Genomic DNA, 70484 nt, shown 5'->3' with positions numbered 1-70484 from the left:
AACAAAATACAGACTAACACGGCCATCTCTCTCTGTCATTACTCATGTTTGGAGGGGAAACTGAGGCACGAGGCAGCAGCGTCCGTTGTCCAAGCTCCCTGAGCCGTTTGGTGGCAGAGTCGGGGCTGGAACCCAGGAGTCCTGACCCCACTCTGGCCATCAAAATAGACTCTTGCAATGGGCTTGCTTGAAAAAATGAAACTTTTGGCTCGTTGCCGGCTCTTCTTTGGTCTTGTGCTGGGTCAGCTTCCTGTTGGTGTCATTTCAGTCTCTGCTCCCTTTCCTGGAAGCTGCGCTGCTCCTCTGCTGGTTTCACGGCACGGAGGGAAGGGGGGCGTGTTTGTGGATTTTGCCTGTTTCACTAACTCATGCTCCCTCCCTTCCCCCAATGGCCAAAAACCACATGAAAAGCCCTCAAAACAAAGGATCCTGGGAGAAAACTCACTGTAAAAATTCCAGTATTACAAAAAAGGGGGAGAAACGATTGTTCATTAACTTCTTTGTAACCACAGGGGCCTCGCCAGCTCCTTCGGGAAATGAGCAGCCTCTCGGGGCGACCCCAAACCCAGAGCCTTGAAGTAAGGACAGCAGCTGCCCCAGACCAGCTCAACCTGCAGTGTGTGGGGTTGTACTGGGGGAATAACACCAGGGGAGGTCACACAGCGTGGCTGGGTCTGGTCACGTCTGCAATGCCTGGATGGCTGCCAATGCCCTCTGCTATGTGCAGACATCACAGGAACCACAACCTCCCCTGCTGGGCCTAGCAAGGGATCTGCCTTCAGCAGCCACATCTGGGTCAGGCAGCCGGGTCCCCAGCAGAGACAGGGGCGAGGGAGCCCCATCGACGGACAGAGAGCACAGGAACACAGACGCCAGCCGGGGCTTTGCAACCTCCCATCACCTCCCGGCTGGGGGAAGAGAGCAGAGCCCCGCTGCGGGTTGGCAGGCGAGATTCTCTGCCTTACCTCTGCTGCAGCCCAGCCAGCGTGGAGGGACCCCTCGCTCTGCGCTGGAGACCACACAACCCACAGCCCAGCCTCCCACCCGCCTGCGTCTCTCCTCGGCAGCCGGGAGGCCTCAGGCATGGGGCAGGTTCCATGGGCTCAGGCCGTCCTGTGACACGTCCCCATGGGGCTCGCCAGGAGGGGATTGCCCCTCGGTTCTGGCCCTGGGCGACAGGCGCTGGGATCCCATGTCTGGGGCTGGCGCCTGCTCTCCCAGAAGGGTGTTTCCCCTCTTGCCTGGCCCAGCCTAATGAAAGTTCTCAAATGCTCTTCTTGCTGCTGGCTTGCCAGAGGAGCTGGTTACTTCCACCTTAATTCTTTCTAAGGACATTAATGGATGAGTGTCCACCCTCCCTGCCCACACCTGCCTTATTTTGTAAATGGTGGAATTTTTGGAAGCTCATTCCCTAAGAAATACACATGTTAGTCTTTAAGGTGCTACAGGACAGCTTGTGTTGTGGGTCCCCAAACTGTTAAACCAGATGAAGGAAGAAAGGACAGACCCAGTGTCCTGAGCACACAAGGAGACAGGAGCTGTGATTCCATCACAGGGAAGCAAAGGCAAAAGAATTTCTAAGTGCAAAACTGCAAGTCAGCCCGTTAGGACCTGGCATTGGTACGTTACTTTAACCCCCCCCAGACAGACTGGAACCTGGGAACCTCCAGAACGTAGTGCAGGAGCTTTTCTGCAGTCTGAGCTAAAAGCCAACAGCTCTTCAGTGAAGGCTTTAATGGAGACTCCAGCTTTCGCTGTGTGATGGAGTGGGGGATACCTGTGTGCATGAGAGTGGCTCACAGAGGGTGGGGGGTCTCCTGCTGAGGGTAACCGTGACGGCCAGGTAACACCTTTGTACTGGAGACAAAGGAGGAGGTGGAGCCTGAGGGGTTTGAATGGGAACTGGGAGTTGGGAAGCAGTGAGTCTGGGCTGGGAGAGAGCGAGATGAAGGAGGGGGCAAGGCCCCAGCTCTGGGGGCCCCTCGGGGCCTCCTGTCCCCGACTGTCTCTGCCGGCTGTACTGACTCTGTACGACGCTGTGCCCAGCTGGCTAATAAACCCACTGTTCTCCTGCTGAGTGAGAGTCACTCCTGCCTGCAGATGGGGTGCAGAACTTGGGGGACCCCGAGCCCCATCACACTCTGTGTAAGTGGTTTAGGAGCCACTACAAGGGCCAGTGACCCACATCCAGGTGTGTGGGTTATGTTAACACATGGAGTTGCCCCTAAGCTGTGAACCTCCAAAGGCTTTGGCAGGCACATGAAAGCAACAGACAACGGGGGAACAAACGAGGGTTAATAAGCCCAGGTAATGACCCCCCAGGCTCCTCTCAGAGCCAGGATGAAAGCCCAGGGTGCAGGTCCCCATTTGCTTTGATCCCAGGAAACACACTCTGGGCTTAGCTAAAAATCCCCTCCTGCCTCAAACGTTGTTACATCTGGGTTTGTTTCCTGGGTAGCCTTTCTCAGCTTGCTAAATTTCCTGCAGCTGCCTGTGCTTTAAGGCAGCTGGAAGAGAGAATCTTTATCTCGGCTCAGGTCTTGCTACCTTCCTAGTCTGTTCTTCGTCCTCCGTCTCTCCTCACTTTGACTCTGTTAAAAGCTATCGTTTTTACAGAAACCTCCAAAAGCCCTGGAGAACAGAACCAACCAACCAACAAATCAAGGTAAAAACTTTACTTTAAATAAAGCCAGGAAATAAAGTATTTTAACCCTTCAGGAATGCAACAGCTGGAATTTCTCCTAACTCTCTTGACTATCTGGTGATCCACTGGCAGAAATGCCGTCTCTACTTCAACCCTCGCCATTTTTGAAATATGTGCTTTTCTTATTACCCAGGGCAGAGGCTAAAAACAGAGTTACAGTAAAGTGATGAAAAATGCCAGAAGCTGCTAAATTAATACAACACATCTGGAAAATATTCATATCAGTGTTATCAAAAGTTTCAATTTGAAAGTTAATAACAGACTTATTTAAACCTTTGATTCTTTTGTTTAGCCTTTTTTTTTTTTTGCTTGTTTGCTTTATTTTGTATGGTTTTAAATAGAATTCAGGCCCTGTTTGATTGCGGTTGTAAACTGCCCTGTATATTATATGTGTTGTATGTTGTGTTTCATATGACAACATTTTTATTATTTTTACTTTGTCAGATTTATACTCTTTATTTAATTCAGATTTATACCCTTTATTTAAAACATATATGTGGTTCTCTGCTTAATATCATGGCTGAGGTATAACAATATTATTGATACAAGTTTCTGAAAAGTTAAAACAGTCTTGGTTATAGATCTGTACCTATATTTCTGTCTCAAACAATGCAATTGTAAACAAAAAAACTCTTTTTGAATCAGTTTTGCTTTTCTGTATTTTCTTTAATTCAAAGAATAAATGTAAGGCAGACATTTCAACATTAAGGTAAAAGTATTATTAATTACATGTCAATTTCTTGCTGGGTTTTTAAATATACTTACAAGAATATTATACCAAAATATTTTAAATAACTATTGATGCATAAAATAAACCAAACAATTTCAACGGGTTGCCACCAGTTTCAACCCATGTCTCTCAAACGTAACCAATCATCATGAAAGTTTAAAACCCTCAAAGTATTTGTATCAACCTGCACCGCAAAAGAGAATAAAAATTAAAATAAAATGATTTTATGTTAAAGAGAAGTAGAAGTTGCTAACATTTGAGCATCAACATGCTTAACAAAAGTAAAATCAGCATCACAAACAACTAAACTCTAAAATCCAGGTAAAAATTATATTAGGAACTCTTCTGTTAAAACAGTGTGCTTAGCACAGGAAAGCAATACCCCTTATAGAAAACTGTTAGCATAAATTTTAGCTGTTCAGTATTTATTATAAAACATTAGTAATGTACCTCAAATAATTATTCAACAGTGACAAAGATAAAGCTTGTATTATAAAATAGTCGGTCCTTGCTACCTTGAAAACAAACTAATCAATCTGTGTATTTAATTGGGGTTCCTAAAAAGAGAAAAAAATGTAGAACAAAGACACTTTCTTCTGTTAACTAACTAAAGCTGTTTAAGGTGACATTTCACAGACTGAAGACACCAGAAGGTAACTTTCCACAAAAACAGCAGGGACGAAATGCCCAAGCATCACAAAAAGAAAAAGAAAGTACTTTATGAATAAACACTGGTCAAATCCACCTCAATCTAGTAAATACGCACAATTAAGTTGGCAATCAGCTAAATCCAGTCAGTTAAATCGGGTACACTGTAACAGAAGTTGTATTTGTGCTGTTATACTGTATTACAGTAAACTCTTTCATATCCGCCAGCTCCAGGACCGGCTAGTTGCTAGATATTTAAACATTCTGGATAACGGAAAGGTGTACCTAGCAATACATAGCACTAAAGAAAAGCAAGAATAGCTATTAGGAAGCAAACAAAAATATATGCAGAGTACTTTATTTACCATCAAGAGTGGTATAGTACACTGCAAACCTATACTGTATTTATTTGCAATTACTTTCCCTATACTGTACTTATGGAAAACATAACTTAAAATTTACGTATGGTTCAAATGCCCGTTATTGGAGAGTCCCGGATGACAGAATGCTGGATATGAAAGTGTTTACTGTATTGCTACATGCTGTTTACAATGTGCATAGCATTGTTCAACCGTCTGACCAACTCGCAGGTGAAAATCAGCAAAGGAATGGCAGCAAGTAACATGAAGGTGGGGGAAAAAAAAAGTGAAGAAATTAAGCTGGGGAGGCAAATTCCCGGTTGGTACCCATCGCAGTCTGGGTTGGTGATGCTGCAGCCTTGGGGAAGCACGTGTTGTTCAAATGGTTCTTGTTCGGTGTCTGGGTACCAGTCCCACTACCTGACACAGCGATGTTCCATATGCTGGTTCCTGGCCAATCAGGGGTCTCTGGAACACAGAATCTGTCAGAAGCAGCTGGACGTGTCTGAGCTGCTGGGGTATCACAGAGCAGGGTGATTCATAGGATGGAGAAATTCACCGGCCCTGCTCAGAGCCTTGCCAGTGCCACCTCAGCACCAGTCCCCCACTTCACTGGGGAGAGCCCACGGCCCAGCTCTGGCCAGCTGCGCAGGGATCTCCCAAGCACCTCGCCCCAGAGGCACCAGTGTGGTACCATGCCAGATAGGTCCATCCATGGCTGCCAGTGGGAAGCTGTTTCTCAGCCACGAGCACAGAGGTCACAGCAGGGACCTGAAAACACACGGCGATTCACAGGCTGAGCTATGCAGACAAAGCAGGACTGGAACCAAACTGCGGCTTCCCTGGGCCACCAGGACAAGCCCATGACAGATCCTCAGTGCACAGGCTGGGCCTCGGCTCCAGGCTGAGAACAGCCTCCCCCGTTCAAAGTCCTTGTGCTCCAGACGTGTCTCCAGATGTCGGTTATGGGGGAGAGAGGCCAAGTCTGTTATAGCGTGTCCCAGCTCGCTGGAAAACTCCTTTGCTGGGACATGGGTCAGACCATCTCCACTGTCCGTGAGCTGTCTGGGAATCGTCTCTATGTGTGCTGCCTGGGGTGGTGGGTTCTTCAGTGGGTGCTGATAAGCCATGAACCGCTGTCTGGCAACTTTATTGTCCTACCTAAATAGCTGGTTGTGGGTGTTCCCCACATCACAACTTACTTCAGTAACACACACACACACACAGAGCAAATCTTCAGCCTCACATACATGGATGAGATCACATGAAAGCCAACAGGCTGTCAACGTGCAGCAGCTGGAAACTTAAAATGATGCTCGCAAGGCAAGCTTTGTACCAAACACACTGTAATTATGAGGCCGGTGAATATGGAGGTTCCAGATGCTGTTTTGAGATACAGAGTGCCAAAGGTGTATGTAAAGTCCCTGGTATTTAAACCTGCCTCAGTCTATTGGCTTCCCAAACAGAGCTGGACATTTCTGGTTTTCCTAAACTTTTGGTGGAGTTTTGTAGTGTCATTAGCTGTTACAATTTGGCCATGACCTTCATCATGGCTATGGTCCCCCACACCCCCGAGGTATTTCAGTTTCATTTTCTTTCTGGTTTCCCGCCTTCACTGTCACAGAGCTTGGAATGGCCCCAAAAAACGAAACCAAAAAAGAGTCCAAAGCTTTTTCTTTTCATACCAATCTCATGAGCGTTTGGGGGTGGGAGTCGGGGGTCACGAGGTTTGGTGGCTCAGGTTAGGCAATGAAGATACAGGTGTATATTGAAAAGGGGCTAAGGGAGTTAGGTGCCACGTTCGCATTGAAGGTCAATAGGATTTAAGCTCCTAACTCACAGAGGTGCTTTTTAAATCTCAAAAGAGTTCAATTACATCGTTTACTGGCAGACAGCTAGACAGTGACTAGTTGTATATGCTTACATATAAATGGTTGAAGCCTAAATAATCAGATTGCCTCATAAGAAGCCAAGAGATTGGTACAGTAGGCACCCTAAAAACGTGGTGGAATGAGGATAATCAATGGGACACGGTAACTAAATCTGTCAGGACAGAAGGGGTCATACTATGGGGGGAGAGAGATTAATACTGCACCTGAAAGAAAGGATAGAATCAAATGAAGTTCAAATCTTCAGTGAACCAAACTGTCACAGATAATCTGTATGGAGAGTAATTCTGTGCTTCATGACTACAGTGGTAGGGTTATATTAAGAACCACCTGACTGGGCTGGTGATAGCGAGTGTGAAATTCTCAGGGTGATTCTATAAAAAGCAGAAATTCAAGAACAATGGGGAGTTTCAAAGATCCCCGTATTTAATGGGTGCTTCTCGTCTCAGGATGGGCTACACAGAAAGCTTGTCCCCTGAACTGGCTGCTTGAAACCCACAGGGGGACAGGCAATTCTTGATTGAGTCCCAAGTGGAACACAGGATCTGGTCCAAGAGGCAACTATATCTGGACCGGTGGGTAATAGTGACCATAATATTAAATTTAACATCCCTGTGGTGAGATAAAGAACCACAGCTGCCCAATACTGCAGCATTTAACTTCAGAAAGGGGAACTGTGCACAAATGAGGAAGGGGTTAAACAGAAACTGAAAGATAGAGTGCTAAGAGAGAAATCCCTGCCAGCTGCATGGCAACTCTTTAATGAGACCTGAATAGAAAATTGACTTAAGTTTATGCCCCAAATATAAACAACATAGTAACTGACCCCAAAAAGGGCCTCTGTGGCTCAACAACAAAATAAAAGCAGCTGTGAGAGGCCAAGGGGCATCCTTCCAAAGTGGAGGATAAGCTCTGTTGGGGGAAAAGAGAGAGGACCATATACTCTGGTCAGATAAGTGTAAAAATATAATTAGGAAAGTCAAAAAAGAATTTGAACATGCCAGCTGCAGACTCAAAAATTAATAGCAAAATTTGTTTGTAAGGCCCTCGGAAGCAGGATAACCAACCCATGGGACTGCTGGATGGTCGAGATGCTAAAAGAGCACTCAAGGAAGATAAGGATATTGCAGAGAAAATAAATGAATTCCTTGCCTCCGTCTTCACGGCCGAGGCTCTGAGGAAGATTCTCAAACCTGAACCATTCTTCTTTAGGTGACAAATCTGAGGCACTTTCTCAGGTAAAGGTATCACTAGAGGAGGTTTTGGAACAAATTGATAAATTTAACAGTAACAAGTCACCGGGACCAAATGGGATTCACCCAAGAGTTCTGAAGGAACTCAGATGTGAATCTGCAGAAGTACTGACTGTGGTTTGTAACCAGTCCTTTAAATCAGCTTTTATACCAAATGACTGCAGGATACTTGTGATGCGGTCAATTCTTACAAGAGGCTTGAGGCACAATCCCAGCAATAACAGGCCAGTAAATCTAGCTTCAGGGACAGGTAATCTGGTTGAAACTCTAGTAAAGAACTGCTATGGGCACCTGCATGGCCCCACAATATGCTAATATATTTATGGAGGACTTGGAACAACGATTCCTCAGCTCTCGTCCCCTATTACCCCTTCTCTATTTACAATACATTGATGACATCTTTATGATTTGGACCCATGGTATAGAAACTCTGGAAGAATTTCACAGAGACTATAATAATCTGCACCCCACCATCAATTTATGCCTGGATTACTCCATACAAGAGAGACATTTCCTGGACACTACAGTACAAATCAAGGATGGCCTGATCAGTACCACACTCTACCAGAAACCCACTGATCCCTATACTTACCTACACGCTTTTAGCTTCCATCCTGCACACACAACTAGATCCATTGTTTACAGTCAAGCCCTTAGGTACAATCGCATTTGCTCTGATCCTACTGACAGAGACTAAAAACTACAAGATCTTTACCAAATAGTCGTAAACCTGAATTACCCACCAGGAGAAATAAAAAAAAAAAAACAAATCGCCAGGGCCAGACGAATACACAGAGACCAGCTACTCCAAGATAGGCCCAAAAAAGCCAAGAACAGAGCACCACTGGTCATTACCTACAGCCCCCAACTCAAACCACTGCAAAGTATTATTAAAGACCTATAACCTATCCTTAATCAGGATGCCACACTCCAGAAGGCCCTAAGTGACTGGTCTGTTCTCTCCTACAGACAACCTCCCAATCTTATGAAGATTCTCACCAACAGCCACAGTCTATACTGCAGGAACACCAGTCCTGGGACTTTTCCTTGCAACAAAGCCCGCTGCCAGCTTTGTCCACATATCTGTTCAGGAGATACCATCACTGGACCTAACCAAGTTAATCACAGAATCATGGGCACATTCTCATGTTCCTCAACTAACATCATATATGTGCCAACAATGCCCAGATGATATGTATATTGGACAGACTTCAAACTCTCTCAGACAAAGAGTTAATGGGCACAGAACAGACATCAAAATGCTCCTGATCCACAAACCAGTTATTCTGCATTTTAATGGAGTGGGCCATTCTGTTAATGACTTAAGAGTTTGCATCTTATTGAAGAAGAATTTTCACACTACTTTGGAAAGAGAGACTGCTGAACTCTTTCATATTCAAATTTGACATATTAACACATCGTTTGAACCTGGATGCAGATTTTCTGGGACACAATAGGGGTTCTTTTGCATACTTGGCATAATCTAATTCTTGACCTCCCCCCCACCCTTCTGCTCTCTGATTTGCTCACCTTGATAAATTTTTTTGTGATTTGTCAACCTTGATTACTATTTTTGCTTCTCTGTGCCTTAAATATTGAGTCTGTTCTGGTATGGCTGTGGTCTGAAGAAGTGGGTCTGTCCCACGGAAGCTCACCTAATAAATTATTTTGTTAGTCTTTGAAGTGCTACTTTACTGCTCTTTTTTTTTTGTTTTGATAGTATATAGACTAGCATGGCTCCCTCTCTGTTTCTAGTAAAGAACAGAATTGTCAGACACGTAGATGGATATAATTTGTAACCAAACAGCCAGCATGGTTTCTGTAAAGGGAAGTCATGTCTCATCATTCTACTAGAATTACTTGAAGGAGTCAACAAGCTTGTGGACAAGGGACATGCAGTAGATGTAGCATACTGAGATCTTCAGCAAGCCTTTGAAAAGGTCTCTCGCTAAAACTCGTAAGCAAAGAATGCAATCATAGGACCAAGTATCCGAGGGGGAGCCGTGTTAGTCTGTATCCGCAAAAACAACGAGGTGTCCTGTGGCACCTTATGGACTAACAGATTAATTGGAGCATAAGCTTTCGTGGGCAGAGACCGGCTTCGTCAGATGCATGTAAAGATGAATGGCAAACAGAAGCTGGGGCTACCATCCCTGCCCATGCTGGCTCCTAACCATTGATGGACCCATCCTGCATGAATTTATCTAGGACTTTTTTGGACCCAGTCGTTGTTTCAGACTTCAGAGCTTTCTGCGGAAAGCGCTTCCGTTGGTTGTTTTGTTTGTTGTGTGAAGACAGACTGCTAGGAACGGGCAACAGTGGAGGGATCGTGTGACAATTCCCTGTTCTGTTCCGAAGACAAGATCCTGGGCTAGATAGACCTTTGGGTCTGATCCAGTGTCACATGGCTGGACTTTTATATTGGGTCTGGAAACCATTTAAATGCCCAGTGTGGCGGTTGGCCCCAGATATTGTGCTGCGGGGGGAGAGGGGAGGGGAGGTGTCAGATGAAAGCTGATGATGCTCTGAGTCTGTGTAGGCTACTGGTGTGTCTGTGTCGTGTGTGGATATAAAGCTGGAGATAGTTGCAGAGCTGACAGTGTGAGAACTGTTTCAAGCTGAGGTTCACAGCAGGGGGTGGGGCTCCACCGCAGCCAGGATAATAGACTGAGCAAAGGCCGGGACGGCCAACACCCATTTTGTGATGGTGGGTTTTCCTACCGCGACTGCAACGAATGGAAACTCAGCACCGAGACCCACCTGGTCAGGTGGTAAGCCCAGGCCTATGGAGAAGAATGAAATTTTCCCTTCACATATGAAAAGGTGTAAGATGGGCCCTGGCAGGGACTTTCTTTGTTCTTCAGCCCTTACCAGTTAAGCCTGTCTGGACTGGGGCCCCTTCACTCAAAAGGATGCTTACAGAAATCTCCAAGAATCAGCAAACAATGCTGCTGGCCTGCTTCAGTAGTTATGATGGATGCATGTAAAGTATTGCTTTAACTATTCTTCTCTCCAACCCTGTTAAATTTGAATGGAGATATGCATCTCCGAGGGCTGGGAGGGACCTTGGGAGGTCATCTAGTCCAGTCCCTTGCCCTCTTAGGAAGGACCAAGCACCATCCCTGGCTTCTATTTGCCCCCATCCCTAAATGGCCTCCTCAAGGATTGAGCTCACAACCCTGGGTTTAAGCAGGCTAATGCTCAAACCACTGAGCTCTCCCTCCCTGTGATCTTTCTTTGGTATTAATAAACCCTTAGCTATTAGATCTAAGGATCTGACTTTTGCATGGTTGTTTGGGTAAGATACAATTATATATTGACTAGGGTCTGGGGCTGGGCCCTTTGGGGTCTGGAAGAATCTGTGTGATGTTTGGTGACGTCGGCTTAAGAGCCTTTCACCTGAGTTGGTGGTTAGTGGTCTGGGCCAATAGAGTGGGTTTGCTTGTGTGGCTTCTGGCTGGCCTGTGGGGCTGGCAGAGGGGCTGTTGAAGCTGGTTGGATTTGCCTTAATAAGGAGGAAATCCCAGCCAGGGGCTGTGAGTAGCCTGCATTTTAAGCAAAGGTGCCCTGGATTGATTTTTCAAGCTGTGCCCAGAAACCCCATCATATTATCTCCAGTCTGGCTGCTTTTATGTTCTTACATTATCTTCCTTCTGTAGACTCTCAGTGAGGGTCTGTTGGCCTAAACGCGTTTTTAAAATGAAGACTGGCGCCCTTTTGAAAAGGTTATCCTTTTTTCGTAGACCTGTTAACCTTAACAGGGCAGATGACAAGCTGCAGCTCCACAGAGAGTGAAGGTGACATGTTGACTAGAATAATGACACGAAGATGCAGAGGACAGATCGTAAAGAACCAGATGCCCCAAAATTATCTAAAAATGTACAAAACGAAGACTCTAATCTAGCAAGTCCCAACCGTTTCACTAGAGCAGGCACCCAATCACCCCCCAAACTGTTCGCAGACCCCCATCAAAGCCAATCCTATTTTCTATGGTCATTTTTTTCTTTTTTTTTTTTTTTTCTTCACGGATCCCTAGCAATACCACTGCCCTAATCTGTTTCCTTAAAAAGATCGATTCTTAGATCGCAGGCGGGAAGGGGCCATTGTGATCATTTAATCTGACCTGCTAGATCCCAGGAGTTGTAGAACAACTGCAAAATAACTCCTAGAGTGGAGCTTTTAGAAAAAAAGTGAAGCTTGATTTAAAATAGTAACAGAGAGGAAGCCGTGCTAGTCTATACACTATCAAAACAAAAAGCAGTCAAGTAGCACTTTAAGGACTAGCAAAATAGTTTATTAGGTGAGCTTTCGTGGGACAGACCCACTTCTTCAGACCATAGCCAGACCAGAACAGACTCAATATTTAAGGCACAGAGAACCAAAAACAGCAGGAACCACTTGATCAAAAGTCCTCCTTGCTTACTGTTTTTGGTTCTCTGTGCCTTAAATATTCAGTCTGTTACTTTGAAGTTGTGCTTTGTAGTGTAGACATGGCTCTGGTCACTAGCTTCTTTATGGCGTCTAATTACAGCCTTTATTTCCCGTTCCTAAATCACATTCAAAGACAATTAAAATGCATTAACCACATTCCTGCTTTTATTTTTCCACGTAAGCAATGCTGACCCTCCCGAAGAGCTGTTATCTCTTCACAAGTGCAAGGGGAGGTGGGGGTCCATGCAAAAAAATTCTCTTTTCAGATGTGAATCACACCTATTTGAGAATCCCTGGTTTAAAAGGGGGGTGGGGTGGGGAGAGACACCCAGACTGCTCCGTACCTGTCCAGAGCGGCACCCTGCTCCCTGCAGCCTGCCAAACCATGCTCCGCTCGAGCCCAACGGGATCCAGACCCTGCAGGGAGAATTGCCATGAAACACAGGTGTCCCCTCCGCATGTGCCCCCACCTCTGCTGCCCTGCCCAGATGTGAGAGGAGGAGGAGGGACGCAGGTGCTGGCCAGGCTGGAGATAGTGCTATTGCTCCAGTGGCGGCAGGGCCGGGTCCTTCCAGCGTCGGGAGCTGCAAATGGCTCCTTAAAGAGCAGCAGGCAGCTCCCAAGCTGCAGGTTCCTGACCCCTCATCTAGGAGGTTCTTCCAATAGTACAAGCTGAACCTTTCTAATCTGGAACTTTCATCCAGCAACATCTGTCATCCAGCGTGATCCTGGGGGTGGCCAAGTCTCCTGTGCTCCCGTAAAGTTTGTTTCCATCCCCCAGCCCTGGCTCTCAGGGTTCTGTGCTGGTATTTAGCTGAAATTTACCCTAAACATCTTCTAAGAGCCCGGTAAGCAGTGGATGTGTTGGTAGTGTGCTGAACACTATTGACCCCCCATAGCCCAGCAAATTCTCTCGGCCAACACCGGTCAGGTCCGGAGGTGCTGGACTAGAGAGGTTCAACGTAGCCAAATTGTCTCAAGCTCCCACCCTGCAAACTGGGAAAATGTCCTCCTACCCGCTGGGCACTTTAGAGGCAAGTCCTCCCCTGGCACAAACAGTCTGAGATCAAAATAGACTATTTAATACCAGCAACCTTGCCTGAATCTAAGGAAACAACACATGCAATAAAGGAGCCCTCCCGAGCAAGGAGCCCTCCCAGAGTCTGCTGGGCAGAGTCCTTTGCTTCAAACGCTTTAACCCAACAGCCCCACCCCGTGTGGTGTGCCTCCCCCTCCCCTCACAGCCCTGTCTGGTCAATACAGACCTAGAGTTCACAGGTACAGCAGCCTGAAGTCTTCCCTCACTGTGTGGGGGGCCAGGCACCTGCTTGCTCTCTGCTCCTGCCAGCCGCTCCGCCGGCCACTTGCCAGCTGCTCACTTGCTGTCCTGCTGCCTTGGGTTGGAGTCAGCTCTGGGCAAAACTGGTGGTTGCTCGCAGGCCCCAGCCCTGGCTCTCAAATGTTCTGTGCTGTTATTTAACTGTAATTTACCCCTAAATGTCTTCTAAGAGCCCAGTCGGCAGTGGAAGCCTTGGTAACGCTGCTAGACAATATTGACCTACCATGGTCCAGCAAATTTTCTCATCTGGCACTGGGCAGGTCCCGAGGGTACCAGCTTAGAGAGGTTCGACCTGTATCATCTCTGTGTGTGTCTCTCACGCTGTGACCTTGTCCTCTCTTGGGGCCCCTTTCATTGCTCACTGAACTGCTCCAGGAGCTTGGACAGGTCACACCCCAGCCGCGTGCCTCAGTTTCCCCTCCGAACCTTGTTTTGAGTGGGAGCTCACTGTCGGCACACCTGTGGGTCTGTGCAGCTCCTGGTCTGAGGGGGCTTTGGAGCTGGCAGCGGGACTGGGCGGCAGCCAGTGTGAGGGGGCACCTGACCTCTGGCAACAGACCCCACAAATAATTTCAACCTTGTCTATCCAGCCTGGATGGGGGCAGCCAGAAGGGGAGAGACGGGGAGGAGACAAGATTGAGCTGGAGGTTCCACCTCATCTCCTTACCCATGTCCCGGGCCCTGACTTCATGTGTGCAGCTCATCCAGCGTAGCGGTGTTCCCGGCAGGAAGGGGATGTATCAGGGGAAGGGGCAACAAATGGGGAGATCACAGGCCGTAGCTGGGTCTGATCACATCTGCAAACCCTGGACGGCTGCCAGTGCCCACCGCTACAGGCACACACAACACAAATCACAACTGGGCCCTAGCAAAGCGTCTGCACTAGGCAGCTCAAATTCCAGGGCAGGTGCCTGGCGTCCCCAGCAAAGCCCTGGGGCTGAGGCAGCACCATCCCATCCCATCCACGGGCAGAGGACACAGGGTCACTGACCCCAGCTGCAGCTTTGCGACCGCCCATCAACTCCCTGCTGGGGGAAGAGAGCAGAGCCCTGTCAGGTGGTAGCCACATGAGGGGCCGAGCTTGGCCTTGGCTGCAGGGACCAGGCCCCTCGGCCTGGACTAGCAAACGTATTAGGTCACGAGCTTTGGTGGGTAAGACCCACGTCTTCCGATTGTAGATTAAACAGCCGTGTTTGTCCTGTAAAGCCGAACTGTGGTTGGTCCTCGGAAGACATGTGACCCTGCCACCTCGTACTGGACTCCATTTTGGACCCGGTGTTTTTCCATGGGATGGGGGCGCAGGCCCTTGTCTGTAGGAACCTCTGACTTTTACGGGGAGGATCCTTTGTGTTTCAGTCTGGCTGTAGAGACTACAATTCCCACGATGGCTTGGGGAGTGGGCACCAGCCCCAGACATGGGATCCCAGCGCCTGTCGCCCAGGGCCAGAACTGAGGGGCAATCCCCTCCTGGCGAGCCCCCTGGGGACGTGTCACAGGACGGCCTGAGCCCAGCCGGCCCAGGGAGCTCACGCTGAGCTGGAAACTGCCCCATGCCTGAGGCCTCCCAGCTGCCGAGGCGAGACGCAGGCGGGTGGGAGGCTGGGCTGTGGGTTGTGTGGTCTCCAGCGCAGAGCGAGGGGTCCCTCCACGCTGGCTGGGCTGCAGCAGAGATAAGGCAGAGAATCTCGCCTGCCAACCCACAGCGGGGCTCTGCTCTCTTCCCCCAGCCGGGAGGTGATGGAAGGTTGCAAAGCCCCGGCTGGCGTCTGTGACCCTGTCTTCTCTGTCTGTCAATGGCACTCCCTTGCCCCTGTCTCTGCTGGGGACCCGGCTGCCTGACCCAGATGTGGCTGCTGAAGGCAGATCCCTTGCTAGGTTCACCGGGGGACTTTGTGGTCCGTGTGTGGTCTGCATGTAGAGGTGGGCACTGGCGGCCGTCCAGGCATTGCAGATGTGACCAGACCCAGCCACGTCCTACGACCTCACCCCAACCTGCAGATATTCCCCCGTGTAAACACTGAAAGCTGAGCCAGGCTGGGAAAGCGGCAAGTGTTGTGTTGGGGACCTGGGATGGGGCTCAACTCCAAGGCACAGGTAAGGAAATGGGGTAAATCTTCCATTTGCTGTAGCGTATCTCACTCTGCTGTCCCCATCTGCTGCGCTCTTCCATTCTGGATGGAGTGAGTTGAAATTATTTGTGGGGTCCAATGTCAGAGATCAGGCAGCCCAGCACGCTGGCTGCTGCGCAGACCCCATCCAAGCTTGGGGGCCCTATCACGCCAGGTGCTGCGCAGACCTACAAGGAGAAACAGCCTGGCGACAGTGAGCTCACGCACTATGCAGACAAATCTTCAGAGGGGAAACTGAGGCACAGGACCACGCTGTTGCTTGCTGGACTTCCCCAAATCAGTGGCAGAATCTGGCCTAGAGCTGAGAGGTCCTGACTCCCCGTCTATCCACTAAAACAGACCCTTGCAACGTCCCTCCTTCTAAAACCATCTTTTGGCCTCTGACTGGTGTCTTCAGCCTCGGGAGATCTTTTTCATCCTTGTGTTGATCTTACTTTTCTTCTCCTTTTCTTCACAGGTTTTGCCTGATCCACCAACTCCTTCTCCCACACAATGACCTGGACAAAACAAAAGTTCGAATTCGAACAGCAGGTGAGCCGAAGAAGAGTCGCTTTCAGAAAGGCCGTTACTGAAAGACCAATGGGAACTGTCTGCTAATTTTTTTTAACTGAGTTGGGAATAATCAGCCTCTTTGGGAAACTAAGAAACTCTTTGAGAGGTGGAGTGAGGCAACGGTCATCTTCTGTCTCACACTCCCTGGACACACATCGCTCCTTGCCTAAAATCCAAAGCCAAGGTGTTTTTTTTTTTAAATATTTGGTTTAATAAAGTAATATTATGTGAAAACAAAACCCCTTTGGGCAGAGAATAGACACAACAAATTCTGCACCTTGGAATCTACGACTCGATCATTTTAACCAAATCTATGAGATTCCTGGTGATGTTCAGTTTTAGGTTATTTTTGAGCATTTAGTTCTGTACTGTCTGTCCCTTTGGTGTCCTTATTCATATCATCACATCATCCTCACTCCTGGTGTGTCTCCAGCTCCTCTTCCGTCCAGTGTTTGTAGAAGACCAGCAGGTCTATAAAAGAGAAGGTAACATTTCAAAAGGGTCTAAGTCCTCTTTTAAAAGCATTTTGTCTCTTAAGAACCTCACTGGGAGTCTGTGACAACGTAAGAACATTAGAGGCACATTGGGTCAGAAGAAAGGTCCATCTAGTCCAGTGTCCTGTCTTTCAACAGTGGCCAATACCGGGTACCCCAAGAGAATGAACAAAATGCGGAATCATCAAGTGATACATCCTCTGTAGTTCATGCCCATTGTCTGACGGCCACTAATGGATCTATCCTCCTGGAACATACCTAATTATCTTTTGAACCCTATAACAAACTTCAACAGAGAATTGGCCTTCGTGACATCCTCTGGCAAAGAGTTCCACAGATTGACTGTTCCTCATCTTCCTGCCCCTTTATTTGTTTTAAACCAACTGCCTCTCATTTTCATTTGGTGACCTCCTCACCCTGACTGGCATGATTTTGTTGATCCTGCTTTGGGCAGAGAGCTGGATTAGATGACCTCTTGAGGTCTCTTCCAACCCTAGTATCCTATGATTCTATGATTATGTTATTAGAAGTAAATATCACTTTCTTGTTTATTTTCGCCACACCTGTCATGATTTTATAGGTTAATAAAATTTGAAAATAAATATTTGAAAATAAAATTTATAAACCATGATTTATAGATTTATGATCATATTATCAGACCCCCTCTCCCCCTACCCCAGCATGTCTTTTCCTAGCTAAAAAGTCCCATTTTGATTAATCTGTCTTCTTAAGGAAGCTTTTCCACCCCCTAATTATTTCTGTTGTCCTTTTCTGAACTTTTTAAATTTCAATATATATATATTTTAAAATAGGGTGACCACACAGTATACAACATGTGGGCATAGCATGGATGTATACAGAGGTAATTAGATGTGTTTTGTCTATAATGTGTCCCTTTCTTAATGATTCCCAATATTTTGTTTATTTGTTGTTTTTTGTTTTGCCTTTTTTTTTTTGATGCTGTTGGAGAGTTGGTAGCTGTTGTCATTGAACTAGTCACAATCTCTCCCTGATCTCTTTTTTGAGTAGCAGTAGCTAATTTAAGCCCTACCATTTTATATGCATCATTAGGATTATGTGTTTTAATGCGCATTACTTTGCATTCATCAACATTGGATTTCATCTACCATTTCATTGCCAACTCACACCGTTTTTGAGGTCCCTTTGTAAGTTTTTGCCCTATGGTTTGAACTTAACTACCTTGAGTATTTTTTACCGATCCTTCCCTCTGATCTCATTACAGCTCTGTTTGCATAAGAGCTTTTGGTGAAACCCCTTGTCCACGCTCTTGCTGATCCCCTTAAAGAATTTAGTAGATTGGTAAAGCGTGTTTTATTCTACAAAAATCATGTTGGCTCTTCCCAAACAAATATGTTCATCTCTACTGCTGCCAGCTCTGTCAACTGTGTAGCATCAACCCGTTTGCCAAGTACTGTAGTAATGCTTACCGAACAGTAATTGCCAGGATCACCTCTGGAGTTTTTTCAAAAATAGGTGTCACATAACTATCTTCCAGTCATCTTGTACAGGAGCTGATCTAAGTTATGCTTAGAAGTTACAAATCATGCTTAGAAGTTTCTCAATTTCAAACTTGTTCCTTCAGAACTCAGGTGAATGCCATAAGGTCTCCAGAGACTTATTATGTATCGATTTGCTCTAAAATCTCGAATGATACCTCAATCTGGGACAGTTCCTCAGATTTCTCACCCCAAATAAGGCTCAGGTCTGGGAATCTCCCTTGCGTTTTCAACGTTGAAGGCTAATGCAGAATTCAATTAATTTCTCTGCAATGGCCTTATTGTCCTCAAACGTTCCCTTAACACCTCCATCGTCCAGTGGCCACAATGGTAACTTAACATTTTGTTGCTATTACCTTTTGTGTCTTTGGCCATCTTTCAGATTCTTTTTTGGCCTTCCTAATTATATTATAATTATTATTTACACTTCCCTCACCAGAGTTTACACTCCTTTCCATTTTCCTCAATAGCATGTCTCTTCCACATTTTAAACAATTACTTTTTGCCTCATAGAATCTTAGGGCCGAAAGAGACCTCAGGAAATCATCAAGTCCAGCCCCCTGCCCAAAGCAGGATCAGCCCCAACTAAATCATCCCAGCCAGGGCTGTGTCAAGCTGGGACTTAAAAACCTCTAGGGATGGAGATTCCACCAGCTCTCTAGGCAACGCATTCCAGTGCTTCACCACTCTCCGGGGGAAATAGTTTTTCCTAATATCCAACCTACACCCCCCACCTCTGTGACTTGAGACCGTTGCCTCTCCTGGCTTCTTTTAGTTTGTTGTTTAAACACGGTGGCACTTCTTTGGTGTGCACATTTAAGTTGAGCCTCTATGATGGTGGCTTTAAAAGATTTCCATGCTGCTTGCAGGGGTTTCACTTTTGACGCTGTACCTTTGAATTTCTGTTGAACTAACCTCCTTATTTTATGTAGTTCAGCTTTCTGAAATTAAATGCCACCGTGTTTGGCTGCTCTTTTTTTTTTTTTCTCTCTCACCGCAGGCATGTTTCATTTAATTAATTCACTATTTCAAAGTGGTCCAGATATATTCTCCTCCTGGACTAGATCCTGTGTTCCACTTAGGACTAAATCAAGAACTGCCTCTCCTTTCGTGGGTTGTAGAACCAGCTGCTCCACAAAACAGGCTTTTAAGCTGTCAAGAAACTTTATCTGTGCATCCCTGCCGGAGGTGACGTGCCCCAGCCAATATGGGGATAGTTGAAATCCCCTGATATTCTTGGGTTTTTCATTTTTATATTCCCTCTACTCCCCCTTAACATTTCACACTCACTATCATCATCCTGCTGTATTCTTAACAATGAGTGCATGGATTGACTATCTGTAGAGATTCTATGGGCTTCTCGAGAGTTGCAGGAGAGTTTTTTTTTTTTTTTTGGAGGGGGGGACGTTTTTCTGAAAAGCCAAACAAAATGTGGAGTGTTCCCACTGCTATGTACAAAAAGTTGAGACAAGGCAAGAAAAGCCAAGTTGCTTTTCCCTCGAAATAACAACTCCTGCTCTGCAAACGACTTTCATCGCCCTCCTGTCTCCCCACCACATCTCTTTCAAAGTCAGAAATGAATGTGCGTGAACAAAGTACAGCTATTATCTGCTTATACGAAGGCTCCTTTGGCCATTCTGTGAGCTGTGGCTGTAAATGGGAGCCCTCTGTTTCACAAGGCTGTGGCTGCAGAAGGTGATTTTTCAACTTGACTTATTTCAACTTTGAGATGTCGAAAAAAGGACCATCAAAAATCCAGGCAGCATCGACACAGCCCGAGGCAGTTTGGTTTGTTTGTGTTTTGTTTTTCATTTCATTCTATGTTGTTTTTCACCCATGGTGCCACTCCCTGACCTGTTCTGTCTTTCCAATAGATTTTTGTACCCCAGTATTATCATGTCCCATTGATTGTTCTCATGCCACCAAGTTTCTGGGATCACTCTCCTCATGTCATACAAGGTACTCTAGTTCACACATCTTATTATTTTAACTTCTCCCGTTTATTTACAAACACTTAAAATTGTCCGTTTTTAACTGTTTGCCAGTACATGACGTAACTGATTTGAATCTGAGATTCTTCCAAAGCCCCTCTATGAGTCAGGAGCTTAATTCCCATTGACCTGCAATGGGATTGTGGCTCCTATGTCCCCTAGCCACTTTTAAAACTCTACTCCTTCATCTTCATTGCCAAACTGGATCCTCTAAAGCTCATGACATCCCCGACAGCACCATCAGACTGCTTTGAAAAGAAAGACATTTGGGTTCTTTTTTTTTTTTTCTGATTTTTCGGTCCATTTCAAGGTTTTCTCTGCAGTGACAAAAGCAAGAAACATCCATAAGCAAAGAAATGGAAGCTGAAATTGCCACCTGAGCAGCTGATTCCAAGACGTGGGGCTCTGAAAAAAAACAAGAAGTTTGGTGAATGCTGCAGCCACGTTGTAAGAGGTGGTGATGCTACGAAACTCCACCAAAAGATTTAGAAAACCAGACGTACCCAGCTCGGGTTGGGAACCCAATGCACCAGAGGTGGTGTTTAAATACTGGGGGGACTTTATATAAAATGGGGGTGGTTATGTCAGTCTGTACCCCCAAACCAGCCCCCTGGAACCCGCGTATTCACCAGGGTCTTATCATTATGAGATGTGTACTGAGCCTGGCTTGTAAGATACCATTTTAAAAGCGTTGCTCTGTTGCGCGTGGGTATCCTGTTGCATTGCGCGTGCTCTCGTATGGGAGGCTGTGAAGTTTAGCTGCGTGTGTTACAGGAGTAAGTTGTGATGTGGGGAACACCTACAACCAGCTGTTCAGGTAGGACAATAGAATCGCCAGACAGTAGTTCATGGCTTATCAGCACCCACCGAAGAACCCACCACCCCAGGCAGCGCACACAGCGAGATTCTCAGACAGCTCATGGACAGTGGAGATGGTCTGACCCATGTCCCAGCAAAGGAGTTTTCCAGCGAGCTGGGACACGCTATAACAGACATCACATCTTGGCCTCGCTCCCCCATAACTGATACCTGGAGACACGTCTGGAGCACAAGAGAGGCTGTTCCCAGCCTGGAGCTGAGGCCCAGCCTGCACACTGAGGGTCTGTCTGGGGGAGCTGCAGCTTGGTTCCAATCCTGCTTCATCTGTGCAGCTGAGCCTGTGAATCCCAGTTTGTTCTCAGGTCCCTGCTGTGACCTCTGCGCTCGCGGCTGAGAATCAGTTTCCCTCTGGTGGGTGCGAATGAACCTGTCCGGTATGGTACCAAACCAGCACCTTTGGGGCAAGGTGCTTGGGAGATCCCTGCGCAGGTGCCCAGACCTGGGCCGTGGGCTCTCCCCAGTGAGGGAGCAGGGCTGGTGCTGAGGTGACACTGGTCAGGCTCTGAGCAGGGCTGGACGGTGCGGCTCTGGGGTGCAAGACCCTGGAGAACATGGTTTCTGAAATTGGGGGGCGTGAGGCAACCCAGCCCCCCATCATTCCCTCCACCTGAAGAAAGAGCCGGCCTTTGCTTCCAGCTCTCAGCCCCCGCTGTTTTACATGGGTGACCCGGTGCGGCCGCTCTAAAAAGCAGGCAGCTGGCGAAGAGCCACGTGGAGTGAGCTGCCTCCTGCAAAGGTGAGACATCGTGGGTTCTGGGGGGCAGGGGGAGGGGTTAGATGGGGGCTGGGGGTTCCTGGCTGGGGGGATGCGAGGGGCTCGGAAGGGGAACTCACAGGTGGCTTGTGGGAATCACAGTGCTTGGGCAGCTGGTCCTGGCATCGCAAGGTTCAAGCAGCTTGGGCTGGTGGCTGGCCCTAGCAGCACAGGGCTCGGGCTGCTCGGGCTGGTGGGTGGCCAGCTGGCCCCAGCAGCTCAGAGCTCGGGCAGCTTGGGCTGGAAGGCAGGTGGCTGGCCCTGGTAGCATGGAGCTGGGGCAGGAGGCTCAGGCAGCTGGCCCACAGCTGGGGCAGGCGATTGGTGGGCAGGCAGCTTGTCCCAACAGCATGGGGCTCAGGTAGCTGGCGGGGGGAGCAGGTGCTGGCCCGGGCGGCTGGTGAGCTGGTGGGTGTCTGGCCTCGGAGGCATGGGGCTCGGGCAGGCAGCTCTGGTAGCACAGGTCTCAGGCGGGCCGGCAGCTGTCATGGTCAGCTCTGGCGGCTGGCGTGGGCCTCAGGGAGCTATTGTGCTTATTTTTAATTTTTTAATAACATTTTATATCTAACAAAACAAAGCAGCAGAAATGGAGCACTTTAAAGACTAATAAAATGAGTTATTCAGTGATGAGCTTAGTGGGACAGACCCATTTCTTCAGATCAATTTCATTTCCAATCCAGACTGATGTATATAAGTACAGAGTTCCAAAAAGAAAAAGAAAAAAAACCCACCTCTGTTCCTACTTTATATCTAGATTTTGTGTTTTTTGAAATTATGAATTGGGTTTTTTTGTCGAAGGGGGGTTGGATGATGGTAAAGAAGAGGTGGGGGCATGACGGTTTCTCAGAAGGTGACGGCGTGATACCAAAAGGTCTGAGAACCCCGGCTGTGGGAGGACAAGAAGTCCTGTGGCACCTTATAGACTGAGAGATATTTTGGAGCATGAGATTTTGTGGGCAAAGACCCACTTCATCGGATGCACGAGTCATGAAGCTGGAAGAAATAGTGAGAGAGGCACCAGACACCAATGGGCGCTGAGCCCACGGTTATTGATGCTGATGGTGATGGGTCATGAAGCGGGTCTTTGCCCACGAAAGCTCATGCTCCAAAATATCTGTTAGTCTCTAAGGTGCCACAGGACTTCTTGTTGTTCTCATGGATACAGACTAACCCGGCCACCTCTCTGGTGCTCGTCACCGCTGCTGTGGAAGGTTATTCACAGGCCCAGGTTTGAGGCCAACAGTTAAGCCACGTGGCCAGCAGATGGCAGCATACGTACGGTTCAGGTACCTGGCCTACACCTGGTGTAATGGCTGAGCGGGCTGGCCCCAAAGGGTGGCATTTACAAAGGGGCCTTTGGATGCAGGGCTGGGCTGGCCTGGGCTGCTCGGGAGTCAGGGGCCCCCCGCAGAGCTGGGGGTCGGGGGAGCCCAGGGCTGGCTTAGCACCTGCCGAAGGTGGAAAGGAGGTTGCACAAAGTTGTTTGCTGAAGGTCATTCGGCGGCAAAGTGTCTAGAGCATGTTCTGGTCGTTTCAGGACAGCAGTGAGATGCTAAGACAACAACCTTTACCTGTTGGGTGCCCGTAACCCAACACCCACTCGGCACAGGCGGAGCCGACGGCTGAGACCCAGCTGGGCCCGGCACTGCAGGTAGCAACAACCTGTTAATTTCTCACAGTGGGTCCTTGGCAGCCCTGCCTGGCTTCTGGGGGAGAGGGCCAGGACAACGGCCATGGGCCTGTCCCCGCTGGAGGGTGCCAGCTCCCATCTGGCCCCAGAGCTGGGACTGGCTGGCACAGAGGGATGGGGAATGGGGCAGGGGCCTGTCCTCTCTAGGGGGCACCAGCTCCCATCCGGCCACAGGGCAGGGGACCGGCTGGATGAGGGTGCCAGGGACTGGGGCCTGGAGCCTTTCCCCTTTATGGGGGTTTGGCTCCCATCCACCCAAGGCAGGGACTGGCTGCTACAAGGAGGGTGGAGAATGGGATGCAGGGCCTTGTCCCTGTGGGAGGCGTCCGCTCTGAGCTGACCCCAGGGCAGGGTCTGGCTGATACCAGCATTGCGCCATTTGACTTAATGAGGCCAAATTCCCAGTGGGGGTCAATAAATGGTGTTGTCAAAGGGCCACAATCAAGTCAACGGAGCTGCTCTGACGTGGTCTTCCCCTGCCCCAGCCACCCGCCGTAACCCCTCTCCTCGGATGTTTACAAGCCGCCCTAGTTCAACAGAACACAGGCAAAATGTCGAGTCTGAGATTTCACCTCCAGCCACAGCCGAGTCTGGCGCAAGCGTCTGCCTGCAAGTGGAACAACCGTGTCAGCTCAGTGACTGCTAACCCTTTGCAAGCTCCAGCACACATACATCTCCGTCCTCCTGTTAAAGCCCCAGCGGCTGGAGTCATGTGGCTGGGCAGCGGCTCAGCCCTTCTCCACCACAACCAATCAGTGTCTAGCCTAAAGACCCCGGAATCCAATACACAGATGTCACATTCATTAGTATCAGTCAAACTCGTGATTTGGGGCTGCTGATGGGCACTCGTTTTAATCTGTGTCCCACGGGAAATTCTCACTGTTCCGAATTTTCTTTCATCCGAATGCTGCCACTTCAGAATTCCCCGCTGACCCGCTCTTGTTTCAGAAACAGCGAAACGGCCTCTGCAAAACTCCGACTGGCTTGAAGCACTTGATTGCAGTGTTAACTTTCGAAATATTTGTAATGTATTCGAATATTAGAACTAGGAGGGTGGTCTGGCCCTGCAGAGGTACCTAGTCCTTCCCCGGTAGGACCAGGGGAGCCTAGCCAACCCTCACCACGGGTCCGGAGCCAGAGGTGTCACAATATCCTTGAAAGCTGATTTCAGAGCTTAACTTCCAGCAGAGATGGGCAGGTTTCCCTCATATCTGACCTCAGTCTCCCCTACTGCAGCTTAAGCCCATTACTTCTTATTCTATCTTCAGTGGACACAGAGACCAGTCAAGCACCATCCCCTTTTCAACAGTCCTCATGTCTCTAGAGTAAACAGGCCCATTTTTTTAAACGTCTCCTCATCGGCCAGCTTTCCTAAAGCTGTGATCATTTTTCTTCTTCTATTATGTTAATTATGATTCCATATCTTGGTAAAATCCCTAGCTCTTCCACAGCCCTTCCAAGCCACTCATTTAAAAGCACTATTAGCCCTATCTCATAGATGGGGAAACTGAGGCACAGACTGGTCATGTGACTTTCTCCAAGGCCTTTGGCAGCAGCTTCCACTGCCTGAAGCTGTCCCTACTCCCTGATGTGGCTACATTGCTCCTTCCCTCCCCTTCCAGAGCCTTAGGACAACTATTGGCTTTTAAGCATGGTTTCCCAAACTGAGGGAGCCTGCGCCCCGGGGGTGGGGGCGTGAAGAAGTTCCTGGGGGGGGGGGGTGCAAGGCAACCCAGCCTTCCCACATCATTCCCCCCACCTGAAGAAAGATCCAGCCTTTGTTCCCAGCTCTCACCCCTGCCATTTTACGTGGGTGACCCAGCGCAGCCGCTATAAAAATCAAGCAGCCAGCAAAGACCCATGCGGAGCTGGCTGCCTTCTGCAAATGAGAGTGAGTGTGGGTTGAGGAGGATGGGATTAGATGGGGGTAGGCATGTCTGGCTTTGCGGGAGGATGGGGAGGGGCTCAGGTGGGTGGCTTGCAGGGCTTGTGGGGCCTGGGCAGCTGGCTAGCTTGTGGGACTCATGGGGCTCAGGGGGCTGGCCCCTGCACAGCAGGGCTTGGGCAGCTGGCCCTGGCAGCATGAGGCTTGGGTGGGCAGCTGACCTACGGCTGGGGTGGGTGGCTGATCCTGACAGCACAGGGGTCAGGCAGCCATCGGGCAGGTGGACGGCTGGCCCTGGCAGCTGGCTGACATGTAGGTGGCTGGCCCTGGCGGCGTGGGGCTCATCTGGGCAACTCTGGCAGCACAGGTCTCAGGTGGGCACGTGGCTGGGGCAGGCAGGGCTGGGGCTAGCACGGGGCTCTGGCACCTGGCCAGTGGGGGCTGCACCAGGCACCCACAAGGGGCCAAGGAAAATGATTTGTGCTTATTTTTAATTTTAAATAGCATTTTATATCAAGTTTGTGTGTTTATTGTAAATTATGAATAGAATTTTTTGTTCGGGGGGGTTGGATGATGGCAAAGAAGGAGGGGTGAGGGGTTCACAAAAATCAAAAGGAGGATTGTGATGCTGAAAAGTTAGGGAGCCGTTGCTTTAAAGCAACCTGTGACTGTCTCGCACTGTGCCAGCCTCTGTTGGAAGAAGAATGCACTTGTGCTGGGACTGTTCTGAAATCGGTAGAACCGTGAAGGAATTTTTCCTGCACAAATTTTTTCTGGAGCTTTTGAAAAAAATTTCCCATCTCAAATAGGGAGAAAATGTCCAAATCTCAAAATAATTCACAAATCTGAAAATCTGGGGGAAAAAAATTCAAATTGGGTGGATCGTAATATTTTCCTTTGATCATTTCTGGATAGTTCCTTTTAAATGTTGACCCCTTGAAAATATTTTTTAAACACAAATGATCAAAATTCAAAGTAAGATGCCTTAGGGATCAGAAAAGCGGCATTTTCTCTTGGGATTTCAAAGCAAGAGCTGAGCACAGCTTCGCTCCACAAACTTGTATGAGATCAAACACTCTGCAAACAGGGGCCATTCCCCCAAAGATCTGCATTCTGGGGGACTGTCTTTCTTGCTCCCCAACACAGACAGACCCGGCTGGAGAGCAGGGACCCATTTTGCTGGGCTCTGCACAGCCCCAGAGGGAAGTGACTCCATACCCCGCTGTGACTGCAGTCTAGAAATATAAATGAAGGATCGCTACTACCTCTGCTTTGAGGATGAAGAAATGGAAGCCAAAAGAGAGAAACAGATTCAGAGATTGGCCTTAGCTCACAAGGAAATAATGGGAGCCCCACAAAATAGAACCCAGGAGTCCTGATTCTGAGCTCCTCCCACAGCCAGGGGCAGATTCCCAGGTGTCCTGATTCTTCAGCTCTCTCAGCCATTCTGGCTGATGCTCTGCGATGCCTCCATCCCACCTGTCCCCTCCTCATCCTCGGCCAGGGCCCTGCGGAAGATGCCCAAGAAGGAGCCCCTCCGGCGTCCCCTGCCCCGGATGTAGCCCACCAGCCCGTACAGCAAGGGGTTGAGGCAGCTGTGGAGGTAGGCCAAGGCGTTGGCCAGCTTCAGAGGCACGCCCCATAGCTCTTTGTCCGTGTGGTACGTGCTCAGCAGCACAAGGATGTGGTGGGGCAGCCAGCAAATAAAGAAGAGACCCACCACGGCCAGCACCAAGGTGAAGGTCCGCCAGGAGCCAGCCCAGCCTCTGCCCCTCAGCTTCCAGGCCAGGACCACGTAGGCGGTGGCAATGGTAGCGAAAGGCACCAGGAAGCCACCCAAGAACCGGCTCCATCTCAGGGGCACCTCGGCGGCACGCCGCAGGTCCTTCCGGTAAACGCAGAAGGACTCCCCCTGCTTGGTCTCCACGTCCCGGACCACCAGGTAGGGGAGGCTGAAGCAGACGGCCAGGAGCCAGGCCCCAGCGATCAGCCAGTGCCCCAGCCGTGGCCGGCGATGGTTACGGACCCAGACGGGCTGAGCCACCAGCAGGCAGCGGTGGAGGCTGATGAGGGTGAGGATGAAGACGCCGGTGAAGACCACCAAGTAGCGGGCGAAGGTGTGGAGCTTGCAGAGGGCGCGGCCGAAGGGCCAGCGGGACCACAAGGCCTCCTGGACGATGGCAGGGATGCGCCCAGCTGAGAAGAGCAGGTCGGCCAGGGCCAGGTGGAGGTAGCAGGCTGAGGGGAAGGTGGGCGGCCCGCGGCGGGCGGCCGTGGTGGTCCAGATCACCAGGCCGTTGCCAGCCAGGCCCAGCCCCAGGATCAGGGCGTTGGTGGTGATGGCAATGAGACGCATGGCCTCCTCCACCTGCCCTGTGGCGTTGGGGGGGGCGCCCGCCCCGCTCATGGCTGGGAGGGGAGAGGTGCAGTGAGACACCGGCCATGGGGCCCCCCCCCCATGTCCCCTCCACCCCCTCCCACCTCAGCCTCCCAGCCCCTCCTCCAAACCCCCCTCCTCACCCCGCCCGCCCCCACCGGAAGAGCTGTTGGGACACCACATGGCGCTGCGGTCACACAGTCACCGCCACAGCTTCCCCCTTTGGGGCCTCGGTTACCGGCTCACGACCCCAAGGCCCCGCCCCCTGCGCCCCCCTCCCCCCCTGGCATGCCGCCCGCTTGTGCGGAGTGCCCCGGCGCTCCGATGAGACCCAGGAGCTGCCCAGGGACCGGCCAAGGATGCAGCCACGCAAGGCACTAGAGCCCACTCCCCTGCCAGGACTTGGCAGAGCATCCGAGGTCTGGCTCCCAGAGCCACCCCCCACCCTCCAACCACTAGGCTGCACTCCCTTGGCAGAGCAACAGAGAGAACCCAGGCGTCCTGGCTGCCAGCGCCCCTCCGCGCTAACCACTGGTCCTCACTCTCCTCCCAGAGCTGTGGGTAGAACCCAGGAGATCTGGTACCCAGCTGCCCCGCTCTAACCACTAGACACCACTCCCTTCTCCGAGCAAACTAGGGGAGGGAACCCAGGAGTCCTGGCTCCCATCCAGCAGCCCAGTGCTTTAACCACTAGCACCCATTTCACTTGCCCACCCAGGGACAGAACCCCGGAGTTCTGGCTGCCACCTTCTGTGCCCAAAGAGAATCCAAGCGTACCTGGCGACGGATAAGCTGGGCACCAGGGAGGCAGAGTGACCTCTTCCCCTACCGCTGCCGGAGCCGGAGGTGGCCTGGGGCAGCTCAGCTCCCTGGCAGGGTCTGGTCCCACCTCTGGGTGACGGGCACTTCCCCTTCCAGAGCTGGGCGGAAAGACCGGGGCACATCTCAGTTCCCATCACTGCGTTTCCCAACCTGCACCGCAGAGAACAGACACCTCTGCAGAGCCCCGAGCCGGCCTTGTCCTGCACAGAGCCCCAAGTGAGCCGGCCTCATCCTGCGCAGACCCCGAGTGAACCAGCCTCGTCCAGCGCAGAGCCCCGAGCCGGCCTCATCCTGCACAGAGCCCCGAGCCGGCCTCATCCTGCGCAGAGCCCCGAGCCGGCCTTGTCCAGCGCAGAGCCCTGAGCGAACCGGCCTCATCCTGCGCAGAGCCCTGAGCTGGCCTTGTCCAGCGCAGAGCCCTGAGCGAACCGGCCTCATCCTGCGCAGACCCCGAGCCGGCTGTGTCCTGCGCAGAGCCCTGAGCTGGCCGTGTCCTGCGCAGACCCCCGAGCCGGCCTCATCCAGCACAGAGCCCCGAGCCGGCCTCATCCAGCACAGAGCCCCGAGCCGGCCGTGTCCTGCGCAGAGCCCCGAGCCGGCCTCATCCAGCACAGAGCCCCGAGCCGGCCTCGTCCTGCGCAGAGCCCCGAGCCGGCGTTGCAGTGTCTAGGTCCCCGAGCCAGGCGTGGAATGAATTTTGTTACGTGCAGCGCACCCCACCCCCCACTCAGGTGCACAGCACAAAGCTCATGGGCTGGGGGGTTTGGCCTGGGAGGGGGCCCAGGGCTGGGGGGGGGGAGGGCTGGTGGGGCTGAGGGCTCCAGCTGGGGGTGCTGGCTCGTGGGGAGCTAAGGGTGAGCTGTGAGGTGCAGGCTGTGTCAGGGAGTGCAGGACGCCCCCCCCCCACTGCTCCCACCCCGTAGCAGCACCTGGGGACTGGGGAGGGAGGGAGCACCTCTCCCCTGGCTGCAGCTGCCTCACTTCTGGGCTGACATTAGGTTCAGGCTGGGGGGGTCGGGAGGAGTCTCCCCTGACCATGGTGGGGCAGGTTCCCATGTGGGCATGGAACCCAGGAGTCCTGGCTCCCAAGCCCCGCCCTCTACCCCCCTGCTCTAACCAGTGGGCCCCACTCCCCTCCTGGAGCTGGGAACAGACTCCCTAGCAGTGAGGAGAGGATCTTTGGGCTACATGGATGTCTGTCAACACAAGAGCTGGTTGAACCCCCTGTGCCCCCAGCGCTGCCCTGGCCATAGGCTGATTCAGGCCCTGAGCCTTTGGGGACCCTGCAGTGGCTGCCCCACGGACGGGAGGGGGAGGATAACCTGAGGCTGGGCACGGTGGCAGCAGCAGGGGGTTTGCCTGCCCCCCCCACCCTCTCTGCTCCACTCCCCCTCCATCCCCTGCTGCTCCTGCCACCACTGGGACCTGCCCCAGGTAAGCCCCAGCCTGGCTGGTCGGGCAGGGCGGGGGGTGGAGCATGGAGGGGGTGGAGCCTGCGGAATACGGGGAGGAGTTCCCCTGGCCCCGCCCTCCTCCTTGGGATGTCCCTGAATGGTCCCACTGGAATTTGGGATGGATGCCCCAAACTAATGGCATTCAGAGTTTCCCTGTGTGTGTGTGTGTGTGTGTGTGTGTGTGTTTGCGCACACATTTGTGTGCCCATTGTAACATCGCTTCCAGGGCCCGGGCTTGCTGAGAACGACGGCCCGGCCCTTGCTGAAAAGCTGGGCTCTTTGAAAGAGTTTCATGTTGGGAACCGCCAAAATTATTTAGTTTGCAGAAGAGGAAACTGAGGGGTGATTTGTTAGCAGCCTTCAACTTCCTGAAGGGGACCTCTAAAGAGGATGGAGAGAAACCGTTTTAGGCGGTGACAGACGGCAGAACAAGGAGCAACGGTCTGACGTTACAGAGGGAGAGGAGTAGGTTGTTTATTAGGAAAATCTACTTCCCCAGGAGGGTGGTGAAGCACTGGAGTGTGTTACTATGAGTGGTGGTGGAATCTCCATCCCAAGAAGATTTTAAGTCCTGGCTGGGAGGATTTAGTTGTGGCTGGTCCTGCTTTGGGCAGGGGGCAGGACTTGATGACCTTCTGAGGTCCCTTCCAGGATTCAGTGATTCTGTGACACCTGATGGCACCCAAGATGCTGGTCACTTCTGGCAGCAGAGGGCTGCAGCCCTGGAGGTCTCTAGAAGACTCTTCTGCCATGAACCCCCAGACGATGGACTTCTGAGCAGAGCGCCCCGGTTCCAGCATTTCACCACCAGCATGAAGCATCTTCTCCATGTTAGCTACAGCCGCCGAGGGGTTTCCCTTTATGAGTTCTCCATTCTGCAGAGGTGACTAGTGGGGGGCATTCTGGTGCAGAGCACCGGCCAGGTGCCCATGCCCCATCCCACCCCCGCCCTGCCCCACCCATGGTCCACCCCTCCCCACCCCCACCCCCATCCCTGCTCCACTCCCACCCATCTTTTCCTGCACAAGTGCTGTGCCAGGACTGTCGGGGCAGCCCCCCCCTCCCTTGGGCTGTGCCCTTCTGGGAGGGTGGCCAGATTGCCCTCTACACTCCCCCGAAGCATTGCAGCACCGACGGTGAGTGCGGAGAGGAGGTGATACTGGGGCTGCATCTGACCCCCTGTGAACCCTGCAGAATGGCCTCCACCAGGCTGGCTATTTAAACCCATTAAGAAATCTAGAACCTCTCATTTTTCCATCCTGGAATTTTGGGTGTTTGCGCCAATACTGAGACAGAGAATGTGCAGCTATGTGCCACCAGCGCAGCCAAACCTACTGAAAGCCTGTTAAAAGTTCGTAGATGTGGAAGAGGACTATTAAAACAAGGCATAATTAACACGGTGCACTGCTTAAGATATCTAATGTGCAATCAAATCAAAATTAAATGAACACTGCTCTTGGAGTACACATATTTTATTATCCCTTCCGACAATTCAAGTAGGGAGGGCCACTCAGAGCAGCTATATAAATAAGGTGACCATCTCTCCCTGTCCCAAACATGGGAGATATCGGTGGAGGAGTAGCTCCTCTGGGCTGCACCAAGCCCCAGGGAGCTGGCGGTCCCCTCTCCCCTAGCCCCAGGTAAGCAGCAGCTGTGGGAGGTCCCTGCCTTGAGCCCCGGGAAAACGGTGACTGGGTGTTCCTACCCCTGTCCCCCAGCCTACAAGGGCCTAAATAAGGGACAATTTGTCTCTTTTACAAAATAAATCAGGATGCCTTTTTGGCCTCCTAAATATGGGACCGTCTGACCCAATACGGGATGGATGGTCACCCTATATATAAAAAGGCATCACCATTAAATGAAAGCATAAAAACATGCACCAGCAGCACTATTCAATAGCTTACTCCTCTTACTGCATGTAGGCCATTAAATCTTCAGGGACAGCTCTCAAAAACTGAAGCATCTGACAAAACGCTGCCATGGTCTAGACGTCTGCAGTTCACAAAAGCAGCTCTGTTGCGTCCATAGCATCTGCACACTCAACTCAGCTTTACGATGCTAACAAATTGATTTGTCCGCTGGAAATAGCCATGTGCTAATCGCAAATCTTAACGCAATATTTTCCTGATACTGGAAGGCGAATAAAAGGCATTCGCTTGGTTTTACGCACTCTCTAAGGGATAGCAAGACAATTTAATATTTCACACTCTGAAAACAGTACAGGCTGAACCTCTCTAATCCAGCACCCTTGGGATCTGACCGGTGCTGGACGAGAGAATTTCCTGGACTACAGGAGGACAATATTTTCGAGCACATCACCAATGCTTCCACTGCTTACTGGGCTCTTAGAAGACATTTGGGGTAAATTACTGCTAAATACCAGCACGGAACTCTGAGAGCCAGGACTGGTGGCTGCAAACAAACTTTCTTGGACTACAGGAAACTTGGCCACACCCAGGATAAGTGGTCATCTGGCTAACCAAAATCATGCCAGATTACGGATGTTGCCAGATGAGAGAGTTCCGGATTAGAGAGGTGCAACCTGTAAAAATAAATAATAACGCAACAGAGAGAAAGCAAAACTGCAAACAAACAAAGGGCAATGCTGAAAATGCAAAGGGAAATAAGTGGCTGGTTGTGGGTGTCTGAAACGTGTTTAGGACCCACACGTTGGGTAAATACAAACGAGCCTCCTAGACTAGGGAACGTTTTCCTGGTTCCACCACCTTACAAAATCAGAGTAGGCGCATTATGATTTTACACGCCTCTTAGGGAACCAGAACACCTTCATGCCTGGCTTTGGAGACTGGTTACTTACGAATCACCAAAGTACTCAGAAGAGCCAGAACGAGAGTAGGGCCAAGTCAACGCTAGACCTTAAAGGCGATCATAGAGTTGCAGTTCCAGCTACAGCAATTGTGTAGCTGGAATCGACATGTCTACAATCAACTTATCTGGCCGTCCTCACTGAAGGACGTCAATGGGAGAAGCTGCCTTAGCGACGACCTCCCTCTCGCCTCGCAAGAACGAGGAGTACAAGGGTCGACTCTCAACCCTGATAGTTTGATTTCGTGCATCCCCACTAGGTGCGTGAAGTCAAACCTCGGAAGACCCTGACCAGGTCAATCTCCCAGTAAGTACAGACGAACCCTAAGAAACAATGAGCTGCTCTTAATGGTTTTCAACACCTCTTCCAAATAAATTCGACAGCCTAATGGAAATCCCTTATCTGGAATCCAAGCGATTTCCTTTAAGTGTTAGAAGTTGTTTTGGAAGACGGTGGGCTTGGCTCAGATGTGACAGGTCAAAAATGCAAGAGTTTGAATTCCTTTAAAAAACAGTTACCAGAGTTATTCTCCAGCCAAAACTTGTCTCTTCCTTCCCAGCTCCTGCAGCCCCTCTGAAGGGGGTGGGGACTGGGATGCCCCAAACTTTGTCCTCAACCCCACCTGACCCACTGATCCTCATGCACCCCTGTATTCTGTCCCCTGCAACTCACTTTCCACATCTTCTCCAGGGTCCAGAAGGCGCCATGACCATGCTCACACAGCTCCGCTAACTAGATGCACAACCCTTCATTTTCTTGTGCAAGTGCACACCCTACAGGGAACTGTGTCTAGAACCATGAGGTTATACCAGGCAGGAACCTAGAACGCCATCATTTAATCAGTCCTACTACACTGAAAGACTTTAGAACTGATGACGTCCCAGAACAAATGGCATCTGCTCAGGGTTCAGTATTTTGAGAGCAAAGAAGTTTTAAGAAACAGTCAGGATTCTGGAACCCACTAATTTTAAACCACTTGGGAGTCATGATTCTAGAACCAGTAAGAAGTCCAGAGTCTCTGGGGCCCTACCTGGCTTTGGCAGATTAAGAGATCTGGAGCCCATGATATTCTATGAATGGTGATGGATCTAGAACACAGAGGATTTTATGTTGTGCAAAACTATTTGTACATCTAGAACTGCACAAAGTTGCAAAGCCAACCTTGAATGTAGAACTCAGAGGATCCCACAGAATTTGAAACGATTTGTCAACACAGCACCTTTTCACTTCTAGAACCAAACAGGAATCTAAAACCTTCTGGACCCCACCGGGGTTTTTTACACACACCAAGAAACATACAACACACAAGATTATGAGACCAGCTAAGAATATAGAACCCAAGGGACTTTATTCAATTTTAAAACACTGAGACATCTGGAACCCATCACGTTATGAACATCCATATCTCTGGGACCTAGAAGATTCCAAGCTTTCTGCCATTTCTACGCTGTTGACGTCTATCCTGTGTCTCCTACTAGATTCTACTCCAGACCCATCGTTACTGAAATCCTCATCAAAAGCTGCTTTGACCAGAGCAATCAGAGATGTCCGTAACACCTTCTGGAACGTCCCCCCTATAAATAGATAAAGAACTGGGGTGAAAGTGTTGTTGACCGACGACATGACGACATAAATGATGAGTAAGCTGCTTCTCACAGATTCTGGCAAGGTTCTGTAGAAGGTCAAGCCATAGTAGAGGTGGTAGGGCAGCCAACACACGCAGAAGGATATCCCTGATGCCACCATGACTTTGATGGGTTTGCCACTCTGCGCCAGGCCCTTCACCTTTATCTCCAGCCCCATCCGGACATAGCATCCCACAATGGTGCAGGAGGGCAGCAGGAAGCCCAGAAGGAACCAGACGGTGAAGATCGTGAGGTGGATCCATTGCTCCTGGTCCTGCATCTCAGCTCCATTCCAGTCTCCAATGTGGGAGTAATTGTTGACGCAGACAATCCTGCCCTCTTCCATTTGGGTCTCCCGGAAAACCAGGTAAGGTGTGCTGAGAGCCAAGGAGACCAGCCATATTCCTGTGGCCAGCTTCCTTGCACAGGGCACAGTGCGGTGATGGCGAGACCAGATGGGGTGGCAGGTGAAGGTGTAACGGTCCAGGCTGATGAAGGCGAGGAGGAAAACGCAAGAAAACATGCCCACTGAGTGGCAGGCGTTGAGGAGTTTGCACATGGTTGTGCCAAAGACCCAGTGGAAACCCAGGAGGACATAGATGGCGAAGAAGGGGATCAGCAGGGTGAAGAGGAAGTAGCAGGAGATCAGGTGGAGGAACAAGAACGTGGTCACCGTCCTCCTCATCTTCAGCCCCAGCACCCACAGGTACAGCCCGTTCCCCACCAGGCCCACCAGGAAGGTGGAGAAGAGCAACACGCCTATGGCCAGGTGAGCGGCGCTCACAGCTGCTGAGGAGTGGCTGGAATTTGCCTGCGGGGTTAGTGAGAGGGTTGTGTTGCCTTGGTCCATGGTGCCCTGGGGAGAGACGGAAGAGGAGTTGGCAGGGATGACAGAGGAAGGAGAGTGGAAGAGGAGAAGGGAGAAGTAATAGAGGGGGTTAGGAATTCAGCAATGGAGCAGAACTCTCTGCTCATCTGCAATAGGCAAAGCAGGTATTTTGAGCAGCCGGGCCAGGGCTGGTGGAACTCACTGCTACAAGATCGAGCTATGGGAGGTGTCTGGGGGAACAGAGGGGTTTTAGCTCTGGCAGTGGTGTGCTGGCTTAGCTGTAGGATTGATGCCCCTGACCTCAAGTGGAAGTGATGTCCTTAGTCCTTCTTTCAGTGTGTTACCAAGAGAGGTGGTGGCATCTCCATCCCTAGAGGTTTTCGAGGCCCCACTTGACAGAGCCCTGGCTGGGATGACTTAGTTGGGGTTGGTCCTTCTTTGGGCAGGGGGCTGAACGCGATGACCTCCTGAGGTCCCTTCCAGCCCTAGCATAATAGTGACAGTGGAAGGAGAGGGAAGACCAGTAGGCTATAGGCTCAAACCCACATTACTTGGCGCACGCTCCATGTCTTTGACCTGGGGTACCAGTGGCTCAGGGAGCTGGGTGTGTGTTCTCACTTGCCATGTTTTGGGGGTTTGCTTACCCCACACAGTTGGGTCACCCTTGGGGGGTGGGGATTGGGGTAGGAACGCACAGTAGCGGCTGCACATTACTCCTAGAACGGGACCTAGAAGTGTCTGACCCAGGGACACACCCAGAGGTGTGGATAATTACGAGCTCTTTTCCACTCTCTTTTCCTGGCTCCAATCTGCTCTCCTCCGCACTGCCCAGAAGCAGGGGGAGAACCCAGCAGTGCTGGCTCCCAGCCCCACTGCCATAACCCCAAGAGCCCACACACCTCCCAGGTCTGCAGACTGAACCCAGGAGTTCTGGTTTAGAACCCCTCAACTCGAAGCTATTGCATCCCACTTGGCTGCCAGAACTAGGGTTAGAGCCCAGGAGTCCTGGCTCCTCCCCCATCATAAGCACTAGACCCCTCTCTCTGCACGGTCCACCTTTCTTCTCACTTATGGTGCCTGCCAAGGGCTGTTTTCCCGGCAGATCTGGCTTCTCTCCAGGGGTCTCAGGGCTGGGGTCTGGGTAACAAACCCCTGGGGAGAGCTCGGAGTTATCAGGTGAATTGGCTAGAAAAGGAAGTTGCAGCAGCTATGGGGAACTGTCCCACCTAAGAAGGTCTCCACGGCAGGAGGTTAACACAGGAGCTCTCACTTTTCTTTCTGGTTCCTCACCCCCACCGACCCCATTGTCTCTCCAGAGCTGGGGAAAGAACCCAGGAGCCCTCGCTTCCACCCTGCCCCCCGCTCTAACCACTAGCCCCCACGCCCCTCCCGGAGCCAGGGGAGACCCCCCCAGGAGCCCTGCCTGCCCCCCCGCCCTAACCACTAGCCCCCACGCCCCTCCCGGAGCCAGGGGAGACCCCCAGGAGCCCTGCTTCCCCCCCCGCCCCCCCCACTCTAACCACTAGCCCCCACGCCCCTCCTGGAGCCAGGGGAGACCCCCCAGGAGCCCTGCCTGCCAGGCCCCATTCCCCTTTCAGGCAGGAGTCTGGTCGGTTTGAGTCGGCTCCTTTGCTGAGAGTTTCTCTCAGAGCTCTTGTTCTGTCCCCTGGGGATGGATTGTTGGAAATACAGGCCCATCCTCTGGTGCCGGGAGGGGTGTCTAGTGGTGACAGCCAGGTGGGCTGGAAGCCAGGATCCCTGGGTTCTTTCATCAGCCCTAGGAAGGCAGCGAGGGTTAGTGGTTAGAGCAGGAGAGGCCTGGGGCCCAGACTCCTGGTTTCTATTCCTAGCTGCCCAGTCTCTCCCCCGGCCCCCCCGGGGGATGGGACCGTCGCTCAGGAGGATCCATGTGGTTTTTGGAGAGGAATGAAAAAATCAGAGCCCCCTGGGGCTGGTTTAAGGGCCCCTTGACCTAACCCTGCAGGTTTCCAGACAATGTGGCCCCATGCATGGAGCTCAGAGGCCCTTGAAGTGTTGGCTCCTTGGGCAAACCTTCGTCTGCAGCAAGGGAGTGATTTGCAGAGCAAAACCTGCCCAGGCTTACCATTCCCCTCGGCGTAGGGGCATAGCTCTGTGCTTTCAGAGGGGGTGGGGCCTCAGGTGGAAGGGGCGGGGCTTGGTGGAAGGGGCAGGGTCTAGGGTGGAAGGGGTGGGGCTAGGGCAGCCCACCCTCAGCACTGCCCAGCATGGGCCACCTGGGATGCCAAGAATGATTTAAAGGTCTCCGGCTGCCACCACAGTTGCAGGCTGATATAGTCGTAGGTGTACGGCCAGGCTCACTGGCCCTTCCCAGCCACCAGGCCCCCTAGGGCAGTTGCCCCTGTCCCCCCAGTAACTGGCTTGAGTGTGGGCCTCAATCTCACAGGCCTGGGACATTTCCAGGGGTCAAGGATGCCCCACTAGCTGAGGGTACCACTGGGACCCTGTGTAATTCTGCACACCCCATACCCATTCCAGTCCCAGGACCCAGCCTCTGCTGGCCTGCAACCTCCGCCTGGTTTCTAAGCAGCCAAACTTCCTACCGTGGCTTTTGCTGCTAGGACAGTGCCTGAGCCGGGGCTTCTGTTTGTGGTTGGTGTCTGGATTTGACGCAGCCCTAGGGGCGGAGCGGGAGGATGCATTCACACAGATACCAAATCTCAAAGCACGACCTGACTGTGCAGCCATGGGCTGGAGGGGATGGCAGCTTTTCTTAGAACTGTGAGTTGTTGCCCACAAAGCGAACAAAACCAGGCCAGCTGGTATCTGCAGCAGTGTCAGTGTTCAAAGAGAGCTGGGGTTGCCAACACTTGTGGTTATCTTCATGAGTCACATCTGCAGGATGGTTTTCCTTAACACCCCAGCTCCTGGAGTCACTGGATTTGGGATCAACAAATAGTCTCATGGCACCTTATAGACTAACAGATGTTTTGGAGCATAAGCTTTCGTGGGCAAAGACCTGCTTCATCAGATGCATGAGTGTGTGTGGGGCGGGGGTTGTTTCAGAGGTGTATTTAAAGAGTGGGGTCCCAGTAAAGGGGGAGGGCCAGAGCTGACAAGGTCTATTCAGCAAGGTGGAAATGGCCCAATATCAGTAGTACTTATCAAAGAAATAAAAACAAGTCACATCAGACAGGGGTATATGAGCCTTTGTCACAGTCTAATGGGGAGCTATTAGCACCCAAAGCAGAGAAACTGCCTTTGTAAACTGCGAGCCGCTCCCACTCTCTGTTTAATCCACGGTTAACGGAGTCAAATTTGCAAATAAATTGCAGCTCAGAGATTTCTCTCTGCATTTGATTTCTGAAGTTTTTTTTGTTTCAGAACTGTCACCCTTAAATCTCCCGCTAAGGTCCAAGGCAGATTTAAGGGTGACAGTTCTGAAACAAAAAAAATTCAGAAATCAAATGGAGAGAGAAATCTCTGAGCTGCAATTTATTTGCAAATTTGACTCCGTTAACCGTGGATTAAACAGAGACTGGGAGTGGCTTGCAGCTTACAAAGATGGTTTCTCTGCTCTGGGTGCTAATAGCTCCCCATTAGTTGCTGACAATGGCTCACATCCCCCTGTCTGATCTGACTGTTTTTTTCCTCTTTTGATCAGTACTGCTGCTACTGGGCCATTTCCACCTTGCTGAATAGACCTTGTCAGCTCTGGCCCTCCCTCTTACCGGGACCCCACTCTTTAAATACACCTCTAAAACCACCCCCGCCCATGCATCTGATGAAGGGGGTCTTTGCCCACGAAAGCTTATGCTCCAAAATATCTGTTAGTCTGTAAGGTGCCACAAGACTTTTTGTTGTTCTCGAAACTACAGACTAACCCAGCTCCCTCTCTGGATTTGAGATGATCTCTTTAAAGAAAAAGGAAGTTTCTAACCCTGGTAGCTGCCCTGATGTGACCCCAGGTGCCCCCTCACAGCTCAGTGGGGAGGAAGCATCATCTCAGCATTTTAAAGGCAATCATGGCATTCTTTTAGGGAGTCTGACTCTGGAGTTTTTGAACTCTTGGGGCTGGCAATATGGAGAACAAGTGAAATGGAAACCTGGAATTGAGCCGGGCAGCTGGCAGACAAAGTGACGAGCGGCTGTGACTCATTTCCTTTTGGTAGGCCGCATGCCAAGCCCTAGGGCGGGAGATTTCCCAATTTCAATCAGCCAGTGCGGCCAATAGAGCTATATATGTAGCGAGGCATAACCAGGCAGGGTGCTGTGCGGGGCCGAGAGACATTCATGGCCAAGCGTCAGGAATTCTGCACTGGCCATCAGCCGGATGGGGAAAGTCGCATCGACTCAAAACTGGCAGAGCGATCTCATCTGATCCAGTTGCGGAGGGTCCCAGGGCTTATACCCGCCCAGGGGATTCAGGCCCAGGGCATGCTGGAAATACCTGGAATTCAGCAAAGCAATGGGAAGAGGCAGGTGAGCTGGAAAACAACATGCAAACTGGCAATGCAAATGCAGCTTTGGCAAGTGCCCAGACCTGCAGTCACTGGCCGGGGGATGCTCTGCTGCTAATAGGCGCCTGCCAGCAACAGCGAGAAAACAGCAGAAGCCAGGGGCAAGGCTGGGCTCTTACGGACAGTCGCAGATGTCTGCCTGAGGTGTGGCAAATGCATTGGCCAGAATGTGCAGCTCCAGAGAGGGGGGGACGGGGACACACACACACACACACACACACACACACACACGCAGCTCCAGAGAGGGGGGGACGGGGACACACACACACACACACACACACACACACACACACACACACACACACACACACACACGGCAAACAAAACCTTTGCCTTATTGAAACAGAGGAGCAACTGCAAGTTGCGTCCCTCGGTGTGCTTAGCCCGTGGCTCTCCTTGCCACTCGTAGCAAGGTGGTGAACGCCTGGGAACCTCTGCAGCCTGGATCCGAGCCGAACTGACTCCACAGTCTCAGGAACAGGTGCCAATCACCTAAGTTCCACCTGAGGTCACCTTGCAGCGCCTTTTCTGACTGCCGGGACTCCCCGCTGCAGGATGTGGTGGCAGGAAGGGGACAGGAAGGGGAGATTAGTCTATGGGGTCCCAGGCAGAGAAAACGTTGGGGCTGCGATCTGGCTGGCTAAGCAAGTGGAGGGAATGGCCTAGGGGGTGCCACCCCAGTAGCGCTGCAGTCTATAGTGGGAGAACAGGGGCTAAGAAAACCCAACGGCTGATCACGTCCTCCTCATCTTCAGGCCCTGCACCCAGAGGTGCAGACCCATCCTGCCCTCCCTCACCAGGCCGGAGGCAGACTCCCTCCCACCTGCACAAGTGACCAGACCCACTCCTGCACTGGCTCGGGGGTCGATGGCATCGCCAGGGAGGGCAGATCTCTGGCCTAGGAGGGAGGGGTTGGAAGAGGCTGGAAAGAGAAACAGGGAAGCTCGTGCCTCAGGAGTGGAATAGAACCGAAGCAAGCGGGCTCGCACCCCCCCGACCACTAGACCCTACTCCCCTCCCCAGTTGAGGGACAGAACCCAGGACTCTGCACACCCGGGCCCTCCTGCTGGGATCTGGACCATTAGGCCTGCTAGACCCCTGCCAGGATCCTCCTGTTGCCAGCTGGAGCCCTGCCCCCTCACCGCTCCCCTTGTTGCATACCGTGCAGGCAGGGACTGATTTCCCAGTGGAGACGGGCTCCTGTCAGGGGTCCCAGGCTCCCAGCTCAGCAGCCGGGGTCTGTGGGATGGACACACTGGGGCGAGCGTGGAGTCACTGTGGAGTTTCAGCGAGAGAAGGAAGTGGTTGCGGTTCCCTGAATTCCTGCCCCAGGGGACTTACAAAGAAGATGGAGGGGAAGCAGGAAACCTCACTTCCTTTTTCTCGACAATCAACACGCTGCTCTGACCACTGGACTGCACCCCCTCTGGCCCTGTGGCCCCCTTGCATGAGGCTGGGGTGCTGCCACTGGTTTCCCACCGCAGGGCGTGTGGGGACCCCCGAGCCCTGCAGGACAGATCTGGCTCAGAGCTCCAGGATAGAGGGAGAAAAGCCAGTTGAGGGTCTTTGGGTTAAGTTTAGAAGCAGAAGTAGCAGAGGTGATGTTGTTGTTGGCATCTGCTTCAGCCCTCCAGATCAGGGAGATGAGGTAGACGAGGATTTTTCAGACAACTGAGAGAAGCTTCCAAATCACAGGCCCTGCTTCTCATGGGAGACTTTAAGCAACTGGACACTTGTTGGGAGACCGATACATCAGCACACAGACAATCCAGGAAGCTTTTGGACAATGTTGGGGTTAACCTCTTGGTACGAGTGCTGAGGGAACTGACCAGGGGCCGTGCGCAGCTTGACCCACTGCTCATAAACAGGGAAGAACTAGCAGGAGAAATAGGTGGTAACCTGGGCTGCAGTGATCATGAGATGGCAGATTTCAGGAGCCCGACAAAAGGCAGAAAGCTGAGCAGTAATATACACACCCTGGATCTCAGAAGAGCAGACTTCAACTCCCTGAGAGAACTGATGGGCAGGATGACTGGGGAAGCTAATATGAAGAGGAAAGGAATTCAGGAGAACTGGCAGTATTTCAAAGGCTGAGATTTTCTTCTCACTAAGGCAAATCCAACCAGCCTCCACAGCACCTCTGCCAGCCCCACTGGCCAGCCAGAGCCACACAAGCAAACCCACAGACGTCTCAGCTGCTCTACCAGCCCAGACTAACAACCCCCACCTTCAGATGAGAGGCTCTTAAGCCTGGTTCACCAAACACCACACAGATTCTTCCAGACCCCAAAGGGCCCAACCCCAGACCCCGGTCAAAATGTACTTGGATCTCACGCAAACAACCATGCAAAAGCCAGATCCTTAGATCTTACAGCTAAGAGTTTATTAATAAAAAATATATATATGGACAGGATTAGAGAGAAGAATTGTAGAAGCCATACTTTGCATGTGTCTTTCATAACTACTGAGGCAGGCCAGTGATGTTATTTGCTGATTCTTGAGAGTCTCTGAAAGTTCATTTCAGGTTACCCAGCTTCAGTCATTGGAGCATTATGTATCCAGCCCTCTGGGGCCCACATGAGGGGACATGGACCCTTGGAGACCACAAGACAAAAGATCCAGGATGGACACTGCTAAATCCACCTCATCCCTCTGTGGGATGGGCCTCCCAGTCCAGGCAGCTTAACACATGAGGGCTGAAGAACAAAGAAAGTCCCTGCCAGGGCCCTTCTTACAGCTTTTCATATGCGGAGGGAAAATTCCATTCTTCTCCATAGGCCTGAGCTTACCACCTGACCAGGTGGGTCTCCGTGCTGAGTTTCCATTCGTTGCAGTCCCAGTAGAAAAACCCACTGTCATAAAATGGGTGTTGGCCGTCCCGGCCTTTGCTCAGTCTATTGTCCTGGCTAGCTCCCTCTGTGAACCTCAGCATTGAACCATTTCTCACACAGCTGCAGAGCTAAACATCTGTAACTTTACATGCATACATGATACAGACACACAAGTAGCACACGCAGATTCAGGGCATCATCAGCTTTCATTTGACACCTCACTTGGTGCCCCTAGCACAATATTTGGGGCCAACAGCCACACTAGGTATTTAAATATTTTCCAGACCCAATATAAAAGTCTAGCCACATGACAGAGGGTGATCAGGGAGGGTGTGGGGCCATTACTGGATGACAGAGGTAATCTGGGGACAGATGATATAGGAAGAGCTGAAGTCCTCAATGCTTTTTTTGCCTCAGTCTTCATGGATAAGTTCAGCTCCCTCACTATGGCACTAGGCAATGCAGTATGGGAAGGAGGTGGGCAGCCCTCACTGGGGAAAGAACAGATTTAATACACCCGAGGGTACTGAGGGAATTGACAGATGTCATTGTAGAGCCTTTGGCCATTATCTTTGAAAACTCACGGCGATTGGGATTGATCCCAGACGGCTAGAGAAAGGCAAATGTAGCGCCCATCTTTGGAAACCGAAAGGAGGACAATCCAGGGAAGTATAGATCAGTCAGCCTTACCTCAGTCCCTGGGAAAATCATGGAGGGGATCCTCAAGGGATGCATTCTGGAGCATTTGGAAGAGGGGAAAGTGATCGTGAGTAGTCAACATGGATTCACCACGGGCAAGTCTTGCTTGACCAATCTGATTAGCTCCTATAATAAGATAACATGCTCTGTGGACGTAGGGAAGTCAGTGGGTGTGATATACCTTCACTTAAACAAAGCTTTTGATAGGGTCTCCTACAACATTCTTGCCCATAAGTTAAGAAACTCTGGATTGGATATATGGCCTGTAAGACGAATAGAAAACTGGCTTGGTGGACAGGCCCAACGGGTAGTGGTCAATGACTCAACGTCTGGTTGGCGGTCGGTTTCAAGTAGAGTGTCCCAAGGATCAGTTCTAGGGCCAGTATTGTTCAACATCTTTATTAATGAACTGGATGAGGGGATGGATTGCACTCTCAGCAAATTTGCATATGACTCTAAGCTAGTGGGACGGGTAGATACATTGGGGGGTAGGGACAGAATCCAGAGTGACCTAGACAAATTGGAGGACTGGACCAAAGGAAATCTGATGAGGTTCAACAAGGAGAAGTGCAGAGTCCTGCCTTTGGGATGGAAGAATCCCAAACACTGTTCCAGGCTGGGGACCAACTGGCTAAGTAGCAGTGCAGCAGAAAAGGACTTGGGGATTACAGTGGATGAGAGGTAGGTATGAGTCAACAGTGTGCCCTTGTAGCCAAGAAGGCTAATGGCACATTGGGGTGTTTTAGGAGGAGCATTTCCAGCAGCTCTAGAGAAGTAATTATTCCCCTCTGCTTGGCACTGGTGAAGGCACATCTGGAGTATCACGTCCAGTTCTGGGGCCCCCAGCATAGAAAGGATGTGGATGCATTGGAAAGGGTTCAGCAGAGGGCAATGAAAATGATTAAGGGGCTGAAGCACATGACCTATGAGGAGAGGCTGAGGGATTGGGGGGTTATTTTGTTTGCAGAAGAGAAGAGTGAGGGAGAGTTGATAGCAGCCTTCAACTTCCCAAAGGAGGGGCTCTAAAGAGGATGGAGAGAGGCTGTTCCCGATGGTGACAGATGGCAGAAAAAGAGCAATGGTCTGAAGTTACAGAGTCAGGGAAGTAGGTTGGATATTAGGAAAAACTACTTCACCGGGAGGGTGGTGAAGCACTGGAATGTGTTACCTAGAGAGGAGGTGGAATCTCCATCCCTAAAGGTTTTTAAGTCCTGGCTTGACAAAGTCCTGCCTGGGATGATTTAGTTGGGGTTGATCCTGCTTTAGTCAGGGGACTGGACTCAATGACCTCCTGAGGTCCCTTCCAGACCTAAAATTCTATGATTCTATGATACATGGACAATCAAGAGCCCAAAGAATAAATTTCTAATCTGTCCAGAAGCCTTTACCTCTGCTGCGCTGTTGAAGTACATACATAACTCTGGTCATTGTAGCTGTACGTACACTTCCCAGTGGTATTACAGACAAAAGGAAGCCAGGGTGGCAATGAAATCCTCACATGACCCTTGCTAGGGACCAGGAAAATGCACAGCAGAATTGGGACATTCTTGGAATCTCTCTGCCGCAGACTCAGGGATCACACTGTGGGACTAGACACAGGGGGTATCATGTGAGGTCTCTAGCAATGGGTGAGCATCTCTATTTTGTTTGAAGCCTATCCAGTGAGATATTCCCAATTTATGATGCTTTAAATTTAACCCACCAGAACCAACTCCCCTCCAAGAGGCAGGAAGAGAAGCCAGGAGTCCTGATTTCCAGACCCTGTGATCTGGTTCATTGGACCCCACTTGCTCCCAGAGCCAGGGATAGAATGCAGGAGTCCTGGCTCCCAGCCCCTCTGCTCCAACCATTAGACTCCTCTCCCTCCCAGACCCAGGTGTCCTAGCTTCCAGCTCCCAGTGCTCAATCCCACTCCTCTCCCACCACTAGCTCACTAGACACCATATCCCCCGGAGCCAGGGAAAGCATTTGAGAGTCCTGGAATAAACTCATCCAAGCTATGCAATCTGTCCCCATTGCTCTGTGTCCCAACGGAATTAGTGATTTTTGGCAAATCCAGATTTCACTGGGGGGAAGCATAGTGACACCCCTTTTAGGGGCCAGGTTTTCAGAAGAGTGGCTCAGCACTTTTGGAAACCCCAAGTTCTTTCAAGGACTCTCCACCTCGGAACCCCCAAAGTCAGAGGTACCAAAAGTTATGGGACGCTTTGGAAAGTCAAGGCCTGTGGCCCTTGATGTTTCAACAACAGTCTCCTGCTAGGAGTCCCAAGAGCTTGCACTTCTGAAACCAAACTACGTCTACATGAGAGGGTTTTTCCAGCTAAACCAGCCTGCAGAGCATCTATATGTAAAATGTGCTTTGTCGGCAGACTGTCAACAAAACCCAGCGCATCGTCCGACAGCATTGTACCTCTCCGCATTCGGGCATGATGCCTTTGTTGTCAGTTGTCTGTAGACAAAAAAAGCTGTGTGGACTCTCCGGGGGCCCTTTTGTTGATGGACAGGGCTTCTGGTTCATCCAGCAGCCCTGTTTGCTGAGCTTCTGGTTGGCTGTTCTGTTGAGAAAGGGCCAGTCTCTGTCGACAGAGAAGATGGCTCTTTTGATCCGCTTTTATGTGTAGATGTGATCTGTTGACAGAAGTTTTGCTGGGAAATCCCTTCTGACAGTCAGGTCTGTCAACAGATGCTTCACTTGTAGACGTACCTGTTGAGAATGACGCATCTTCTGCCCACACATTTCATCGGCAGAATGAAGAATCTTCTTAGATGTAGATACAGTAGTTGGAGGGGATTGCTTTTTAAAAGCTCTTTGGTCCGGATATTTAAAACCATTGGTAGACCTAGAACCCATGAGGTTGTACAGACAGTCAGGAATCTTGAATCCTGCCACAAATCAGTTTCATTACTTAATGCTTGGAATGAGTAAGATTCTAGAAAAGTTCAAGTTTGAGACTGGCCAAACCCATGAGGTTCTAGAGAGCCAGGATTCTGGAACCTGTGGAATAAGGTTGGGTTTAAAACCATAGAGAGAGTGCAAGGTTCTAGAACTATCTAGGAGTTTAAAGCACTAGGGTCCCTAACAGGTTTTGACACAAAGTTGGAGTCCATGGGGATCTACCTACTTTGACGTATCTAGAATGCAAGGGATTGTGGGCAGGTTTTTGAGGAGCAAATATGCTGTGCTCCAAGTCCTAAATAAGGGTGGAGGTGAGAGATGGATGGAGTGGGAAAAAAGGAGGGCTGCTTCTCGGTGATGACCCGCATCACTGAGATTGATTCTGCTATTACGAAACTGGTGTAGTTACAGCCGTGGCTTACACCACACTACAAACAGGAGGAATAGGATTACACCCAAAAGGAAGAGAAACACCCCCTGAGGTTTTCCTAACTCCCAGTAATTATCTAAAACAGCCCAGGGGTTGGGGAATTCATTGGCTGTTATTTATCCTGATTTTTAAGAGCTGTTATCTATCCCCAGGAAGTGAGAGTTTCGAGTTTCAGGGGATAGGACTTAAGGGTTAATAGGAGAGGGTGACGTACAGATACAAACAAACTGTCCTGTAGAACACGGGGTTCAGCAGACCACACATCCCAGCTGAGGCCACTTGCTTTCAGAACTTCCCGGTCATTGGGTCAAAGCCCTTTCAGGTGTTCTGGGGCATCTTTGCCTCAGCCTTGCACATGACCCTTACAGGCTCATGAAACTAAAGACATACACACAGTGGTACACATAGCTATGGCAAGGTACTAAAAGGAAAACCAGAGATAAAAATGCAAATGCTAACTTTTACTTACGCAGCTGAGCAGGTACAGGAACAAAACAACAAAACACTGCATCTGGCTATCTAAGCTATACTGTTACGAATTCCTTCGTGGTACCAATAGGTATTCATGCACTACTCTGTTTAACTTGCGAGCAGGCGGGAGGAACGGCGAAGGATGATCAGCCCTTGTTGCAGACAGCGTCCGGTCTCTCCAGGATTCGGGAGTTCCTCCCCCTCCTTATGTTGTTGTCCCCCTTTATGGTCCTGCCATTTGCTGGCTGCACCCGAGGCCTGACACATCACATCCTGGTTGCTTCTGCTTCTCTTCGCCTGCAGCCCCTCTCAGCAACCCCTTCCCATTTTACACAGCCATACATCTCATGCTTATTTTTTCCTTTTAATGGATGCAGCTGGCCCTCTGGGCTGCTAGGTCATAGGCCATGGATCTTTCCTGTATAGGTTTTTCCTGTTTGTCACTTTTAGACGTGGGGTGGGGGAGGCTGCAGATAGTGCAGTCTGCAAGCAATTCAGTAAATTCTGTTGCTGACTGGTTTAGACTTGCCCAATTCACTTGGTTCCTCAGTTCTTGGTGTGGGGGAAGTGGTTTAGCCTGTTTGTGCTGAGGAATATTTCCCTATAACAATTTAAAAGGGTCTCTGGACCCTGCCTCCACCCCACATACCTCACCGCGTTGTTCAAGTGCCCACGCAATTCACCCTAACACGCCCGAGCATGGCCGCTCACTTAAGGGTCACCTGGTAATGTTGCACGGTTTTGAAATTCAGAATTACACACTGTTCTAGCGTCAGACTGATCTGGATCCTATGGAGTTCACAACTATTTACGCAGACAGCACTATGGCATTCTAGAACCAAATAGGAATCTAGAAGCCTCTGGACCCTAGTAGCGGAGTACAATATGCCAAGATATGGAGAACACAAGAATATCTAGAGCCACCCGTAAATCTATTCAGCCAGAAAATACTAAAAGAGCTAGAATTCCATAAGGCTAAACACGCAGGTATCTAGAACTTGCCCAGCTCCACATTTTCTTGTATTTCCATGCAGTCTCTTTCTCACCTGATCCTTCCACTAGAATCTGGTCCAACCCCATCACTGTCAAGATCCTCGTAAAAAGCTGTTTTGACCAGAGTGAACAAGGATGTCCTAAGCACCTGATGGAACGTCTGCCCCACGAAGAGGTAGAGGATGGGAGTGAAGCAGACGTTGAAGCAGAACATGGCGATGCAAATGAGCTGGCAGATACCCATCAATGATTTGGACAGGTCTTTGAAGAGTGTCAAGCCATAGTAGAGGTGGTAGGGTAGCCAGCCAAAGAAGAATGACACCACTGCAGCCACCATAACTTTGAAGGGCTTCCCACTCCGAGCCAGCCCCTTCTCCATCATCTTCAGGCCCATCTGGCTGTAGCATCCTGCAATGATGCAGAAGGGCAGCAGGAAACCCAGCAGGAACCGGACCAGGAACAGCACAACATGTGTGTGTTGCCTCCAGGCCTGTGTCTCGGCTCTGTCCTGGTCTCTGGAGGTATCATAATAATCGACGCAGGTGATTCTGCTGCTCTCTAACTCGCTGGTCTCCTGGAAAACCAGGTAGGGCACACTGAGAGCAAAGGAGCACAGCCACACGCCCGCAACCAGCTTCTGGGCCCAGGACATGGTGCGGTAGCGCCGGGACCAGATGGGGTGGCAGGTGAAGGTGTAGCGGTCCAGGCTGATGAGGGCAAGGAGGAAGGCAGAGGAGAACATGCCCAGGTGGGTGCAGGCACTGAGAACTTTGCACATACCCGTGCCAAAGACCCAGTGGAAACCCAGGAGGATGTAGACGGTGAAGAAGGGGATCAGCAGGGTGAAGAGGACAGAACAGGACACCAGGTGGAGGAACCAGATAGTGGTCACCGTCCTCTTCATCTTCATCACCAGCACCCACAGGTACAGCCCGTTCCCCACCAGGCCTACCAGGAAGGTGGCAAAGAGCAACATGGCCGCGGCCATGTATGGGGCCCCCATGGGTGCTGGGGACTGGCTGGAGTTTGCCCAGGTTTCAGAGGGGAGGGTTGTGTTGCTTTGCTCCATGGTGCCCTGGGGAGAGGACAAAGAGGGTTAGATGGGACAACAGAAGTTAAGAGAAATGGGAAGGGAAGACGAGGTCAAGAGAAATAACAGAACTTTACACGAAAGGGGGTGACAGAGGTAAACGTCTGAATCGGAACTCACTGATAAATTTGACACCTTTAACCTTGGCCTGTACGAAGATCTGACCTGTCTCGTGCACGGAAGGAGCAATGTCCCCACCGTAAGTGTCTGGAGGAATGGGACACATCCTACTTGGTTGGCTCCCGTCACTGGTCCTACTAGTGACAGGTCATCTTCTCAACTCTCTGCCCCTCCCCCTCCCTAGAAGCCCAGGGGTCTGATTTTCTGCTCTGTTTTTTATCTGAGGAAGTGTTTTTTGCTCACAGAAGCTCCTCACTCAGCAGGGCTACGTCTACACGTGAAGCCTACATCGAAATAGCTTATTTCGATGTAGCAACATCAAAATAGGCTATTTCGAAGAATAACGTCTACACATCCTCCAGGGCTGGCAACGTCGATGTTCAACTTCGACGTTGCACGGCACCACATCGAAATAGGCGCTGCGAGGGAACGTCTACACGCCAAAGTAGCACACATCGAAATAAGGGTGCCAGGCACAGCTGCAGACAGGGTCACAGGGCGGACTCAACAGCAAGCCGCTCCTTTAAAGGGCCCCTCCCAGACACAGTTGTACTAAACAACACAAGATACACAGAGCCGACAACTGGTTGCAGACCCTGTGCCTGCAGCATGGATCCCCAGCTGCCGCAGCAGCAGCCAGAAGCCCTGGGCTAAGGGCTGCTGCACACAGTGACCATAGAGCCCCGCAGGGGCTGGAGAGAGAGCGTCTCTCAACCCCCCAGCTGATGGCTGCCATGGAGGACCCGGCAATTTCGACGTTGCAGGACGCAGATCGTCTACACGGTCCCTACTTCGACGTTGAACGTCGAAGTAGGGCGCTATTCCGATGCCCTCATGAGGTTAGGGACTTCGACGTCTCGCCGCCTAACGTCGAAGTTAACTTTGAAATAGCGCCCGACGCGTGTAGCCGCGACGGGCACTATTTCGAAGTTAGTGCCGCTACTTCGAAGTAGCGTGCACGTGTAGACACAGCTTAAGTGCATTAGTCTCTAAGGCGCCAAGGGATTGTTTGTTGTCTATAACAGAGCTGGTGAGGAACGAATGCTTGGAGATGTCCATTCTGCACACACCCTGGTTGTCTAGACCAGCGGTTCCCCACCTTTTCATTAGCGTGGACACCCAATCACCCCCAAACTATCCACAGACCCCAGTTACCCCCCACAACCATTCATGCCTCCCCACATCAAACCAATTCTAGCTGCTGTGCGTACTTCAGTCAATGAAAAAGGAAACCACAACATCGATTTCCGGACAGCAATTAATAACAAGCCTGGAAGATATTTAATTTAAAACTCGTAATGATTGTAACTTTGCAGTTTACTCAAAACTTATTTTCTATGATCATTTTTATTTATCTTTCCTTATTTCCACAGACCCCCTGCAATAGCCTCACAGAGCCCAAGATTGGGAACCACTGCGCTAGAATATCCAGGCTGGGCTTTGACTGGGACAGTCAGTGGTGCTCACTGCTAGAAGATAGAGCTACCAGGAGCAGGGAAAGACAAGAGTCATGGTAGATTGGCAGAGGTAGGGAAACTGACTGTTGTATACTAGGTCACTGCATGGCTCCACTAAGGCTGGGTCTACACTCCAAGATAAAATCGATTTTATTAAAATTGATTTCTTACCACTGGGTTTTATCCATTCGCTTTTGAGCATCTTCGCCATCCCACAAAATCGACTTACTGCTGCCACGCACAAGTAGCTTAACTTGAGTGCAGCTGCAGCGTATTTGTGGGAACCTATCCCACAATTCCCTGAGCCCCATTGCATTCTGGCCCCCCAAGTGTATGTGGGTATACGATGCCATCGGCCCCCATTTCATTCCCCTCTTTCCCCGGCCATGTTCAGTATGTTTAAGAAGACACAGTTGTTACACTGAAACTCGAATGAATCGGCAGCAGTGGGCCAGGACGGCTAAAAGACGGGACCCAGTTGACAGCCACGCGAATTGTGACTGCCCACGGAGTGCCTCTTTCTCAGATTTCAGATATAGTTCTCAAGGGAACTATAGACCTATCAGCCTCACCTCAATCCCTGGAAAAATAATGGAGGGAATCCTTAAAGAATCCGTTTTGAAGCACTTGGAAGAGGGGAAAGTGATCAAAAGTAGCCAACATGGATTCACCAGGGGCAAGTCCCGCCTGACCAATCTGATTAGCTTCTATGATGAGGTAACAAGCTCTGTGGACATGGGGAAGTCAGTGGATGTGATATATCTTGACTTCAGCAAGGCTTTTGATATGGTCTCCCACAACATTCTTGTCCGCAAGTTAAGGAAATATGGATTAGATCCTTGGACTATAAGATGGAGAGAAAGCTGGCTTGATGGTTGGGCCCAATGGGTAGTGGTCAATGGCTCAATATCTGGATGGTGGTCTGTTTCAAGCAGAGTCCCGCAAGACTCAGTTCTGGGGCCGGTGTTATTCAACATCTTTATTAATGACCTGGATGAGGGACTGGATTGCAACCTCAGCAAGTTTGCGGATGACACAAAACTAGGGGTAGACGTAGATTTGTTGGAGGGTAGAGAGAGAATCCAGAGAGACCTGGATAAATTGGAGGACTGGGCCAAAAGAAACCTGATGTGGTTCAATAAGGAGAAGTGTAGAGTCCTGCACCTGGGGCGGAAGAATCCCAAACATTGTTACAGGCTGGGGACCAACTGGCTCAGCAGCAGTACGATGGAAAGGGACCCAGGGGTTATGGTGGATGAAAGGCTGGATATGAGTAAACAGTGTGCCCTTGTAGCCAAGAAGGCTAACGGCATACTTGGGTGCATTAGGAGGAGCATTTCGAGCAGATCTAGAGAAGTAGTTATTCCTCTTTATTCGGCACTGGTGAGGCCACATCTGGAATATTGTGTCCAGTTTTGGGCCCCCCAGTATAAAAAGGATGTGGATTTGCTGGAGCAGGTTCAGCGAAGGGCAACAAAAGTGATTAAAGGTCTGGAGCACAAGACCTATGAGGATAGGCTGAAGGATTTGGGCTTGTTTAGTTTACAAAAGAGAAGACTTAGAGGTGATTTAACAGCAGCCTTCAACTTCCTGAAGGGGAGCTCCAAAGAGGAGTGTCAGAAACTGTTCTCAGTGGTGTCAGATGGCAGAACAAGGAGTAATGGTATGAAGTTGAAGAGGGAGAGGTGTAGGTTAGATATTAAGAAAAACTACTTCACCAGGCGGGTGATGAAGCATTGGAATGTGTTGCCTAGAGAGGTGGTGGATTCTCCATCCCTAGAGGTTTTTAAGTACCGAATGGACAAGGTCCTGGCTGGGATGACTTAGTGGGGGTTGATCCTGCTTGAAGCAGGGGCTGGACTAGATGACCTCCTGAGGTCCCTTCCAGCCCTGTGATTCTGTGATTTGAATCTGGATTTAGGCCACCTGGGAAAGAAGAGCCTTATGCCCCAGTAGCACTGAAACTCAAATGAACCATCAGACTAAAAGACCTCAGACTACAGCCAGGTTTGCACATGGAAAAATATTCCCAAGCCTTACTTCAGCAACTGTGGTAATTGTGCAGCTAATACATTGCCTTTATTGGGGCGCCTATGGCTCAGGGCAGCTACAAGACCCCTGGCTACAGCCAGCCCCTCAAAATCATGGATGAAGTTTAATAAGGACAAACCTGGATGAAGTTTAATAAGGACAAATGCAAAGTGCTCCACTTGGGAAGGAACGATCAGTTTCACACATACAGAATGGGGAGAGACTGTCTAGGAACGACTACAGCAGAAAGGGATCTGGGGGTTATAGTGGACCACAAGCTAAATATGAGTCAACAGTGCGATGCTGTTGCAAAAAAAGCAAACATGATTCTGGGATGCATTAACCGGTGTGTTGCGAACAAGACACGAGAAGTCATTCTCCCGCTCTGCTCTGCGCTGGTTAGGCCTCAGCTGGAGTATTGTGTCCAGTTCTGGGCACCACGGTTCAAGAAAGATGTGGAGAAATTACAGAGGGTCCAGAAAGGAGGGACAAGAAGGATTAAAGGTCTAGAGAATGTGACCTATGAAGAAAGGCTGAAAGAATTGGGCTTGTTTAGTTTGGAAAGAGAAGATTGAGAGGGACATGAGAGCGGTTGTCAAGTATCTCAAAGGGTGTCATAAGGAGGAGGGAGAAAACTTGTTCTTTTTGGCCTCTGAGGATAGAACAAGAGGCAACGGGCTTAAACTGCAGCAAGGGAGGTTTAGGTTGGACATTAGGAAAAAGTACCTAACTGTCAGGGCAGTCAAACAGTGGATTAAATTGCCAGGGAGGCTTTCAATACCATGTCCATTTTAGCAGTTCATAAGTTGAGCTAATGGAATTTTCAGGGATGCCAGGCACTGGGAAAATCGGTCTCACTGACTTAATATCGATTTTATCTCGTAGTGTAGCTGCAGCCTAAGCTGGAGGTGGAGAATATGGGGAGATGGGGTCTTTCCCCACTGGGAGGCACCGGCTCCAACCTTTCTCCAGAGCAGGCACTGGCTACCTGAGGTGGATGGGAACTGGCCCAGTTAACTCCTAGGATGCAGGAGCTGGTGCGCATGGAATTGATTGCTGCCAGAAAAACCAACCATCCTCCAGCAGGCTCTCTGGGCTCATCTGTCTGCACAGGCCTTGCTGCTTCATCTGACCTGTGAGAATGTGCAGGGCCCTTTCCACCCCCACTGTAACACAGGAAGCCTCACTCCACCGAGCTGCATCTCTGCTCCGCAGGCAGGCTGCTCACTCTGCAGCAGGGTTACGCCACTGCATCCCCTAAAGCGGTGTTAGATCGGCGTGCCCTTCGCTCTGCAGAATGGCCTGATGGTTGCAGGGAGAGGGAGCGTGGGGGAGCCAGGCCTCCCAGGTTCTGTCCTTGGCTCAGGGAGGGAAGGAGGGAGGGAGCGATGGAAGCCTAAAATGTTAGGAAGGGGAAATGTGGCAGCCAGGACTCCTGGGTTCTTTCCTCACCTTTGGGAGGGGGTGATGCTGCAGGTCAGACCCCCTGGGCTGGCAGAGGGAAGTGGGGTGTGATGGCTCAGAGTGTCATGAGCAGGGAGCATCTCGCCTGCTTAATGTGAAATGAGAGAAAATTTCATCCCTATCACAGATTGCACCAGGTAATTTTTACAAATCAGCACTCATTGAAATCCAGTGGCCGGGAGTCCCACAGGCTAACCCCAGTGAAAGACAGTGGCTGGGAGACCCACAGGCTAACCCCAGTGAAAGACAGTGGCTGGGATTCCCACAGGCTAATCCCACCAAAAACCAGTGGCTGAGAGTCCCACAGGCTAATCCCACCAAAAACCAGTGGCTGAGAGTCCCACAGGCTCACCCCACTGAAAGACAGTGGACAGGAGTCCCACAGGTTTCCCTTGGCAGTATCTAGTGTCTGTATTTCTAGGCCTGGAAATGACCCTCTAGGCCCCACCAGAAATCCCCTGCCCGTGACTTACCTGAGCAGAAGGTTATAGAAAGACAGGCCCAGCGTAGAAGGAGCCTCGGAGGGTGTGTGATTTCCCAGCAAAACGTCTGTGTGTTTGTTTCTGCAGCTCTGAGCCTCACTCTCTGCGCTGAATTCACCCCCAGCCTTTTAGATGCTCCACCCCCCACCTGCTCTGAAATCCACGACTTGCAAACCAGAAACGGAAATGCTCGTTGGACACTATCTTAGCAAAACACGTAGCTAAGCACCAGCCATGGTTTTGAAACGAGTGTGACAGAGCCGATGGGGTGTATCCTGGGACTGTAGGACCACCGTGCCCTTTGGCTCTCCAGCCTGGGCTGTCTCTCAGATTGCTTTGCTAGTGACCAGCAGCAAACCCCTCCAGGCTCGGGGATCACTCAGCACAGCTGCCTGGGATGCCCCACCCTCAGCCAGATTGAATGAATGCTCCTGAATCACACAAAGAAAGGCACCGCCCAGATCCCCAGGAGATACCCTCTTGCACATCTCAAGACAAGCTGTGTAAATCAATTAATTGGTTCACCACTTGGCAATGTAAAGCGGAAAGAATCATAGACTTCTAGGGCTGGAAGGGAGCTCAGGAAGTCACCTAGTCCAGCCCCCTGCCTAAAGCAGGATCAACACCAACTAAGTCATCCCAGACAGAGCTTTGTCAAGCTGGGACTTAGAAACCTCCAGGGATGGAGATTCCACCACCTCTCTAGGCAACGCATTCCAGTGCTTCACCTCCCTCTGGGGGAAATCAGGATATATAGACCTAAAGCCACATCTACACTACAAACTTATGGTAACTTTTTTCCTTTCAGAGAAGTTAGCAGAACCAGAAATCCAGATCCCCAAAACCACATGCTCTAACCCTTGGGCAAATCTTGGCCTAGTCTCCTACTTTTGCTGTTACCTCTCCCCAGTCATTCATTCCCCAAGGCCGTATCTCTGCTACAAACCAGCCTTTGTAAACCTGAGCAGATTTACCAGCCATTCAAGCCAGCTCGCTGGCTGAGATGACCTGTGAAACGAGTTTATTGACAACAAAAGAGATTGTAAAGCATTACAGGTGAGAGGCAAAAAGTCAGAGTTAAGTTGCCAAAAGAAATGAAATAAAATCACACGGTCAAAACTCTCAGCCCCATTGGGCTGGGAAACATGCAGACTGGGCAGTTCTAATGTCCAGGTTTGTCCCGTAACCCTGGGCTGGTCTCTTCTGCTGGAGTCTTTTGTCTTCTCAATGAACTTGGATCTTTGCAACTGAACAAGCATGGACCCACCGTGTTGGGCTTCGTACCATTAGCCCATGAGCTTGGAGATCACAGGTCCAGGCAGCTCTGGGGTGGGGACACCGATGAGTCTCCAGGCCAGGTGAGCGATTGCCCTGGGGTGGCCTCAGGCCGGCGAGCCACTGACTTGTAGTTCCCATGGAAATCCATAGCAGAGAGCATTGTCGAGCTAAGGGCTCGTCTGTGAATAGCTGTTTGACTGGACAAAGGCTGTTGATGGTTGTTTGGCACCTCCCCCTTGGGGCGTTTACTCCCCTAGCTGTTCTCTCTAACATCTGTCTGGTTCTCCAGCTTACAGCCCATTTTAGTGACACCCACACAACATCTCCTAACTTCATATGCACTCAAGATACACACGTATTCAGGCAGTCCTGTGGACTTCAGCAGATCATAACCTTTCCCGATACCTTACGGGGCCAGGTCGCAATTATATAGAAACACGGGGATTACAGGTGCTTCCCCAAGGTGCAGAATGTCATGAGGAGCTCTCATTCTCCTCCCAGAGCCAGAGCCCAGGACTCCTGGCTCCCAGCCCCCTCCCTTGACCCCTCTGCCCGCCCAATGCTCTGAAAACACTAGAATTCACCCCCCTCGTGGACTCAGGAGTCCTGGCTCCCAGGCCCTGCTCTGACCTGCTAGACATTTAACCAACAGCTCATCTGTTGAGGTACGACCCTGTGAAGAGGAAGGGCCCTTTGTTTTACACAAACCCTCTCCTGGCAGGGCTGTATCATGACCAGCGAGGGCCTTTGTGCTGAGCTAACGAGGTCAAAGGTGGCTCACCGATGGTACAACACCTAGCCAAGGAAGTGGTGAGGGTGTCTCATCCTTGGAGGAAGGAGATGGATGTCCGGGCTCCGGGGTTCTGTCCCGCCTCGGGGAAGGGAGTTTGATCCTTCCAAACAAAGGTCTCTTCGCCTCACAGAAGTCCATTCCTCTGCATTGGGTCCCACTGATAACCCATGTCGAGAGGTCGCCGGGTTAGTCTGTATCTTTGAGAACAACAAGAAGTCCTGTGGCACCTTATAGACTAACAGATATGTTGGAGCACGAGCTTTCTGGGGCAAACACCCACTTCATGACTCACGCATCTGAGGAAGTGGGTTTTTGCCCACGAAACTGATAACTCATGTCAGCCTGCCTTCACTGCTCCCCGCTGGCAGGGACACCCACTGGTTAACTCACCTGGCTACCTCGCATGATTCACTTCAATGCAGTGATATACGGTCACCTGGATTCCATACGACGTCACAGTTATGAGCTGAGCTCTTCACCACCCTGAAGTGTTCACAGGCAGGTGGTTTCTCTCTAGCTGCTCTTTGTCCTTCTGGATTCTTTTCCTTACTGGCTACTCTTAAATTCAACCAGAGCTTCCACACACTAAATAACCCAGTGATTATGACACATGGTGGTTGCATATTATTTCAGACCCGCCACGTACAAAACCTTACAGAAACTACGTCGTTCAAAGAACACCTGGGAATTATTATAAATTAATATTATTTACTGGGAGCTCTGGGAGCCCTAGTCCCAGCCCAGTACCCTATTGTGCTCGGGACTATACAAACACAGAGTGAAAGGACAGTCCACGTCTCAGAGACCTCACATTCGGAGGAGATGCAACGGATGGAGACATGGGCTGGGAGTCAGGAGAGGCGGATTTGTTCCCGATTCCACCATTGGCCTGCTGGGTGACCTTGGCCAAGTCACTTCCCTTGCTCTGGCTCAGTTTCCCCTTTTGTAAAAACTGAGAGAATGCTACTGACCTAGTTGACAAACCATTTGAAGATCAGCTGGTGATAGACACCAAAGAAGAGGGAATAGATTTCAAACAACTTGGAAATCTAGAAACATGCTTAAACTTCAGCAGACAAACAATCTGGAACCTACTGGATTCCTCATGGTTTGAAAACTCTCTAGAATCCAGTCATGTCCTAGAGCCTGAGCCAGGGCTTCTGTTGTGGTTGTTGCTTGGAGCTAATGCAGCAACTGGGGAGGGGGGTTGCATGAGTGCAAACTGTCACAAACCATGACTTGGCCACGCAGACAGGCACAGGAGGGGAAGGCAGCTTATCTTCTAACAGCTAGTTGGCCACATTTGTTGAGCAAGAACGAAACTGAAGGTAAGAAAAGAGGAGAATAAACGAGAACAGCAGTATCAGTGTTCAAAGAGAGACATTTTGCCAGCTTTTGTGGTTTTCTTCCTGAGTCACATGTCCTGTGTGGTCTTCCTTAAAGCTCCAGCTCCTGGAGTCACTGGATTTGGGCTGGCATAGAGTGTGCTTATAAAGAGTGCAGATGATACCGAGCTGGGAGAGATTGCAAGGGCTTTGGAGAACAGGGTCATAATTCCAAATGACCTGGACAATCTGGAGAAATGGGCTGAGGCCAATAGGATGAAGTTCAATATGGACAAATGCAAAATACTGCAGTCAGGGAGGAACAATCAGTTTCATACAGACAGACTAGGAAGGACTCCCTAGGAAGGAGGGCTGCAGACAGGGATCCAGGGGTCAGAATGGACCACAAGCTGAGAAGCTGACAATGAGTCAACAGTGTGATGCTATTGCAAAAAAAAAAAGAAAGAAAGAAAAGAAAAGAAAAGAAAAGAAAAGAAAGCAAACCTGATCCTGGGCTGCATTAACACGAGTGTTGTGAGCAAGACATGAGAAGTTGTTCCTCTGCTCTGCTCTGTGCTGATTAGACCTCGACTGGAGAACGGTGTCTGGTTCCGGGCCCCACGTTTTAGGAAAGATGTGGAGAAACTGGAAAGGATCCACAGAAGAGCAACTAAAATGAGTAAAAGTCTAGAAAATATAGAATCATAGAAGAGTAGGACTGGAAGGGAACTCGAGAGGCCGTCGAGTCCAGCCCCTTGCCCTCATGGCAGGACCAAGCACTTTCTAGACCATCCCTGAAAGCCATCTATCTAACCTCTTCTTAAACAGCTCCAGTGATGGAGATTCTACCACCTCCCTTGGCAATTCGTTCCAGTGTTTGATCACCCTGAGAGTTAGGAACTTTTTCCTAATGTCCAACCTGAACCTCCCCTGCTGCAATTTCAGTCCATTGCCTCTTGTCCTATCCTCAGAGGCAAGGAAGAACAAGATCCCTCCCTCTGCCTTATGACACCCTTTTAGATACCTGAAAAATGCTATCATGTCCCCCCTCAATCTTCTCTTTCCCAAACTAAACAAGCCCAATTCTTTCAGCCTTTCTTCATAGGTCATGTTCTCTAGACCTTTGATCATTCTTGTTGCTCTCCTCTGGACCCTCTCCAATTTCTCCACGTCCTTCCTGAACTGCGGTGCCCAGAACTGGACACGATACTCCAGCTGAGGCCTAACCAGCGCAGAGTAGAGCGGAAGAATGACTTCTCGTGTCTTGTTCACGGCACACCTGTTAATGCATCCCAGAATCATGTTTGCCTTTTTCACAACAGCATCACACTGTTGACTCATATTTAGCTTGTAGTCCACTATAACCCCCAGATCCCTTTCTGCTGTACTCATTCCTAGGCAGTCCTTTCCCATTCTGTATGTGTGACACTGATTGTTTCTTCCTAAGTGGAGCACTTTGCATTTGTCCTTATTAAACTTCATATGACCTATGAGAGAAGATTAAAAGAACTGGGTTTGTTCAGTTTGGAAAAGAGATGGCTGAGAGGGGACATGACAGCAGCTTTCAAATACGCAAAAGGGTGTTACAAGGAGGAGGAAGAAAAATTGTTCTCCTTGGCCTCTGATGCTAGGACAAGGAGCAATGGGCTTAAACTGCAACAAGTGAGGTTTAGTTTGGATATTAGGAAAATTTCCTAGCTGCCAGCGTGGTTAATTACAAGAATAAATTGCCTGGAGTAGTTGTAAAATCTCCATCACTGGAGACATTCAAGAACAGATTAGATAAGTATCTCACAGAGCTAGTCTAGACAGTGCTTGGTCCTGCCATGAGAGCAGAGGGCTGGACTTGATGACTTCTTGAGGTCCCTTCCAGTTCCGAGATTCTATCATTCTGTGATTTTTAAAGGAAAAGGGAGTTTCCAACCCTGGAAGCAGTTCTGATGTGACCCCAGAGCCCCCTCAGAGCTCAACAAGGAGGACGTGAGTAAAAAGAAGCCCAAGCGGACTATGTGTGCTTCATCTCAGGATTTTAAAGCCAATCTCATGATTTCTCAGGAGTCTGACTATTTGAACATGTGGGGCTGGCACTGCAGAGAGAACGGGTGACAGTGGGAGCCAGGAATTGAGCTGGGCAGCTGGCAGACAGGGACAAAGGACTGCAAAGTCTTTGGTTTCTCCAGGCACAGAAGAGCCATGGGAAGGGAACTTTCACAGCTTTCAATGTGATATTGCAGCAGATAAAACCACACAAGTGGTAAGGAATAAGCAGGCGGCACGCCGTGCGGGGCTGAGAAGCATTCACGGCCAAGAGGCAGGAATTCTGCACTGGCCGTCAGGCAGATGGGGAAAGTCAAGACCGATGGGGAATTGCTGGAAAACTGGATGAGCCATCTTGTCTGATCCAGTTGCAGAGGGTGCCAGGGATTAACCACCCAGGGCGTCCAGGAGCAGTGAGTGTCAGAAAGACACAGCCACATCCCGCACCCCCATCCTCCTCCTGCATCCTCTCTCTCACCCATAACCTCCCCCCTTCTCACTGCCTCCCTTCCACCCAGACCCTGAACCCCAACCTCCTGCCCAGGCCCCAAACCCACACCCCTGCCGACTACCCAGCAGCCCCTTCCCATGCACTGAAGCACCACAGAGCTGCAGGGGCTCCACAAAGTCTAGCAGCCCCGGCACCCTGGGGTGGCCCTGGAGAGTTGTGGGGTGAATGTCTTCTCGGCTGGGGCCAGATCCTATGAACCTGCTTCTCGTTGGCGTTTTGCCCCGACTGGTTCTCCTGCGGCTCAGTCACCCCCCCCAGCCCAGCCCAGCCCAGCCCAGCCCAGCCCAGCCCAGACAGGTGCCCTGCGCCTGGAGTAGATACCACCCCTCTGCCTCGTCCCTTTCAATAAGCTGCCGCTATGACAATTCCCTGGCTCACTTCCCCAGGGCCTCAGCGTGTTCTCCAGCCTGGAGCTGCTTCTCACTCTCCTATCTCTGGTGGTAATTAGATTGTTGGGAGTTTGCTAATGAACTGCTGTGGTGCATACGCAACACTTCATTAAGCAAATACCCGGTACTCTGAATTTTAAAACTTTGAAGTTGCCGCGGGGTTGCGGGGAGGACTTTAGCATGTCATTCGTAAACTCCAACACCCTAAATACCATCCTTCCTTCAAAGGAAGGTGGTAGTGTAGAGAAGTCCATGATATGTAGATCTGTTTATAGATCTAAAAGTGCTCAAGAGGGCCATTCCTGGTGCCCTGAACCCTAATGGCTGGGTGATCAACTAAACAACTTGTAAACAGCCTTGTTTGTCCTTTTAGTCTAGAAGGTCCTAGGAAGACATGTGACCATACCTTGTCTACACTACCTGGTATGGTAGTGTAGACAAGGCCCATATGTCTAATTTCACATGCAAGGAGTCCCTGTCTCAAACAGCTCACAGTCTAAGCAGACACAATAAAGAGAGACCTAGGCTGGAGTGCAGGAGACCTGGGGTAGTTTCTGGTTCTGCCATTGGCCTGCTGGGTAACCTTGGCCAAGTCATTTCCCAGCTCTATGCCTCGGTTTCCTCATTTGTAAAAATGGGCAGATTGCCACTGAGCTCCTTAGTAATGTTCTTCGAGCTTTACAGGTGACAAGCATTGGAAAAGAGCTGGCTACCACTATTATCGTCCACGGGCTTGTCCATAATATACTACCCACTGCATTATCAACCATGTGCAAAGCTGGAACCACAATAAAACTTGTACCAAACAATCTTGAACCTCCTGGGTTCTATGTGGTTTGAAAATGACTCTAGAATCCAGTGATGTCCTAGATCCATAGACCCCATTGACTCATAGTTTGAACACACTGAGAGACTGAGAATAAATGTGCTTCTGGAGCCAGGAGATGAGGCACCATCCAAGAGAATCGGTTAGGTTAGAAGACAGTGGGAAACTTCAACCAAACAAGGTTCTGGAGTTGGCTACTGATCTGCTGCCAGTGACGACTGATGGAGATCACAGAATTGTAGAATCCCAGGGCTGGAAGGGACCTCAGGAGATCATCTAGTCCAGCCCCCTGCTTCAAGCAGGATCAACCCCAACTAAGTCATCCCAGCCAGAGCTTTGTCAAGCCAGGACTTAAAAAACTCCAGGGATGGAGATTCCACCACCTCTCTAGGTAACACATTCCAGAGCTTCACCACCCTCCTGGGGAAACAGTTTTTGCTAATATCCAAACTACACCTCCTGCTCTGTAACTTCAGACCATTGCTCCTTGTTCTGTCCCCTGTCACCACTGAGAACAGCCTCTCTCCACCCTCTTCAGAGCCCCCCTTCAGGAAGTTGAAGGCTGCTGTCAAATCACCCCTCAGTCTTCTCTCCTGCAAACTAAACAAGCCCAAATCCCTCAACATCTCCTTATAGGTCATGTGCTCCAGCCCCTTAATCATTTTCGTTGCCCTTCGCTGGACCCTCTCCAATGCATTCACATCACTTCTGTACTGGGGGGCCCAGAACTGAACACAACACTCCAGATGGGGCCTCACCAGTGCCAACTAGAGGGGAATAATAAATTTGTTAGATCTTGTGGACATGCTCCTCCTAATTAATGCACCCCAAGATGCCGTTAGCCTTCTAGGCGACAAGGGCACACTGCTGACTCATATCGAGCCTCTCATATCTCAGATTGCAAAAAGTGACACCTAGAGCCCATGGGAATCGGAAGATGGCTGTGAATTTAGAATCTGGGGTTGAACAACAGTGATGTACCTGGAATCAATCAGTACTGAGACCATTGGGGATCTAGGAGCAAAGGAAATACCAAGTTCTCAACTCTCCCTAAGTCCGAACAACTTCAGGCCGTCTCCTGTCATGCACTCTCAACTTCTGACCCGTGTCTTCCACTCAACTCAGGGACGCTGCTGCCGAGTTCGTCGACAAAAGCCAACTTAACCAGAGTGAGAAGAGACGTCCTGAAGACCTGCAAGAACTTCTCCTCCACAAAAAGGTAGAGCATGGGGGTGAAACAGGCATTGAAACAGGATGCGAAGGTGTAAATGATCAAGCAGGTGACTGTCACTGACTCTGGTAACTCCCTCTTGAAGAGCTTCAGGCCATGGTAGAGGTGGTAGGGCAACCAGGCAAGGAAGAAGGAAAGCACCACAGTCACCAGGACTTTGAAGGGCTTCCCAGCCCAGGCCAGCTTCTTCTTCTTCATCATCAGCCCCACACGACTGTAGCATCCCGCAATGGTGCAGAAGGGCAGCAACAAACCCAGAAGGAACCGGACCACGAAGAGGGCCAGATGCACCTGTCTCCCCATGTCCTGCATCCCTGTTCCATTCCCCTCTCCGTAGAGAGCATAATTGTTCTTGCAGATGATCCTGCCCCCGGCCACCTCACGGGTCTCCCGGAAAGCCAGGTAGGGAGCGCTGAGCGCGATGGAGACCAGCCACATTCCCACAACCAGCTTCCTCGCCTGGGGCACAGTGCGGTGAGTCCGGCACCAGATAGGGTGGTGAGTGAGGGTGTAGCGGTCCAGGCTGATGAGGGTGAGAAGGAAGACAGAGGAGAACATGGCCACAGAGATGCAGGTGTTGACAACTTTGCACATGACTGTGCCAAAGACCCAGTGGAAGCCCATAAAGAGACTGACAATGAAGAAGGGGATCAGCAGGGTGAAGAGGAAGTAGCAGGAGATCAGGTGGAGGAACAACAGTGTGGTCACCGTCCTCTTCATCTGCAGCCCCAGCACCCACAGGTACAGCCCGTTCCCCACCAGGCCCACCAGGAAGGTGGGGCAGAGCAACACGGCCGCAGCCAGGTTTGAAGCACTCTCAGCTGCTGAGAGCTGATTGGAAATTGCCTCTGGGGTTGGTGTGAGGGTTGTGTTGCCTTCTTCCATGGTGCCCTGGGAAGAGACAGAAGAGGGGTTGAACTTGGAGGGGACGATAGAGGATGAGAGAAAAGCAGAAGTGTAGGAAAGGTGCAATACCACAGAGGGTTGGGAACTTACCATTGGAATGGACCTTTATGAGCACCAGGCTGGATATTCTAAGGACCTGGGCTGCAACCCGTGGAAATCACTGCTGCAAGATGGAGCTATGGGCAACCAAGGAGAGACAAGAGTGAGGAAGGGACAGTCAAGTAGGTCAAATAGGGTATGTCTACACAGCAAAGTTATTCTGGAATAGCTTATTCCAAAGTTTGTATTCCAAAATAAGTTATTCCAGAATAATGCATCTACACTCCAGGGAAGCCCTGGAATAAGCAAAAGTTATTCCAAAATATTGTGTTTACACACAATAGAGCCTATTTCATATTAGAGACCCTGGGAAAACTGCTTCCAGGGGCTCTCATCCAAAGCACCATTTCCACACATCAGGATGATTCCTGAATGAGCTATTCTGGAAGAGCTTATTTGAAAATAGCTCCTATGCCCTGTCTGCACGGTCCCCCTTCCGAAATCTATCTCTCAAAAAAGGCATTATTCCTCGTAGAAAGAGGTTTACCGATTTCGAAATCAGCCGACCGCTAGTTCCAAATTATTTCAAGCTTCCAGCTACAGTGTGCAGACGTTCTCAAAGTTATTTCAGAAGAGCAGCTCCCATTCCCAAATAACATTGCTGCGTAGACACCCCCATGCACAGCTACGCAGGCAATGCCATGGGACTGGGATCTGGTGGAGAGAGTTGCTCAGAGAAAAAGGGATATGGGACCTTTCCGTACTCAGAGGCGCTGACTCCAACCTCTCTGCAGGGCGGGGAGCATCTGCCTTAAGGAAATGGGGATGGGCTGGGTTGACTCCTAGAGTGCTGGTGGAACTCACTGCTGCAGGGTGGACCAAACTGTCCCTCCCCCACCCCCTTTCCTGTGCTGCTCCATTGGTCACAGAAAATGCTGCTACATCCTGAGCTAGGTGAATGCAGGGCCTTTCCCACCCTCACTGCAACACAGGAACCCGCTGCCCACTCACTGACTGCCTTGTCTGGGGCTGCTGAATTACGGCCGCAACCTGGGGCTGCGCCCCTATGGCCTTGTTAGATTGGAATCCTCTCAGCTCTGCAGAAGGGCTGTTTGCTAGAGAAGGGGGGCTGGGAGCCAGGACTCCTGGGTTCTAGCCCTGGTTGTGGGGATGGGGGCTCCAAACTCCAGGCCAGTGGGTGGGAAGTGGGGTCCTGTGTGTTAGAGCTGCAGGAGTTGGGGGGGGGGCTCATCTGCGTAAAGAGAAATTTCTCCCTTGTTACGGAGCTCACATGTGACTTCCACAGAGCACTGCAGGTTAATCCCCCCGGTGGCCAGGAGTTCCACTGGTGCCTTTCCAATGACAAATTTAGAAGACTTCTAGGTGTCCTTAGAAAGAAAATTCCCTGGGGGGCCATCCCTTCGACTCCCCTGGGCGGTGCAGGAGGCAGGACAGAGAGCGTCTTGGGTGGCCTGTTGGTGCCCAGCAAAGCATCTGCCCCCTGAGCCCTGCCTGTGTGTATTTCCTTTCCTTTACCTTGTGTCTGCCACAAGCTCCATGCATGGCTGCTCTCTGTGCCCCTCAAGCTGCAAACCATACTCCGAAGTGGCCTTCAGTGATCCTCTGGACACTGCCCTTGCAGAGAACACCCCTAGCGTCCCCCGTCCCCGTCCCCGTCCCCCCATGTGCCTGCTCATTTCTTCCACCCAGGTGCAGAATTAATTTTATGTTCTGCAGCTGGTGTGGGGGTGTGACGTGTACCACCAATAGAAACCCACACTGCTCCCTCTCTGCTCATCGGCGGGGCAGCAGCGGAATCTCTCTTGGGCAGCTGCCCAAGCACGGAGTTTACAGGGTATACATCTCACCTCTCAGAGCTGGGAAAAGACCCCAGGGGTCCTGGTGCCCAGCCCACCAATGCCCTCACCTTCCCCAGAGATAACCCCAGCTCTGTTAATGCACAAGGAGAGCTCAGTCATCTCCTGCCCAGGGGGTAGGGAGGTCTAGTGGTTAGAGCAGGGAAGCTGGGAGCCAGGACTGCTGGGCTCTGTCCCCAGCTCTGGGAGGTGGTAGGGTCTAATGGTTAAGGCAGGGAGCGTCTGGGTGCCATAACTGCTGGGATTTTTTCCCAGCTCGAGCAGGGGGCTAGTCATTCGAGCGGGTTGACGGCTCTGAGAACACCTCTGTTATCTATGTGTTGATCGCTTGCTCTGAGAACAGTCATGTGAAGTCCTGCCCCTTCCTGTTCCAAATAACACCTCACTCACACCCAGCCCACCCCAGAGAGCTTGTGGCACAGGGCCCAAGCTCGAGCCCCAGATGGATGATGCAGCTGCTCAACAGCTTGGTACGTCAGACCTCAGATGGCCTCTGAGGGCAATGAAGTCTAGTGGTTACAGCAGGGTCGGGGCAGGGAGTGAGCCTGGGAGCCAGGACACTTAGCTTATCTCCCTGGCTCTGAGAGGGCAGTTAGCTCATAGGGCACAGGAGCTGGGAGCCAGAACTCCTGGTGTTCTGCAGGGGGACGAATGGCACAGGGGTCTCTCGAGCCGAGGCTCTTCTACCTCATTTCTGTTTGATTTGGAAATTAAGAAGCTCAGGAGCTACCCAAATGTGTAACACTCATGAAAATGCTTCTCTCTCTCTCTCTCTCTCTCTGTTGTACAAATAAACACCCACATTTTTAATTTCCCAATACTACCCCAGGAGTTCTAGACATTTGAGTGGTTCCTGAATTTCTTGATTTCGAGAGCTGACAAATTTTTTTCAGGCAAATTAGTCCTGTGTGTCTAGGAGGCAATTTCTGAGTTTGAAATTAGATTGTTCTAGGCCACCCAGGACCAGTTTGTGTTTTAAAAATCTTGGTAGGCCTAGAACGGCAAAGGTTTGGGAACTAGCCCATATCCAGCACGCGTGGGATCCTGTCGGCTTTTGAAATGTACATGGACTTGGAGAACATGATCTCAAGCTCGCCCACTTCATATCGGATCAGGTTCTCAATGTGGACAGTCTTGGGACTCTGGAGGTTAAGAGTTGGCCGGGATTCCTAGAACCTATGGGATCGTGTTGAATTTGAATCATCGAGCAGCGGCATCTGTCACGGTTGTCAGTCATGATTCATCAGACTAGTCAGACACACACGTCTAACTTACCTGGACTCCAGGCAGGGCTGGTGGCCCACAGATGCCCAGCTTGTTCGGACAGGCCAGTGAGCCCTACGTGACAATGGGTGCAGCACCACAACAACCCCTGCCTGACTTCTGTGTAGATGGAGTGACTCCACAGCTGAAAGGTGCCTGAGGGTCTGCTAGTCCGACCTTCTGCAGAGCGTCCCTGAGTTTGTCCCTGGTTGAAGAAGAGCTGATCCTCAATCTCCCACCCCAGCTCTACCTCAAAAATTGGCAGTGATGGAGAACCCACCAGGGAGGGCCCTTTAAAGTCTCTTTTGTCCTTTTCATCTGCTGACCCCTCGCCTCAGCCAAGGTTTTGTCACTTGCTTGGAGTTGGCAGGTGGGAATTTCATAGTTACTTGACGTTGCTTCTTCACCACTCGCAGTGTTCAAGGGCAGGCGGGTTTTCTGGAGCTCTTCCTTGTGCTACTGGCTTTTTCTTCTTACTGGCCGCTCCTAAGCTAAGCTCGAGCCTCCACACCCTGGCTGCCCCAGTGACTGGGTCATGAGATGGTAGTAAAGTATTTTACATCTGTCGTACAAACTTTACAGAATCTATGCAGTTCAAGGAGTGACCCTGGGAATGATTATTACTTCTTATTTCATTTCAGGAGCTCTGGGAACCCCAGTCCTGGCCGCAGACCCTGCTGTGCTAAGTCCTTTACAAGCACAGAGGAAAAAAGTCTCTGTCCCAGAGAGCTCGCAGTCTAAGGAGATGCAATGGATTGAGACCTGGGCTGGGATGCAGGAGACCTGGGTTTGTTCTCAGTTCTGCCAGGGGATTGGTGGGTGACTATGGTCAAGTCATTTCCATGCTCTGTGCCTCAGTTTCCCCATTTGCAAAAACTGGAGGAGTGCTACTGACCTTGCTGGTAGAGTTCTTGGAGTTCTACAGATGACAAGCACTGGAGAAGATTTAGCTACTGCTATTATCATACACTCATCTAGAATATACTACACCTAATACATTAAACCATTTGGAAATCTAGAATCACTAGGAGACTTCTAGAAAAAGATCAGGATCGTGTTGGACTCTGTTTATTTTGAAAACACTATAGAATCCAGTGATGTCCTAGATCCATCCGCTAACATACAACTCATGGATTGGAAATTTCAGCACAATAACAGACTGAGAAAAAATGCAATTCCAGAACCAACTTGTGATGGAGAAAGCAAGCGAGTGAATTAGGCTGGAACACAGTGAGAGACCTGGAAACAAGATTCTGGAGATGGCTCCTGATCTGGTGCCATTGATGTCTCACTGAGATGGAACAATTGTGAGACCTAGAACCAAAGGGAGTCTGGAGATAGTCCTGAATCTAGAATCCAGGAACATTGCAATGTTTATGAACAGTGAGGTTCATGGAACCCATCAGGTATTAGAAACATCGGGGATCTAGGAACAAATGGGATGCCAGATTTTCATCTGTCCATGAGTCTGGACAACATCTCAAATTCTGACCTGTTTCTTCCACTAGACTTGGGGGCACTGTTGCCAAGTTCATCAACAAAAGCCGCTTCAACCAGGGTGAGAAGGGATGACCTGAAGACCAGCCAGAATTTCTGCCCCCATGAACAGGTAGAAGGTGAGGGTGAAACGGGCATTGAAGCACAAGATGAAGGTGTAAATGACCAAGAGGGAACCCATCAATGACTTTGGCAGGTCCTTTGTATAAAGCATCAAGCCTTGGTAGAGGTGGAAGGGCAGCCAGCCAAGGAAGAAGGAAAGCACTGTGTTCACCAGGACTCTCAAGGGCTTCCCAGCCCAGGCCACATCCTTCTGCTTCATCATCAGCCCCATTCGACCGTAGCATCCTGCAATGGTGCAGAAGGGCAGCAAGAAGCCCAGCAGGAACCGGTCCACCAAGACGGCCAGCTTCACCTGTCTCCCCATGTCCTGCATCTCTGTTCTGCTCCCCTCTCCATAGAGAGCATAATTGTTCATGCAGATGCTCCTGTCCCCGGCCGCCTCGCGGGTCTCCTGGAAAGCCAGGTAGGGAGCGCTGAGCACAATGGAGACCAGCCACACACCCACAACCAGCTTCCTAGCCGGGGGCACAGTGCGGTGGGTCCAGCACCGGAGGGGGTGGTGAGTGAGGGTGTAGCGGTCCAGGCTGATGAGGGTGAGGAGAAAGACGGAGGAGAACATGCCTAAGGAGATGCAGGCGTTGAGGAGTTTGCATATGGCCGTGCCGAAGACCCAGCAGAAACCCAGAAGGACGTAGACGGCAAAGAAGGGGATCAGCAGGGCGAAGAGGAAGTAGCAGAAGATCAGGTGGAGGAACTAGAGTGTGGTCACCGTCCTCCTCATCTTCATCACCAGCACCCACAGGTACAGCCCGTTCCCCACCACCCCAAGCAGGAGATGGTGAACAACAGCACAGCCATGGCCAGGTGAGTGGTGCTCACAGCTGCTTGTGTCTGGGTGGAATTTGGCTCTGGGCTTGGTGGGAAGGTTGACATATCTTGTTCCATGGCACCCGGAGGAGAGACGGAAGAGGGGTTGGAAGTGAGGATGAGGAGGGAAAAGGGGGTGTGGAAAGGAAGAGAGGAGAAATACCAGAGGGGGGGGGGTGGCACCATCAGAAGGGTCATTTATGGTCACACACAGCTCCTCTGCAAAGCCCCAGCTGGATGTTCTCACCCACTGTGCTGCAGCCGGTGGAACTCACTGCTGCAGGATGGAGCTATGCACAACAGAGGAAGGTAAGAGGGGTAGACGTGGCAGGAGTAGGGAATGGTGCCTTTCCTCACGAGGAGGTGCCAGCCCCCATCTGGCTCCAGGGCGGGGACCATTTGGCTCAGGGATATGGGGATTGGAAGGGTTGACTTCTCGCGTGCAGGAGTTGGTGCCTGTGGAACTCTCTGCTACAGGGAAGAACAAGTTGTCCCTCCCCCACCCCATCTCCTGTTTTTCTCTGCCTGTCACCAGAATTGTTGCTGCACCTGGGAGAACCTGCAGGGTCCTTCCCACCCTCTTTGGGACACAGGAAGCCCCAGTCCACTGCGTCACTTCTCTCCCCCACAGCTGTGCCGTGCTGGCAGCCTCCATCATGGACTAATGCCCACCCATGGCCTTGTTCGAATGGAGTTCCCTGTGCTGTGCAGAAGGGCCTAGTGGTTAAAGCAGATGGCCTGGGAGCCCAGATCCTGGGTTTTATCCTGGGAGTTTGGAGAAGGGCAGCATCAAAATACCTCAGTTATGTGAGGGAAGTAGGTGTGGCTTAGAGCAGTAGGGCTCAGCTAGGGGCACAGGTACTTCTGGGGGTACGCTGAGGACTTCCCGGAGGTAGGTCAACTCGCCTCGGTGTTTGTCTAGTGTTACAACAGACATACCT

General features: G+C 50.7%; 4 protein-coding genes and 1 pseudogene across 4 annotated transcripts; all 5 read right to left on the bottom strand.

Moving 5' to 3' along the window:
* Positions 1–26682: 26682 nt before the first annotated feature.
* LOC142004064 (N-formyl peptide receptor 2-like) lies at positions 26683–27651 on the bottom strand. The gene has a single exon (XM_074981485.1). It carries the CDS (start codon positions 27649–27651, stop codon positions 26683–26685), a length of 969 nt encoding a protein of 322 aa, XP_074837586.1.
* Positions 27652–34113: 6462 nt separating this feature from the next.
* Positions 34114–39361, bottom strand: LOC142004063 (putative G-protein coupled receptor 33). The gene is made up of 2 exons (XM_074981484.1): positions 39264–39361; positions 34114–35205 (listed from the first exon to the last, which is right to left on the bottom strand). Exon 2 carries the CDS (start codon positions 35197–35199, stop codon positions 34114–34116), a length of 1086 nt encoding a protein of 361 aa, XP_074837585.1. The 5' UTR covers positions 35200–35205; positions 39264–39361.
* Positions 39362–48046: 8685 nt separating this feature from the next.
* On the bottom strand, positions 48047–49093 carry LOC142003917 (putative G-protein coupled receptor 33). Its single transcript, XM_074981292.1, has one exon. It carries the CDS (start codon positions 49064–49066, stop codon positions 48047–48049), a length of 1020 nt encoding a protein of 339 aa, XP_074837393.1. The 5' UTR covers positions 49067–49093.
* A 13788-nt stretch (positions 49094–62881) lies between these two features.
* LOC142004062 (putative G-protein coupled receptor 33) lies at positions 62882–63916 on the bottom strand. The gene has a single exon (XM_074981483.1). It carries the CDS (start codon positions 63914–63916, stop codon positions 62882–62884), a length of 1035 nt encoding a protein of 344 aa, XP_074837584.1.
* Positions 63917–68568: 4652 nt separating this feature from the next.
* On the bottom strand, positions 68569–69621 carry LOC142004061 (putative G-protein coupled receptor 33; annotated as a pseudogene).
* Between the last annotated feature and the right edge of the window lie 863 nt (positions 69622–70484).

The sequence above is a fragment of the Carettochelys insculpta genome, chromosome 30 (genome assembly GCF_033958435.1).
Source record: "Carettochelys insculpta isolate YL-2023 chromosome 30, ASM3395843v1, whole genome shotgun sequence".
NCBI lineage: Eukaryota > Metazoa > Chordata > Testudines > Carettochelyidae > Carettochelys > Carettochelys insculpta.
Note: the sequence above shows the minus strand (reverse complement) of the source record. Positions and strands in the feature narration are given on the sequence as shown.

Coding starts and splice junctions, on each gene's coding strand:
- LOC142004062 (XM_074981483.1), bottom strand. CDS start 63,916: ATGGAAGAAGGCAACACAACCCTCACACCAACCCCAGAGGCAATTTCC.
- LOC142004063 (XM_074981484.1), bottom strand. CDS start 35,199: ATGGACCAAGGCAACACAACCCTCTCACTAACCCCGCAGGCAAATTCC.
- LOC142003917 (XM_074981292.1), bottom strand. CDS start 49,066: ATGGAGCAAAGCAACACAACCCTCCCCTCTGAAACCTGGGCAAACTCC.
- LOC142004064 (XM_074981485.1), bottom strand. CDS start 27,651: ATGAGCGGGGCGGGCGCCCCCCCCAACGCCACAGGGCAGGTGGAGGAG.